Source organism: Papaver somniferum, unplaced genomic scaffold (assembly GCF_003573695.1).
Source record: "Papaver somniferum cultivar HN1 unplaced genomic scaffold, ASM357369v1 unplaced-scaffold_154, whole genome shotgun sequence".
In the NCBI taxonomy this organism is placed as follows: domain Eukaryota; kingdom Viridiplantae; phylum Streptophyta; class Magnoliopsida; order Ranunculales; family Papaveraceae; genus Papaver; species Papaver somniferum.
Genome location: NW_020624820.1, coordinates 5,942,818 through 6,014,906, shown reverse-complemented (window position 1 = coordinate 6,014,906; position 72,089 = coordinate 5,942,818). Strand labels below are relative to the sequence as shown.

General features: G+C 36.2%; 2 protein-coding genes and 2 long non-coding RNA genes across 4 annotated transcripts; 2 read left to right on the top strand and 2 right to left on the bottom strand.

The window, feature by feature from the left end:
* Positions 1-35,050: 35,050 nt before the first annotated feature.
* On the top strand, positions 35,051-36,963 carry LOC113336681 (1-aminocyclopropane-1-carboxylate oxidase homolog 1-like). Its single transcript, XM_026582325.1, has 3 exons — positions 35,051-36,143; positions 36,230-36,551; positions 36,640-36,963. Exons 1-3 carry the CDS (start codon positions 35,611-35,613, stop codon positions 36,886-36,888), a joined length of 1,104 nt encoding a protein of 367 aa, XP_026438110.1. The 5' UTR covers positions 35,051-35,610; the 3' UTR covers positions 36,889-36,963.
* A 769-nt stretch (positions 36,964-37,732) lies between these two features.
* On the bottom strand, positions 37,733-40,848 carry LOC113336658. The gene is made up of 4 exons (XR_003353988.1): positions 40,713-40,848; positions 39,135-39,221; positions 38,057-38,131; positions 37,733-37,901 (listed from the first exon to the last, which is right to left on the bottom strand). It is a non-coding gene; the product is annotated as an uncharacterized LOC113336658 (long non-coding RNA).
* Positions 40,825-42,474, top strand: LOC113336657 (1-aminocyclopropane-1-carboxylate oxidase homolog 1-like). The gene is made up of 3 exons (XM_026582303.1): positions 40,825-41,496; positions 41,594-41,915; positions 42,023-42,474. The coding sequence occupies exons 1-3, from the start codon at positions 40,964-40,966 to the stop codon at positions 42,260-42,262; spliced, it is 1,095 nt and encodes a 364-aa protein (XP_026438088.1). The 5' UTR covers positions 40,825-40,963; the 3' UTR covers positions 42,263-42,474.
* A 6,654-nt stretch (positions 42,475-49,128) lies between these two features.
* On the bottom strand, positions 49,129-50,196 carry LOC113336729. Its single transcript, XR_003354002.1, has 3 exons — positions 49,765-50,196; positions 49,472-49,612; positions 49,129-49,371 (listed from the first exon to the last, which is right to left on the bottom strand). It is a non-coding gene; the product is annotated as an uncharacterized LOC113336729 (long non-coding RNA).
* Positions 50,197-72,089: the final 21,893 nt, after the last annotated feature.

Genomic DNA, 72,089 nt, shown 5'->3' with positions numbered 1-72,089 from the left:
GAAAGTAGCAGTGCAGCACAAGCAGTGCACAGGGCCAAGATAAGAAGGCAGTACTGCAACAGCAGCTACAGCAGAAGAAGCTGCAGCAGCAACAGAAGTGGTGCAGCAGAATGGAGCTGCAGCAGGAGAAGAAGAAGCAGCTACACAAAACAAGCAGCAACAGCAAGACTGCACAAGCAGTTCAGCAGCTACAGCAACAGTGCAGCAGATGTGGCAGCAGGGGAAGCAGAAATGCAGTAGAAGAAAAAGGCAGCTGCAGCTTGACAGCAGCAGTTGCAGAAATGCAGCAGCAGCAAAAGTGAGCAGTGAAAATGCAAAACAGAAAATGCATGCAAACCAAACAAATGAAAGAAAACAATACTAACAGTTGAAGATGGATGGCAAACTAGGGCATTGATTCCACCTCTTAACCTAGACTAAGTTGGATATTCCAATTGCAACCAAAATGTCCTCCCAAGGTACTAGTTATTATCTGATTAAAGCATAACTAGTCTGAGGTTTGGACCATAAGCAATTCACATGGGTTGCTGCACTTTCAGTCACAGGGGGATCCTAACTACACTATATGCATGACATACAATGTGAGAGCAATGTGATGAGAGGCAAAAATTGTAATCTCCTACACAGTGGCTTTAAGGTTTCATCTTCACCCTAGTGGTGAATTAGAACATGCTAACAAACATCAAACAGATACACAAAACATCATACACATCACAATAAAAAACATATGCAAATGGTTAACAGTGCAATGTAACAGGAGCAAGATAATAACAGTAACAATTGAAATTAAGCTAACCAAATTGGGTGGAAACTTGGCTAGTCCAAGAACAGTTTTTACATCTCCTACACATTGCCTATTTATACCCAAATTAACAAATTAGGGTTTCACACACATTTTTCCCAAAAGTATCAATACACAGTACAATTTAGGGATAAATTATTACCCAAAATTTGGCCTCCAAACTCCAAAAATTGCTCGACCCATGCTCTGAATCGTCCTTATGATGCTCTTCCTGCTCCTATTGTCCCCTAATTTCTAGCTATTTTACTCACCCCAAAACCTAGGGTTTCAGAGGTTGTGAGATGAAGAAAATAGCTAGGCTAGGGTGTTGTCGGGTGTTGGAGATGGTGGTGGCAGTGATGGAACTGGTGGTGGTGAAGGAAGCTCGAGGTCTGGTGTGGCAGTGGGTTGCAGGCGATGGTGGTGGCAGGACATGGTGTTGCAGAGCCTGTGAAGGAGAAGGTGATGGCAGAGGTGGTCGATGGGTTTGAGGAGAAGGATCTGTTTGGTTGGGTGTAGGTTCTCGACTGCTTGAGTGTGAGGCGGGCCCATCGTATTTCGATGTCTTGCGATGCTTAGCCGTGGGGTGTGGAGATGGTAGGTAGATCGGACGGCTAAGGAAGAGGCAGCTTGTAGCGACCGTAGGATGTAAAATACAACGAAGTCAACGGTGCTAGATTGAGTTAGGTGTTGTAGTGTTAGGCGGAATCATCGGGAGTTGATGCACAGGCATAGGAGCGACCGTTGGATTCAACTACCATCTAATCTGAAGGCTTGGAATTTCAGCGCTGTGGTGCTCGGCAGAAACATCAGATTTTGATGCTCTATGAAGGAGCGACCGTCGGATGCTCCTGAGAACTGATCTGATGGCTGAGAACGGAGGCGCTTTTGTGTGTAGAAAATGAGGTTGTGCGCACCATTCTTTGCGGTTTCCTTGCGTAATTTCTCCCGGCTTTTCACTACTTTCTGCTCTTTTCGCTCCACGTTCATCCGAACTTATTTATTACCTAAAAATGCAAAATTAATTAATAAAAATATTTATTCTTGAAAACAATGAAAATACAGAATATGGGATAAATGTAGAATTAATGCGCAAAAGATGAGTTAAATGCCAACAAAAAGGGATAAATATAACAATATTTGGCACTCATCAAATACCCCCAAACCTGAATTTTACTTGTCCTCAAGTAAAACAAAAACTAAGGAAATCCTAACTATACCACTGTCGCTGGTCTCTCGAATGCATTTAGCGTATGCACTAAGCCTTTTAAACCACTAAGTGTCCCTAGTGGACGAGTTGAAGTCTCGTGAAGGTTTACCAGAGGTGTGCCTACAAAACCTAAGGACAAAATATAAGCTCATATTCCATCAAACGTGACATGTGCAAAACAGTTAAGCTCACAGCAAAATGGAGATGTCAATCTAGCTATCGAAGGCACAATCCTAGCACTGATAACAAAAAGACATGTGATAAGAGTGTAAAGTGTATCTACACATGTGTAAAGAAAGATCTGAAGTCATGACTACTAATCACCAAGAGATAGTTTCTCAGGCTAAGAACTGAGGTCGAAATCTAGCTAGCTGTCCGGACTTTACGAGAATTGTGAATGAGTTGGAGGTATTTCACAATTACTCTCGCGTTGTACATCAATGGCATACACCCTCCTTGCTTATTACAAGAAACAACAAAATAACTCTTTACATGACTCTTATTTACATTGACTATCTCTTTTATTTTTGGAACAAGAGATGATGGAATTGATAAATACTTGATTTTTTTGTATTTTTCTGATATTTTTTTTTTTTTTTTTTTTTTTTTTTTTTTTTTTTTTTTTTTTCTGAATATATACATCGTTTTTTTTTTTTTTTTTTTTTTTTTTTTTTTTTTTAACAAGGAAACACTTTTGATACATAACAAGAAGAAACAAAAAATTACATGACACTTTGCAAGAGGTAGCCCTTTTTGATGCACCCAGTTAAATTCGATGGTTGTCTTTCTTAATGTAACCTCCACCTTCTATCCCAACCAACCAAAGAACAAGCTAGTCAAGTTTCGTTCAGTATTCTAAAGTGATTGGCAATCGTAACTTCCTATCCAACACCTTGAAGATCGAGGCCATACATGTATTGGTAGATCGTGCGCGTGCAAATTTCTTATCACTATGTGAATTGTGCTAGAATCAGGGTGCCTAAATATCTAGACTAAGACTCCTAATAAAATACATATTTGCACAAGAGTCAACATTTCAAGGTAAATGAGCTCCATTTTTTATGATTTTTTCATTTTTAATTTTTTTGAATTTTGATTTTTTAATTTTTTTGGAATTTTTCACTTTTTTCAAAAAGAAGAAGGAGTTCGTTTTTAATTATAGCATATTATCGTGGTATCTACTCTATACCCCCAAACCTAAACTAAACATTGTCCTCAATGTTTCAAAATATGGAAAGAATTAAAATGCAACATATGGAAAGGGACATGCTGAGTAGAGTAAAAGGAGAGAGAATACCCGATTTCGGCGAAAGCAGAATTAAAACTCCGTTATTCAAGGCAAAAATCCAACATATTTCAGCCGAGATCATATTGGATTAGAAAATATATACAAAAGAACAAAAGGTTTTTAAAATTTATCTACTGGATTATATACAAAAAATTCACCATACACTAACAATCTAAAGAGTTGAGGATCAACCCAAAAGACGAAGTGTAGACATTTCAACAGCTTCACACAATAATAATAGGAAAGAAACGCAAGTGAAACTGTGAAACAAAATGAGCTACCCCCAAACCTGGATTTTACAGAAGATATAATTTTGAAAACAAAATCGCGCAGTTTCGGGGGTTCATCATGCAAAGGTCTAGCTCGAAATGAACTGTGCTAGGGACGGGCAAACATGCTAATTCCAACTGTGGTTCCTCAAATGTATTATATTTGGAAGCAAAATAGTCCAAGAGGACTTGGGAAGCACACAGTTCCAAACCTAGGTTAGGATTTCAGAAAATTGGTTTTACAATATTGGTACAAACCAAATCTAGGTTGGGTGGAAGGCCATCAGATTGTGACTTAGGTAGAAGAATAGGCATATCATTATCAATCAAATCAAAATCTTCTAACTCATCTACACATGTCACATCATGCTCACAATCATCAATCACATTGGCAAGTTCACACTTAGAATCATCAACATCATCAACAAATTTATTCTCATGCATCGGCAAATCAGGAGAAATATCACAATGTGACCTAGGTAGAGAATCAGACACATCAAATATATTTTCATGCATATTAGTGTCTACAGAAGATTCAACTATTCCTATGTCATGCTCATCTTCACAGAATAATTGTACGAATCCCATGTCAATATCAAAATCATATGAATTACAATGAGTATTAGAAAAAACAACATTCATGAAGGTCGAGGGCGAGAAGCCATATGTTATTGAACCAACAGGTTCCACAATATTTTCATGTTCTTCTAACACATCATCATAATCATCATAATCATCATCATGGTAGCATGCATATTGGTCCTCATTAAAAGTGGTGGTGTCGTTAGTCGATTCATGTTCCTCTAAATTAGGTTCATATTCAACATTATTTATATGAATGGGACTAGACACTTCATTAGGGACAACATACATTTCCTCATGAATTTCCTCCTTTTGTAGGTGAAGCAAAATCTGATCTAAATATGCCTGAATTCGTGATGTAGATCTATCGAAGTTTTGCTCACTAAGTCTGAAAGCTTCTGTGGTGGAGTCTAAATTCATGGGAGTACAAAATTCTTCATGTTCAAATTGTGGTGATGGTACATGTGCATGGTCATTAGGGTTTATAAAAGATTGATCGCAACCCTCAAAGGATTGATTATGGTCCCAATGACTACCATTCTCACAATTTATGGGCATTTCATACCTTGGATTCTCTAGATTGCCTAAAATTATGCAAAATATGACAATTCTCAACAGGGTGGTCTAAACTACCACATGCGGGACATGCATAGATTTCAGGTTGCCTAAGAAAATTAGATGTGACAGATTCCTCATGTGATTGCATTTCTAAAGCTGTGATTCGAGCTTCTATTTGATCCATAAGTGATGATTGGTGAGTGAGGCACTAGCAAAATGTTCATTTTCACGTTGTGGCGAATGATGCATGTATGAATAGTCATTAGGGTTCATGTATTGCGGCTCGGGACTTTGAAAATGTCCATAATAATTCCTATGACTATTGACATCATGGTCCGTGGAAGGTTCATAACGTGGCAGATGCCCATAAGCAAGTTCTCTAAGAGTTTTATTTCCATCCCCAGGAGCAGACCAATATCCAGACATGATTGGCTCAAAAGCTAAGTAACTATGTTACAAAGCTCAGAATTTGGTTTTTAAAGGGTTTGGATTTTTGGGAAAAATTTGGTTTTGGTGGGAGACATTTGAAAATTTGGTTTAAAATGGGAGTAAAAATAAAAATTTGGTTTAAGATGGGAGCAAGTAAAAATTTGGTTTTAAAATTGGGAGCAAAGTAGAAATATTTTTTTTTTTTTTTTTTAAAGAAAAATAAAATTAAAAAAAATAAAATTTGGTTTTTGAATGGGAGCAAGCCCACTGTGCAAGCCTCTAATGAAATGGAAGGAAGGCTGCGGCCCACAATCGGTTATCAGCTGGGTTTAAACCCAGAGTCCAAAATACAAGTCCAATGGAAAAATTTAAACAAGCCCACACAAAATAAATACAAGCCCACAAATTAAACAACAAGCCCACACATAAATTATTACAAACCCAAAATAGAAAAATAAAAAGCCCAAAAAATTGGGTTAATTATTACAAGCCCACAAATAAAAAATTGGAAGCCCACAGGTTGGGTTCTCTCAATTGAATGGGTTTAGGCTTACCTTTTTAGCACAGCCCAGCTGCTCTGATATTGTTGCAAAAACCCAGTTGGGTTTTGGTTCTTTTCCTTGGTGGCGTCCCAGCAGAGGAAGAACAGGTTCAGAACAGCAGGTCCAACAGCAAATGAAGTGAAGCAGATGCAGATGCAAATGCTATGAAATGAAATACATAATAGCTAAGAAAAAACACAGATAAAACACAGCACCAATCCCCGGCAGCGGCGCCAAAAACTTGGCAGGCCTTGAAAGGGTGTATAAAAATGATGCAATGGAAACGGGCCTACAGTAATACCGCAAGTGCACGGTCGTCAGTTGTAGCTCGTGCAAGTACGGGTCGATCCACAGAGATTGGGTGTGTTTCAGAAGTGTTTTAGCTAATTGGGTTCCTAGATTTGCTTTGGGTTTAGAAGCCTTTTGGCTTAAATGGGGTTTTGAGTGCTAATGGGTTTGAATGCCCTTTGAATGAATTGGGCTTAGTGGGTTTGTTAAAGATAAAATGAACTGAGCTTGGGCTCAGTTATCTTTGAAGTGCAAATGGGCTTTGAGCCTTTGATTGAGCTTTGGGTTAAGCCCACAGTTGATTTGAATTGGGCCTTCAACCTTAACCCAAACTGGGCTTGGAGCTTTAATGGAATGGGCCTTAGTATTGGTCTTACAGTTGGGCTCAAATTGTGTTCTGGGCTTTTGGGCTTCACTGAGTTTAACTTGGGCTCAAGAATGAAGTGAGCTTTGGGCTGTAAGAACTGTACTTTGGGCTTGAGTGCACAGCAGAGCAGATGCAAGCAGAAGCAGCTGGGCTAACAACAGTGCTGCAACAAAGAATGGCAGCAGGAGAGGAAAGTAGCAGTGCAGCACAAGCAGTGCACATGGCCAAGATAAGAAGGCAGTACTGCAACAGCAGCTACAGCAGAAGAAGCTGCAGCAGCAACAGAAGTGGTGCAGCAGAATGGAGCTGCAGCAGGAGAAGAAGAAGCAGCTACACAAAACAAGCAGCAACAGCAAGACTGCACAAGCAGTTCAGCAGCTACAGCAACAGTGCAGCAGATGTGGCAGCAGGGGAAGCAGAAATGCAGTAGAAGAAAAAGGCAGCTGCAGCTTGACAGCAGCAGTTGCAGAAATGCAGCAGCAGCAAAAGTGAGCAGTGAAAATGCAAAACAGAAAATGCATGTAAACCAAACAAATGAAAGAAAACAATACTAACAGTTGAAGATGGATGGCAAACTAGGGCATTGATTCCACCTCTTAACCTAGACTAAGTTGGATATTCCAATTGCAACCAAAATGTCCTCCCAAGGTACTAGTTATCTGATTAAAGCATAACTAGTCTGAGGTTTGGACCATAAGCAATTCACATGGGTTGCTGCACTTTCAGTCACAGGGGGATCCTAACTACACTATATGCATGACATACAATGTGAGAGCAATGTGATGAGAGGCAAAAATTGTAATCTCCTACACAGTGGCTTTAAGGTTTCATCTTCACCCTAGTGGTGAATTAGAACATGCTAACAAACATCAAACAGATACACACAACAACATCATACACATCACAATAAAAAACATATGCAAATGGTTAACAGTGCAATGTAACAGGAGCAAGATAATAACAGTAACAATTGAAATTAAGCTAACCCAAATTGGGTGGAAACTTGGCTAGTCCAAGAACAGTTTTTACATCTCCTACACATTGCCTATTTATACCCAAATTAACAAATTAGGGTTTCACACACATTTTTCCCAAAAGTATCAATACACAGTACAATTTAGGGATAAATTATTACCCAAAATTTGGCCTCCAAACTCCAAAAATTGCTCGACCCATGCTCTGAATCGTCCTTATGATGCTCTTCCTGCTCCTATTGTCCCCTAATTTCTAGCTATTTTACTCACCCCAAAACCTAGGGTTTCAGAGGTTGTGAGATGAAGAAAATAGCTAGGCTAGGGTGTTGTCGGGTGTTGGAGATGGTGGTGGCAGTGATGGAACTGGTGGTGGTGAAGGAAGCTCGAGGTCTGGTGGTGGCAGTGGGTTGCAGGCGATGGTGGTGGCAGGACATGGTGTTGCAGGGCCTGTGAAGGAGAAGGTGATGGCAGAGGTGGTCGATGGGTTTGAGGAGAAGGATCTGTTTGGTTGGGTGTAGGTTCTCGACTGCTTGAGTGTGAGGCGGGCCCATCGTATTTCGATGTCTTGCGATGCTTAGCCGTGGGGTGTGGAGATGGTAGGTAGATCGGACGGCTAAGGAAGAGGCAGCTTGTAGCGACCGTAGGATGTAAAATACAACGAAGTCAACGGTGCTAGATTGAGTTAGGTGTTGTAGTGTTAGGCGGAATCATCGGGAGGTGATGCACAGGCATAGGAGCGACCGTTGGATTCAACTACCATCTAATCTGAAGGCTTGGAATTTCAGCGCTGTGGTGCTCGGCAGAAACATCAGATTTTGATGCTCTATGAAGGAGCGACCGTCGGATGCTCCTGAGAACTGATCTGATGGCTGAGAACGGAGGCGCTTTTGTGTGTAGAAAATGAGGTTGTGCGCACCATTCTTTGCGGTTTCCTTGCGTAATTTCTCCCGGCTTTTCACTACTTTTCTGCTCTTTTCGCTCCACGTCTCATCCGAACTTTATTTATTACCTAAAAATGCAAAATTAATTAATAAAAATATTTATTCTTGAAAACAATGAAAATACAGAATATGGGATAAAATGTAGAATTAATGCGCAAAAGATGAGTTAAATGCCAACAAAAAGGGATAAATATATACAATATTTGGCACTCATCATGGGCCAAAGGTTACCATGTGTTGTTTGGAGACCTTGGACGGCTAAGATTTGCATATAAGATAGAAGGGTGGTCGTTGATTGTCGCACGCCTTCGTTTTAGCGGTCGTGAAGGGAAGGCCGGAATGGCATGTCTTAGGCGCGGAAAGGTGGATGGCGCGGCATGCCATTGGCACATGTGGCATGGTCGGCATGCCATGGCGTGGTTTAGGCGCGGCCAAACTAAGGTTTTGGTGTTGGTACAAAGGTTACCATGCGTTGTTTGGCAACCTTGGACGGCTAAGATTTGCATCTAAGATGGAAGGGTGGCCGTTGATCATCACACGCCTTTGTTTTGGTAGTCGCATAGGGAAGGCTGGCATGGTATGGCGCGGCAAGCTGGTTGGCATGCCATTGGCACATGTGGCATGGCATGCCTTTGCGCAGTTTGGCGTGGGCAAAAACTAGGGTTTGGTACAAAGGTTACCATGCGTTTTTTTGCGATCTTGGACGGCTAAGATTTGCATCTAAGATGGAAGGGTGGTCGTTGATTGTCGCACGCCTTCGTTTTGGCAGCCGTAAAGGGAAGGCCGGCATGGTATGGTTTAGGCGCGGTAAGGTGGCTGGTCGGCATGCCTTGGCGGGGTTTAGGCGTGGCCAAAACTAGGTTTTTGGCGTTGGGCCAAAGGTTACCATGTGTTGGCTGGCGACCTTGAACGGCTAAGATCTGCATCTCAGATGGAAGGGTGGTAGTTGATTGTTGCAACCCTTCGTTTTGGCAGCCAGCGGCATGTAGCGGGGCCGGCATGGCTTTGGCATGGAATCGTGTCTGGCATGGTTTGACATTGGCATGGTGGCGCGGATGGCATGGTTGGCATGCCTTGGCGCGGAGGTGTGGCTGGCATGGCATGCCATTGGCACATGTGGTGCGGCTGGCATGGTTGGCATTCCTTGGCGCGGAGACGTGGCTGGCATGGTTGGCATGCTTTGGCGCGGAGACGTGGCTGGCATGGTTTTCCATTGGCACGGTGGTGCGGCTGGCATGGTTGGCATTCCTTGGTGTGGAGACGTGGCTGGCATGGTTTGCCATTGGCATGGTGGTGAGGATGGCATGGTTGACATGCCTTGGCGCGGAGATGTGGCTGGCACGGCTTGCCATTGGCACGGTGGCGCGTCTTGCATGGTTGGCATGCTTTGGCGCGGAGACGTGGCTGACATGGTTTTCCATTGGCACGGTGGTGCGGCTGGCATGGTTGGCCTGACTTGGCGCGGAGATGTGGCTAGCATGGTTTGCCATTGGCACGGTGGTGCGGAAGGCATGCCTTGGCGCAGAGACGTGGTTGGCATGGTTTTCCATTGGCACGGTAGTGCGGCTGGCATGGTTGGCATGCCTTGGCGCGGAGACGTTACTGGCATGGTTTGCCATTGGCACGGTGGTGTAAGAATTTAGGGTTTGGTGTACGAAGGTGATGTCGGTCAATACTTAGGGTTCTTACATAGGCGTGTTGAATGATTCAATAAATGTTCTAGTGGTCCTAGTGACGTCATGTCAGATGTAAGGTTTTATGAATTTAACCCTAAGATAAAAACCACCAACAACAGTATGGTAGCGAAACAAGATGTTGCGGAATCACAAACAATGAGACGAAGATGTTTGTGATTACTTTTTATATCTTTCCTATCGGAGATATCAATCTCAAGCCAATCAATCTGATTGTACTCGTACGATGGAAGATGCAATATCAGATCACACAACTACGATAAAAGTAGTATCGGTCTGGCTTCACAATCCCAATGAAGTATTTAAGTCGTTAACCTGGTTTTAGAAGAAGAAAACCAAAGGTTAAAGGAGAATCGACTCTAGCACGCAAACTAGTATCACACTAAGGTGTGGGGATTAGTTTTGCACAATACTAGATGTCCCCTTTATATAGTATTTCAAATCAGGGTTTGCAATCAATGTTAGCTTAGTAACAAACTCCAGCAGAAATTGGTTCGCGGACTTAAGTTACCGGGCAGAGTTTACAAACTCCAGCAATCAATGTTTTGCACAATACTATAACCTTCTCAAGTTCGCAGACTTGGTTCGCGGACTTAAGTTACCGGGCAGAGTTTACAAACTCCAGCAGAAATTCTAGGGTATGAGAACTTCGCCGGTTCGCGGACTGGGTTCGCGGAATGAGTTCGCGGACTTAGCTTCATGCAAGGAGTTTGTCAACTCCAGCAGAAATTCTCGGGTTTGAGAACTTCGGCAGTTCGCGTACTTGGCTCACGCCATTTTTCCGGTTCTCTTGATCAACAAAGTTCGTAAACTTTGGTTCAAGGAATATGACTTATAAATAAATGTGTTTCCACAACATTGCTTATGTCCACCATTGGTTATTTAATCTAAACTCTCATTTCAATCATTGAAACATTCTTAGAGGACGTTATGTAGTTGTTACACTATTTCTCGTCAAAGCAATTTTCAAGATGATTGAAACATATCATGACTTTCATCACATGGTAAAGATAAACTTGATCGAAGAGAAAATCTTACCAACACATATTTCGACATATAGATAGGCGAGGTATACTCGGCTCGAAATACCAAATGTGTATAATCCAAGTCTATATATATATAGCATACGACTTCTTGTCTCAAAGAGCAGGAGATAAAGTAGATAGACTTTTGAGTGATAGATAAGTTCAACTCTTCACATACCTTTTTGTCGAGAAGTTCCACCGGTTCCTTGAGTAATTCTTCTACTTGTATGATGAATCGCCATGAAGTCCTTGAGCTCAACTACACTTTCTATCCTAATCCGAGACTTAGTTATAATATACTAGAAATCAAGACTTATAGTTTTGATCAGTAACATTGACAAACATGCTTGAGATAGCAACGCATGCGAGTTCGACCGAGAAATGCTCTAACAGAATCATCGGTCAAATCCTGATACACCTTGTAAGGATAATTGTATTGCCTTCTTTTGTGAAAAAGTCAGGATGTCTCTTTACATTATCTGCAGCGACTGTTTTTAACAAGTTGTAAAACAAGACATCAGGGATACAAATCCTTGTGTGTTTTTTTAAGTCCTTCGAAAGACTTGTAAAAACAGACTCTTAGGTGTTTCTCAATTTTGTTGAGTGCAAAATTAGTTGAAAAGAAGCTCTTTCCTGGTATCATGTTGTGCAAGGCTATTTTGTATTGTGTCTTAAAGTCCATACAAAGAATTTCTCTACAGAAATTTGTTGGGCGTTGCTCCAAATTTTTCTTCCATATTTTGTCCCATATAAGCATAAATTAATAGAACCTTATTTTGTGGTAATCAATAATTTTTGTGCTCTAAACATCCACTGGATCATCTTATTGAGCTAAAAATTTCAGTTTGCTTATCAAAATATGGTGTAGCATAAATCAAATAAATCCTTGTTTGCACACGTACGGTTCATGTACGCTGAACCCATAACCATTACGTGTTAGAGACGTATTCCGAAATGTACATAGCCAGTTCATGTATCAATCCATATACACTTAAAAATAGAAAGAATTCTCCTCGTTCTTTTCACCTCTTATTCTCAATGTTCGAGAACGAAATAGAAAAACCCAAGGTTTGAATACCATCATCACCTATCTATCTCTCGTTTCCTAACCTTTTTGTGTTTAGTTTGATATATTAGAATCATGAGAAGTTTTTATGCTACGTGAAAAAGCGGGGGTCTAACAACCACACCCAACATTTCGTTTAGGAAATCTGTATGGACTAAATCCAAGAGAATCAACTAGACAGTCAGACTCAATCAAGGAAAATATATCCAAGAGTTATATCTCAACTTCTCAAATCAATCTGAAATCGAACAGATAGAAATCTGTGAGCCGGATTAATATGAGAAATAACTTGGATGGTACCAAAGACCAATATCCAAGCGTCAATCAATTTCAATCAACAACCAAAGGGTGGATTTACCAATTTATTGAACTACGTAAAACCTGTGATATTTCAATTATATAGAAAATATAATGCGGAAAAGAAATAACACAGACACCAGAAGTTTTGTTAACGAGGAAACCGCAAATGCAGAAAAACCTCGGGACCTAGTCCAGATTTAAACACCACACTGTATTAAGCCTCCACGGACTCTATCCTACTACAAGTTAACTTCGGACTAGAATGTAGTTGATCCCTAACCAATGTCACACTTATTAAGGTACAGTCGCGTTCCATACGCCTCTGAATCCCAGAAGGATTCTACGCACTTGATTCCCTTAACTGATCTCACCCACAACTAAGAGTTGCTACGACCCAAATTCGAAGACTTGATAAACAAATATGTCTCACATAGAAAAGTCTATTTGAATAGATAAATATGTCTTCCACAGAAATGCCTACGAAGTTTTGTTCCGTCTTTTGATAAATCAAGGTGAACAGTAACCAATTGATAATCTGATCTTATATTCCCGAAGAACAGCCTAAAAATATCAATCACCTCACAATAACTTAACTACATGGTAGTAGAATAAGTTATTATGGAATCACAAAGAATGAGACGAAGAGCTTTCTGATTACTTTTTATATCTTACCTATCGGAGATAAATTCCGAGCAAATATTAGAGAAGATAATACTCAATATATTAAAACAAAGTAAGATCAGAACAAGCAACTACAGAGAAAATAGTTGGGTATGTCTTTAGAATCCCAATGAAGTCTTTAATTCGTTAACCTATAATGGTTTTAGGAAAAACCTAGGCCGCAACTAGTATCACATAGGAGGTGTGGGTATTAGGTTTCCCAGTTGCTAGAGTTCTCCCTTATATAGTCTTCAAATCAGGGTTTGATAATTTTGGAACAAAGCGATCAATATTCACCGTTAGATGAAACCTGATTCAATATTCAAGCTAATATCTTTCCACTGTTAGATGGTCTTTAGATTGTTATACACAAATGAAATTTTTAGAGCACTGCTCGTTCGAACTCGCAAGCGTTGCTATCTCAAGCTTGTTGTCAAGTTTAGTTGCCAAAAGTATAAGTCTTGATTTCTAGTATACTTATAGATAAGTCTCGGATTAGGATAGAAAGTTTAGTTGAGCGTTAGAATTCACAGCGTTCATCGATTGAAGATGAAGAACTACTAAGGGGAGATTGTGGAACTTCATTAACAAAAGGTATGTGGAGACTTGAACTCATCTATCACTCAAAAGTCTATCTAATGTATCTCCTATTTAAGACAAAAATCGTATAACTATATAGACTTCAATTATACACATTTGATATTTTGAGCTGAGTTTAACTCGCTTACATATTTCTCGAAATATGTGTTTGTAAGCTTTCGCTTTAACCAAGTTCATCTTATGCTCTCATTTGATGTATACTCGGAATGTTTCATATTGATTATGTCAATCACTTGAAAATATCTTTGATGCTAATATTTTGTGAAAACAACTATTGTCATCCTCTAAGAATGTTTCAATGATTAAAATAGAGTTTAGAACACTTAACCATAATTGGATTATAGACATAGTATGCATACTTTCATATATGTTGATCGAAGACCGGTATAGTATGCATACACGTATGGTACTGGCGAGGTTAGGTAAACCATGGTATGCGTACCCGTACGCGTACTGGCGAACTCAGTTGAAGTTCGGGAACTATTGTATGCGTACCCATAGGCGTACCGAATTCAAATGATATTTTGGATGTGCAATAGTATGTGTACCCGTTCGCATACTATCGTACATAGTCCAAGTTCGACTACTTAAGTATGCGTACCCGTTTGCATACTTGAGTGGGTTAAGTTTTAGAATCGGTTGTGCCATGAACTAATACATTTATATAATGAGAAATGCAATTTTTTGCAAACCGTGGCTATAATGTTCATGAATCGATTCGAGTGAATCAAACCGATTTTGCTTCAATTGTGTCTCGTATACTTATATGAGAATTAAACAATTGAACAAATTTATAACTAGTTTCATTTGATTCATTTGAACTAGTTGTGGTTAAGATGAATAAGGTTGATATGAAAGTGTTCATATGGCTAACTTCGGTTAACTATTGCTGAGCCAACAAGGTGCACACGTTTAGGTACGGTTACTCATATCTAAATGAAGTCACTTTTCATTTGTGTGTAACAAGCTAAGTTCGATCTAACGGTTGAAAGATATTAGCTTGAGTCTAATTAGGTTTTCATCTAACGGTGAATATTGAATGATTTGTTACCAAGGTAGCATTGATTGCAAACCCTGATTTGAAGACTATATAAAGGAGAACTTTAGCAACTGGAAACCTAATCCCCACACCTCCTGTGTGATATTAGTTGCGACTAGAGTCGATTCTCCTTTAACCTTAGGTTTTTCCAAAACCAGTAGGTTAACGACTTGAAGACCTCATTAGGATTGTGAATCCAGACCCAACTATTTTCTCTGTAGTTGCGTATTTGATCTTGTTGTTTTCTATCGTGATTGAGTACTATCTTCTCTAAGATTTGCTCGAGATTTAATCTCCGATAGGCAAGATAAAAAGTAGTCACAAACATCTTCGTCTCATCGTTTGTGATTCCACAATATCTTATTTCGCTACCATACGATTAAGATTATTGTGAGGTGATTGATATTGCTAGGCTGTTCTTCGGGAATATAAGTCCGGTGTATCAATTAGTTCCTGTTCACATTGATTTATCAAAAGAAGGAACAAAACTCAGAGGTATTTCTGTGGAAGACAGATTTATCTATTCAATAGGCTTTTCTGTGTGGGATAGATTGGTTTATTAAGTCTTCGACTTTGGGTGGTTGCAACTCTTATTTTTTGGTGAGATAAGCTAAGTAATCAAGTGTGCAGAATACGGCGTGGTGCTAGAGGTATAAGGAATGTGACTGTACCTTAATCAGTGTGATATTGTTTAGGGCTCAATTACATTCCAGACCAAAGTTAACTTGGAGTATGCTAGTGTCTGTAGCGGCTTAATACAGTATGGTGTTCAAATCTAGACTAGGTCCTGGGGTTTTTTTTCATTTGAGGTTTCCTCATTTACAAAACTTCCGGTGTCTGTGTTATTTCTTTTCCGCATTATATTTGTTTGTATAATTGAAATATCACAGGTTGTGCGTAAGTTCAATCAATTGTGAATCTAACCTTTGGTTGTTGATTTAATTGATTGACACTTGGATATTGGTTTTTGACACCGTCCAAGTTATTTCTTATATTCAATCGAGCTCGCAAATTCCTATTTGTTTGATTACGGATTGATGAGAAATCGAGATCCAAACTCTTGGATATATTTCCATGATTGAGTCTCACTGTCTAGTTGATTCACTTGGAATTATATTGGAGTTGTCCATAAAGATTGCTAAGCTAAATATTAGGTGTGGTTGTTAGACCCCCGCTTTTTTAATTGGTATCAGAGCAGGCAAACACGTTAAAGACCTCATAAGTCTGTGTTTGTAGCAGTATGACTATATGGGCATAGGTGCTATCTCTATAAACGTATCGCCAGTCTTCGATAGCTTGAATTACTTGTGGTGGAAGATTTCTCTGCGTGTTTTTCTTCAAGCACGTGATTTTCAATCATAGGTTTACGTTGTTAATGGCTATAATCCTCCGGTTGTACAATAGGCACTGTAATTTTTCCAAAGGATATTTGTGATTATGATGTTGTAGAGATTCTTGTTGCAAAGCAAAATTATTAAGGATTGAATGCAATTATCCATGCCATTACCCCAGATATTCCGCACCATGTGACTACGTGCACTCGGTCTAAAGATGCTTGGGATATGGAAACCGTATTTGAAAGGGAATACCTGTGAAAAATAAGCTAGGCTTCAAAACCTAAATTCTGATTGGGAAATCCTTCGTATGGCAGACGAAGATTCATTTGATGAGTTTAATCACAAAGTGTCTGAAATTTTTAATGCATATTTTGCATTGGGTAAGACTATTCCTGAAAAGGACATTGTGATGAAAATTCTCAGATTGTTGCCATCTATATACGATTCTAAGAAACATGACATCGTTGAAGGAAATAACCTTGATGTGCTTTCCAGAAATACTCTCGTTGGGAAGTTAAAGATCTTTGATCATGAGCATGTATCCAAATATAGAAAGGATATTGCTTTCAAAGCATAAAAGAACACTAATTTACTTGATAAAAGTAAAAGTGTTGGCATCTCTGAAGATGATCCCTCTGAGACTGATTCATCAGATGTAGATCTTGACAAGTCAGTCTCTTTGATCACAAGACAGTTTAGAGATCTTCTTTCGAAGATAAGTAAACGGTTCACTAGAGATAAACCTAAGTCATCAGTTAAACCTCATAATCGTGTTCCTCCTAAAAACAGGGATGCTGAAGATACTGATGATGAGGATATGCCACACTGCTTCAAGTGTAAAGGTTTTGGTCATTTTGCAAATGAGTGTCCAAATCAGTCTCCCACTGATCCAAGGTACAGTTGTACTCCCTACGCCTCTGATCCCAGCAGGATACTGCGCACTTGATTCCCTTAGCTGATCTCACCCACAACTAAGAGTTGCTACGACCCAAAGTCGAAGGCTTGACAATAAACAAATCTGTCTCACACAGACAAGTCTATCAAAGGATCAATATGTCTCCCACAGATAAACCCTAAAAGGTTTTGTTCCGTATTTTGATAATAATCAAGGTGAACAGGAACCAATTGATAATCCAGTCTTATATTCCCGAAGAACAGCCTAGAGTTATCAATCACCTCACAACAATCTTAATCGTATGGTAGAGAAACAAGATGTTGTTGAATCACAAACAATAAGACAAATATGTTTGTGATTAGTTTTTATATCTTGCCTATCGGAGATATCAATCTCAAGCCAATCAATCTGATTGTACTCGTATGATAGAAGATGCAAGATCAGATCACACAACTACGATAAAAGTAGTATCGGTCTGGATTCACAATCCCAATGAAGTCTTTAAGTCGTTAACCTGGTTTTAGAAGAAGAAAACCAACGGTTAAAGGAGAACCGACTCTAGTATGCAAACTAGTATCACACGTGAGGTGTCGTGATTAGTTTTGCATGGATACTAGAGTTCCCCTTATATAGTATTTCAAATCAGGGTTTGCAATTAAGTTACCTTGGTAACAAAGCAATCAATATCCAACGTTGGATGAAAACCTGATTTAGATTCAAGCTAATACTCAATCGTTGGATCGAAAACTTAGCTTGTTATACACACTTGACAATGCACGCCTCTAGGTTTGTTAACCGTACCCAAACGTATGCACTTGTGGGTTCAACAATAGTTAACCAAATGGTTAGCCATATGAGCATTCCATGTCAACCATGTTCTTCTTCACCATTACTAGTTCAAATGATTTCAAATGAACTAGTTAGAGAGTTGTTTAATTGAAAGGAAATCTCATGTATTACACAAGACACAATTGAAGAAAAGATGATTTGATTCACTTGACTCGGTTCACGAACTTTTATAGCCAAGGTTTTGGAAACTGCATTCCTTAGTCTTTTTAAGTTTAAGTTCAGAAATCATCTTCAGATATATAACCTTCTCAAGTTCGCAGACTTGGTTCGCGGACTTAAGTTACCGGGCAGAGTTTACAAACTCCAGCAGAAATTCTCGGGTATGAGAACTTCGCCGGTTCGCGGACTGGGTTCATCGACTGAGTTCGCGGACTTAGTTTCATGCAAGTAGTTTGTCAACTCCAGCAGAAATTCTCGGGTTTGAGAACTTCGGCAGTTCGCGGATTGAGTTCGCGGACTTGGCTCACGCCATTCTTCCGGTTCTCTTGATCAATAAAGTTCGCAAATTTTGGTTCAAGGAATAGGATTTACACATAAAAGTGTTTCCACAACAATGCTTATGTCCACCATTGGTTATGTAATCTAAACTCTCATTTAAATGATTGAAACATTCTTAGAGGACGTTATATAGTTGTTACACCATTTCTCGTCAAAGAAATTTTCAAGATGATTGAAACATATCATGACTTTCGTCACATGGTAAAGATAAACTTGGTTAAAGCGAAAAGCTTACCAACTCATATTTGATATATAGATAGGCGAGGTATACTCGGCTCGAAATACCAAATGTGTATAATCAAAGTCTACATATATAGCATACGACTTCTTGTCTCAAAGAGTAGGAGATAGAGTAGACAGACTTTTGAGTGATAGATAAGTTCAAGTCTTCACATACCTTTTTGTCAAAAAGTTCCATCGGTTCTTTGAGTAGTTCTTCTACTTGTATGATGAATCGCTATGAAGTCCTTGAGCTCAACTACACTTTCTATCCTAGTCCGAGACTTAGCTATAATACACTATAAATCAAGCATGTTTACTATAAGTCTTGATTTCTATAGCTAAGTCTCTGACTAGGATAGAAAGTGTGGTTGATCTCATGAACTCCATGGAGATCATCATACAAGACGAAGAACTACTCAAGGAACTGGTGGAACTTCATCGACTAAAAGGTATGTGAAGACTTGAACTTATCTATCACTCAAAAGTCTATCTACTCTATCTCCTATCTTGAGATAAAAGTCGTTTTGCTATATAGACTTTGATTATACACATTTGTTATTTCCAGCCGAGTGTATCTCGCTTATATATTTCTCGAAATATGTGTTAGTAAGCTTTCTCTTTGGCCAAGTTCATCTTTACCTAGTGACGAAAGTCCTATTATGTTTCAATTACTTAAAAATGTCTTTGACGAAAAATAATTTGTGAACAACAACTATATAACGTCCTCTAAGAATGTTTCAATGATTGAAATGAGAGTTTAGATTATATAACCATTGTTGTATATAATCATTGTGTGGTAACACATATATGTATAAGTCCTTATTCCTTGAACCAAAGTATGTGTACTTTGCTGCTCAGGAAAACCGGAACAGAATCCGCGAACCCAGTACGCGTACTGTCGGAGGTTCTCTTCCCGAGAAAATATGCTGGAGTCTGTAAAACTTTTACAAACTTATTCCGGGTACTTAAGTCCGCGTACCTAGTCCGCGTACTTAGGTTGGTTATTTTTTTAAAACGATTATTCGTGAACTTATACTTGCTTATATAAACTAAGGAATGCAAGTCTGCAAACCGTGTCTATAACTTTCATGAATCGATTCGAGTGAATCAAATCATTTTTGCTTCGGTTGTGTCTTGTATACTTCTATAAGATCTAAGCAATTGAACAACTCTCTAACTAGTTCATTTGAGTCATTTGAACTAGTTATGGTAAAGAAGAATATGGTTGATATGAAAGTGCTCATATAGCTAACCATTTGGTTAATTACTGTTGAACCAACGAATGCACATGTTTGGGTACGGTTACACAAACCTAAAACGTGCATTTCATTTGTGTGTAACAAGATAAGTTTTCGATCTAACAGTTGAAAGATTCATCTAACGGTGAATATTGAATGCTTTGTTACCAAGCTAACATTGATTGCAAACCATGATTTGAAAGACTATATAAGGGAGAACTCTAACAACTAGGAAACCTAATCCCCACACCTCATGTGTGATACTAGTTTTATTATCTAGAGTCAATTTTCCTTTAACCTTAGGTTTCTACCGAGACCCTGTAGGTTAACGACTTGAAGACTTCATTGGGATTATGAAGCCAGACCGATATTACTTTCTTGTAGTTGTGTGATCTGATCTTGCTGATTCTATCGTATTGAGTACAATCTTAATGATTGGCTTGAGATTGATATCTCCGATAGGCAATATATAAAAGTAATCACAAACATCTTCGTCTCATCGTTTGTGATTCCACAATATCTTCTTTCGCCGCGTCGATTAAGATTATTGTGAGATGATTGATAATACTGAGTTGTTCTTCGGAATTATAAATCTTCTTTATCAATTGGTTCCTGTTCACCTTGATTTATGAAAAGACGGAACAAAACTCGTAGGTATTTCTGTGGGAGACAGATTTATCTATTACCGTAGACTTTTCTGTGTGATACAGATTTTTTTATTAAAGTCTTCGGCTTTGGGTCGTAGCAACTCTTAGTTGTGGGTGAGATCAGCTAAGGGAATCAAGTGCGTAGTATCCTGCTGGGATCTGAGACATAAGGAGCGCAACTGTACCTTGGATCAGTGTGATATTGGTTGGGGTTCAACTACAGTCCAGACCGAAGTTAGTTTGTAGTAGGCTAGCGTATGTAGCGGATTAATACAGTGTGTGTTCAATCTGGACTAGGTCCCCGGGTTTTTCTGCATTTGCGGTTTCCTCGTTAACAAAACTTCCGGTACCTGTGTTATTTCTTTTCCGCATTATATTTTGTTATGTAAATGAAATATCACAGATTGTGCGTTTGAATCAATCAATTGGGAAATCCGACCTTTGTTTGTTGGTTGAAATTGATTGATCCTTGAACATTGGTCTTTGGTACCGTTCAAGTGATTTGTCTTGTATTCAATTAGACTCGCAGATTTCTATTTGCTTGAGTAAGAATTGAATCGAGAAAGAGAGATATCACTCTTTGATATACTTTATTAAGATTGAGTCTAGTTGATTCTCTTGAAAGCATATTGGAGTTAGTCCATACAGATTGTTAATCGAAATATTGGGTGTGGTTGTTGTACCCCCTCTTTTTCACTATGTGCACCAGATCAAAAAATTCTTGGGATTTTTTAGAAACCGTATTGCAAGGAAATTTCGCAGAAAAGGAAACACAAAATCAAAACCTAACTTCTGACTAGGAAAACCTTCGTATGGATGATGAGGATTCGTTTGAGGAATGTAATCACAAATTTTCGAAAATAGTGAATGCTTGCCATTCATTAGGAAAGATTATTCCCTAATGGGATATTGTGATAAAAATTCTGAGATCCTTGCTAGCTTGTTACGAGTCTAAGAAACATGTCATCGTTGAAGGAAATGATCTTACCACACTTTCTAGAAGCACCCTGGTTGGAAAGTTAAAGATATTTGACCAGCAAGATGAAGCTGATAAAAATATAACATTTAAAGTACTTAAAAACACTTATGTACTTGAGAAAAGTGACGGTGTTGACAACTCTTAGAAAGATCTTGTTCATGAATTTTCAGACGAAGATCTTGAAGATTCGGTTTCTCTTATTACAAGACAGTTTAGAGATATTCTCAAGAAGAGGAAGAAATGGTTCTCAAGAGCACGTCCATCATCATCAACCAAACCACATGATCTTGTTCCCTCTAAAAGGGTGGATGACGAAAGTGATGATGAGGATATGCCACAGTGCTTCAATTGTAGAGGTTTCGGTCACTTTACTAATGAGTATCCAAATCGAAGGAAATACACTGACAACAAGATTCTTGCTGCAACTCTTGATGAAACTACTGATCATTATGATTCATAAGAAGAATAATGTTTTAGTTTAGCGCTTCTAGCTGAATCTGTTAGAGCATAGATCGGTTGAACTCACCAAGCGTTGATATGTCAAGGTTAGTTCTCATATTTTAGTATCAGAGCTCATTTAGAGTCGCTTGATTAAATACTAGAGTCGACTTTGTTTAGGTTAGACTAGAAAGTCTAGGAATGTTGAGACATACAAGTATTACTACGAAGACCTGAAGAATGAGAAGAAGTAACGACTACAGTGATGACATCATCCTTCCACTTGAGGTTAGTAATATTTACTTGAACTTGTTTCAATTCCTAACGTGTCTTTCAAGTCGTGCTGTATTGAAAACATAACATGGGAAGCTGTATATACTGTACATATTGTATATAATACTCTAGTGATGAGACATGCTCAAAATAATCTTTTATATAGTGTTTAGACCATGAAGTATAACGCTTATCTTTTGAACTTCGTAGATATTACATCAACATAATCTTTTATATAGTTTTAAGATTATGTGTATGGGTTAATGGTGAAGATTTCATCCTAGGAAACAATGTTTTATATTTGTTTAAAGGAAGTACGTTCGTGAACTTGTTTCATGAAACGAAAGGGAAATCAATAGGTATATTGGTCCGGATATTCATTGCATATTCTTTAGATGACCAATATGTGTGAGTTGGTAGAACCAATCTAACTTAGGTTATGTATCTTGGTATAACCGATCATAATACCTAGACTTATGATTTGGTATGACCGGTCCTGGTAATTGGTGTAACCGATCCTAAGTAATCACCATGAGATGGTATGATCGATCCTTGTAATTGGTATGACCGATTCTGGTAATTGGTGTGACCGATCATAAGTGGTTATGTGACCGATCCTTGTAATTGGTCTGACCAGTCCTAGTGATTGGTATGGCCAATCACAAGTTAGTACCATGTATAGGTAGAACCAATCTGAACCCATGTATGTGACTTGGTAGGACAGATCACAACTAACCATTGTGACTTGGTATGGCCGATCACATATTAGTCTTGGAATTCTGGTAGAACCAATTTTAAACTTGTTTGGAAGTGTGGTAGAACCAATTCCAAGATGCAAATCCGTGTAGATTCGGAATAAGGATTTGCAGTGTAAAGATGTCAACGTACTTTGAACATGAGCAATAACTCTTATAATTTATTGTTCAAAGATATTCCTTGGTACTCAAGGTGATCTTGTGCCGAAATAAATTAAGAATTTTTTAATTAAGGTTTTTGGTTTTATATGCTTTAATTACCAGCAATTAATGCATAACCCTAGAGAATAAAAACTAGTAATGTGCATTTACTAATTGGAGATTTTCTATGAGAGATTTCGAAAATATTGGACTGTATTTTTTGGAATTAGGAAAACCGAATTTGGGCATTCAATGCATATCTTAAGTAAATTTTAGGTTTTGGAAATTCCTTGGTGTCCAAACATCCTTGGTCTATAAATACCTAAGTTTGCATTTCTAGCAAACTATCCTAAGAGCCAGGCAAGCTTCATTTCTTGTTGTTTCTGGTGGAGTCGTCTATTCGGAGAGGAAAGTATCCTAATTAGGTGAAATCTCTTACGAACACTCATTTAAATACTTCTGTGGGATCAAGAAGATCTATGAGTACCGTTGGTGGGAAACTAGATAATTGCAGTGTTATTAGTTTTCGATTTGATTTGATTGACTAACGGTTGTTGAAACTTTGATTGCACCTAGTTTGTTTATTCTGGAGAATCTTCTATTATGATATAAGATTCAGTCAGACCAGATCAAAGTATCAACGGGATCTTTAGAACTGTTGATAGATATAAAGACATCTTGTGATAATCCATTGTTAACAAACTCCGTTCTGTGTGTGATTGATCACAATAGGATTCAAGTGTTGTTGTGCAGGTATTTGATGGCAATAGAAGATTTGAAGACGAAGAATAATTCTTATTAGTTTTTATATCTTGTGGATTTAGTGCACAAACCTTAATCGTCTAGGATTCAACTAGAATCAGTTTATCTTTGATAGATCTGATTGATTAGTTGCATGAGATCGACATTCTCTATAGTTTCTCTTTGAGATCCATATGGATTGAGTGCGAATCTAAACTTGACTATTTTGGTAGTTATTGGATAGATTGATTTAACCAGACAAAGGAGTTTGTTAGGTTAAACATAAGAGCCTTTGTCAACGACTCATCTTATCTTTAGCAAAATTGATTAGAGTGGTTACCAAACAGAACCTTCCTTTGTTGTTTGGAATACGTTCCAAAGGACTTGATATTCACGTGCGTGACTTTAGAAGTCGAAGGCGCAGTGATACTGAGGGAACTAAGTATCTAGGGGTAGTCTGCTTGGTATCAACTATACGAAGTTGGTATTTGATTTTGCATAGCGTCTTAATGCTGATAGTATTCAAAACTGGACTAGGTCCCGGGGTTTTTCTGCATTTGCAGTTTCCTCGTTAAAAAAATCTTGCATGTCTTTTACTTTGTTTTCCGCATTATAATTTTTATTTGAATTAAGTAAAATACACAAGTATGTTAACTCCGTAATTATTGATATTGATCCTATAGAGTTTCGGTTATTTCTGAACCTATTATCAAGTACACATTTTGTTGTCGTATCGTCTCTATCTTGTATCTATAGTCAATCACAGAAGTGATCTTGGTGTTGTATTATCTCGATCTCGTATCCATAGACAATCACACGAAGTGTGAACCAAATTGACGTATTGTCTCGAATCTGTCCATAGACAATCACATTCGGTAGAGGACTTATGGGTTGATAAATAAATGATTGTGGTGTATTTGGGTACCCTAGTCTTTTAGAAACAACTAATCTTGATGATAGTAATACTTTCATCAATCTTGACAAGTTGTTTAAAGATCCCTCATCTATATCTTTTGAGGTTATAATGGATTTTTCCCTTATTAATGAAAAACTTGTTAATGACTCTTTAGGAACATATCAAGCATGTCCCTCAACCGAAATCAGAAGCGCTCCGGAACCTCTTTTCAACCAAATATGTTCTTACTGTACTACTGAAGGTCACGAAATTAAATAGTGTTTCAAGTACAAGTAGAAAGTAAGGTTAATCAAAAAACTATAACGGAGGGCTAGTCGTTTGACAAATGTGCTCAAATTCTTCCAGAAACTGAACTCGTTAAGGTATGTAACTCGGTTTCTCCTTCTTATTTCAAAAGTGTGATCGTATCCTAGGAAAATGATAAATCAAAAGGAAAGAAGAGATCAAGATCTAAACAGTCGGTTAAAATGGAAATTTATAAACCCATGCAGGAATCAAGCAGTGATCCTACTGTTGCTCACCCCAACACAAACTAATTATGTTGAAAATGTGTTTTCTTGTCTCAGATGCCCTGAAAAGAGACAAGAATTGTACACCTCTAAGATCTATGGGACAAACTCTCTATTTTGTGTCTTTGAATCTTATTACTTGAATTTCCATCCTCTTTCACATATTCAAGGATTATAATTTTCTTTGACTGCCATCAAAAACGAGAATAACAATAGTTCATGTTGAGCCTTGCTCCTTTTAATCTTGTGCAGTCTTTCAGTTTTTGACTTGGGTATTTCTATATGGTTAAAATTTATTCTCACTTATCCGCAAGGAATTATATTGGTTGATTGTTTAAAGATCTTTTTTTCTTGAAACTATTACTTACGCCCACTTCACTCTATTTTCAAGTAATAATTGCAAGAGATATTTTGTAAAAAGGTCGTATGTTTATGATCTAATTATGGTATGGGTCTTGAACATTCCATTAATGCGTTAGGGTCGTAGACATACTTTGACCATATATCTTTTTACCAAAATACCCTCGTTAAATGGCTAAAGGACATCATATAATAGCCCATATAGAAACTTAACAAGTTATACAGAAATATTTCATCAAACACTTGAATAGCATATTTGAACATTTTCTTCAACAATGGCTATCGATCAAGGAATTAACGCGTCACATATTCACATTCGAAATAATCTAGCATAATTTATTTGTCACAAGAACTGCAAACAAAGTTCAAGTCATGACCTGTGCCATGGTATCTTTTATGATTAGAACATTAAGAAAGAAATCACTACCCAAGATGATAATAATTTATGAAGTAAAAACCAGGGAAACCACTTTTGATGATTATGATGCGCATAAGATTGATTTTTGAAGATCAACTTATATGTTACTACCAATATTAAATGTATTATGCGTATAGAATGATTAATCCATGTTACTTTACTTAGACAAGCACACATGATATTATTAACAAAATCAACACCATAGATATTAGCTATGAAACCCAAATAAACTGAGCGGGTTTAATTGTGTTTTTATTAGTTGTGCATTTCCACAATTTTGTGCACATCTCAATTCAAGAATTATAAAATAAATTGTTCTCAGAACTCTTCAATGTTTGGAATTGCGTTACATTTGCATTCTGAAGATCAGGCAGTATCTGTAATTCTTAGGAAGAGATGCACCACGAAAATGAGAAAGAGATGTTATAAATGATCAATACTCAGATTACCATTATATATATGTAATTCTTAGGAAGAGATGTTATTCACTTTTATATCTCTTCTGTTTATAATCTGATAATAATGGATTAACACTAAGATGGAACTATTACCAAAACTATTACTATTGGCACTTCAGTTCAGGAAAGAATGCATGAAGATAGAAAAGCGTCCCAAAATAAAAGAACAAGATGGAAAATGACGATAGAATAATGTGTTCTCAAATTATTTAAATGGTCACTGTTAGTCAAATAATGATCAAGGGGTTTCGCAAAATAAAAAAAGTCATTTAACTATGTTTTAACAGTCTTTCGTTAGTCTACGACCCTAACGCAGCGACGGCATGTTCTACGATCCAGACCTTAATTTAACCATAAACTTAAGACCCTTTTACAAAATATCTCTAATTGCAAAGACTTACCCATTTACAAACTTTAAAAAAGGGTAAACTTGTATTTATACCTTTAGTTTGGTATTTGGTTCGTGAACGAATTTCTTTCTTAAGAGGTCGGTCATCTCCTGAACTCATGGTTGTTAGTCTTCCTTTTTAATTCACTATTTTTGCAATTCTTCCAAAAATCAAAGTGGCCTTGAAGATCTCTATATAATTGTGTTTCACACAATTTTCATACTCAATTTTGAGCTATGGTAACTTCAAGTATGATCTTTTCTGGAAAAGCCACTACTCTTATGGTTGTTGATTCAACAACAAAATGTGTTGAGAACTCCTATTATAAGGAGAAGGATTCACTTTTAAAGATAAAAAGGAAGAACGTGAAGAAACCTAGAGCTAACAGGTCAAATCAACAGAGGTTTTCTAATATTCTTGAAGACCTTAAGAAGACAAGATGGAAGTGCAAGGTCTCAAGGATATTCTGCAGAAATCTCTCGAGATTCAAGAAGCAGTCGTCAAACAATAGCTGAGCTGGTTTGAAGGAGTTAACACTCTGATTCATGAACCTTATGTTTTGTTGTCAATTGATGACGAAGAAGCCTTATTCAAAGATGCTTTTATTAATTTAACTCCTTATAAGAATTTTTCGAGGAACACTAGCTTTTGGATTAGTTCTTATGTGTTACATTAGAAATTCCAAATACTATTATCTTGCATGTTTAAAGTTTATTTAATTAAATTTTATTTTGAACCCTGAAACTTTAAACATGCAAGATGACTTGAAATACATAATATGGATTATATATATGTGCTGCTTATTTTGTGAGACTTTTTCCTTGCTAACATATTCTGGTGATGAGAACATATATCTCATGTTTTCTAATAGGTTGAGCTTTTTTTTTTATTTATTTTTTGATAGGAAAGAAATTTATTGAATAAGCCGAATTATTTAGAGTTATTACAAGAAAGAAAACAAAACAAAGAAAAGCAGTAAAATGTAGAACCACCAACATCGAGATGGACATGATGCAGTGTTGGACACGCATATGTTGCCTCGTTAAAAACCTTTCCGAGGAGATAGGCGAAGGAAAAGAGTACAACGCGATAATTCCTAAGAGATATAATAGACATAAGCATGCGGGAGTAACCAACACAATAGTGGAGTTTCAGAGATCTAGGAATGCTTCGTGCTCTATCGGTACCCAAAGAGTTGTCTTCTAATACTGGAGATATGTTAGATTCCACAAACAAGTTGTTGGAAATGAGCATTGTTGCTCGAGATAGCTCTAACAAGATGGATTCCTGAGCCCTTCTATCGAGAATGATAGAAGTGTCACGTCGGCCTTTCCAGGAAGGGGTCCTCCTAATCGAGGATTTAATTGGTGAGTGTTGAGGTTGCATCTTCAATAAAACACCACCTTTGGGATCACCAGCCCAAAAAGAAACCAGGATAACATGGCCAGCATTAATTTCAACATCATGATGGTTCAAAAGAGCCTTCATTTTCCTAGTCAAATAAGAAACCCAAAAGTAGATTAACTTACAAACTAACATCACATAGACGCAAAACATATCAGATAGGGATGGTAACATTAAATTCAAATGCAGAACAGCAAATATAAGAGAAGGGAAAGCAAGATTAAGGATAGATAATCTAGCCTTGAAAAAGAAGAGAAAAAACATGTTATGGACTAACTAAAGGAAATAAGGCTAGTATTATAGAAACAACAAGATGCAATAGTTAAAATCAACAAAAAAGTCAAATGACCCACTGTACAGGGAGGTGAACAAATAAAAATCAAATCTAAGTTTCTTTTCTATAGCTCTTAACTAATTTGTTGTTTACTTAGTCGATTTAGTATACCACACTCTAGCTATAAATGCAATAAGAGATTATCCTATCCAGCTTACAACTACCTCTGAAAAACAATTCACTGCAATACTATGGCCTGAAATCTAAAGTTCACTGTTTCGAATTAAACTTAAGTCACTGGAGTTCCACTAATAGTACTATAAAATGGGAACTAAATGTACGACTAACAAGCTATAATAAAAGTAGAAAGAAAACTTTCGAAAGTTTAACTAATCCTTAACGTGTTTTTAACTACTTAGCCGGTTCTATAAAAATCACAATTTATAACTAAAGAGAACAGACTACAGATCAGACAACAAAAATCAAAAAGAAAACAGAAAAAAGAGATTAGGAATGAGCCAAGCAACCAGAGTCCTAAGGTTCAATGTATAAACATAATAATGAACTTGATAAGTATTCATGAGAGATACAAATAGTATAAGGAAATATACATTGGAATTTATCAAGAAAAAAGAGGACAGAAACTGGCCCCTGTATAGCCAAACCCTTCTTCTGCCGAGGCCGGAGCCCTCCTTTGCTTGTAGAATAAACACACGCCCAAGAAGACTGATCTTTCTTAACTCACCAGTCAAAACACCAAAGGAATTTAAATCTAAATTCACAAAAATAACCAAAAAGAAAATTGTAAGCGATAGCTAAAGGTTTATAGCAGCAAGCCTTTGGGTTTATAGGTCAGCGGAGCCAAGGTGTAGATCTTAGATTCTCAAGGCCAAGATGTGACGGTCTAAAACTAAAATAAATAAAAGTCTACAAAGTTCTAACTAGAATACCCTAGCTATAAAAGAAATATGTTGGAGACACAACTATCATGGTTAGGACGTAACAACTAAATGAAAAGATTTCAAATTAAACAAACAAAATAGATTAAAACCTATACCAGAGAAGGAAAGAACAAGTAATGAATAACATCGAAGGACAGACACAATATGCAAAAGTAAAAAACTAACTGAAATTACAACTTCAAATGAAGCAACAAAGAACCCAGACAACTTCTAAAACCGAATAGCAAGGTACATAAAACACTTTGAAACCTCTATAAAATATGCAACAATCAGATTTTAAAACAACAAGGGATACAGACCCCTATCAAATTAATCAAAATTGGGAATTAGGGATTTATATTTTTTTCAATTTAAAAACTTAAGAGAAACCAAAGGATCAGCACTACGACCAGAATCAGCAATGAGACCCAATTCAAAACTTTTAATAAAATTTTAGTGACTAATTTTTGACATATCAATACGATCAGCATCAATATTGAGACCCTAAGAAAATTTTGTTAAAACAATTTTTACATTACTGAGTTAACATAAATGCTAGAGCTACCCATTTAAGAACCCGGCAAGATCATTTGAATTACAACCCCTAATTAAACCTTTAGAGATACCAAAGGTCCATCACTACGATCAGCATCTGTAATGAGACCTAAATACTTTTAAAACTAATTTAATGAACAAGATTTTACACTTCAATACGATCCGAATCAGTATTGAGCCCCTAAGAAATTTAGTTAAAACAATTTTTAAATTTTGTTAAGACCATTTGAAATACAAACCTTAATGAAAATTAGTTAGATTGAAATCCCATTTAAATTTGAAAGACAAAGTTTACTTCAAAGTATCCCTACCCAAACCTAGCTTGTTCTCTGGATTGAAACAAAGAGCACCTGGAGAGCCAAAATAGCAACAGAGAAAGGAGAATAAATTGAAAATACTAAGATGAAATGCAATAAACCCATATTCGAAAATCAAACCACCAGAACATTAATTAACAAATCAAACAGAAACATAGCCAAAGGATATCATCATCATTACTGAGAGTGAGAATCAGTCTAGATCAATGATAAGAACAAAATTAAACCTAATTGGCTAATACCCCCATGTCCAATACCTAACAATGATATCATCATCATTACTGAGAGTGAGAATCAGTCTAGAATAATGATAAGAAACCTAAATAGCCAAAACCCCATATCCAAAAAACCTTACCATGCTATCATCATCATTACTGAGAGTGAGAATCAGTCTAGATCAAAGATGAGAAAGAATTAAACCTAATTAGGGAAACATACGAAATCCAAAAAACCCTATTGATGTTGTATCAAATCCACCAATACCAAACATCAACCTAATAGAGGGGAAGATAGATATGAAAACAAATTAAAGAAAGAAAAAAACATTTAACCAAGATCCAAAGAAATTTATGTATTAGAGAAACCTACAGCAACTCCCTCTCTCAATCTAGTTTCTAAACAGAAAATATCACATCTAAGCCTGTTGAAATCAATAGATCCGTTCCTCCTAGCTTATGGCCTAGCTAATCCCCAAAGGATTGCTTTAAAGTCTACTCATCCATGGCCGAAGAGAAAGGAAAGTTTTGATTTTTTTTTTCTGGAGAAAAAAAGAAGAAAGCACTAAAAAAAGAAGGGTGAGCTATTGACCCTTGCAAAAGAGGAGTAAACTATTTTGAGAATGGAAGTTTTGATCTCTCCACGAGTACACTTTTCTGAATAAACTGCAGGATTTTTTAAGATGTTCTCTAGAGATTGACTTACTTTCTTGATTGCGTCACCGCCAGAGAATAAGTGGTGAACTTTAATATCGACGTTCTGACATGGCTAGAGAAGTTATAATTATTATGTTGAATCATATCACAATAATTGTTCTCTTGTTCGTAACTGGCATAGAGAATAGTTTTTGTCGATGATTATTTTTCTCATGAAATGTATTTCAGTGCCTCTAACATTAAGATGGTTATTTTTAACTTATTTGTTCGTAACCGGGGAGAAGAGAGAAAAATAATGGGATACTTTTTTACTCTGTTCGTAACTGGCGAGTAAATTTGTATGTACAAGGAAAATCCTTATCTTGTGATTAGAGTTAAGGTTGCTCATGTTGTTCTTTCGGGAATGACATCAAATGAGGGACAGTCTTTTGAACTTGTTATTAATGGTAATATCTTTGTGGGGAGAGCGGATGTGGAATTATATGAGATTCTTGTACCTTTATATCTCCTTGACACGAACATAGTTTACTTGGTGAAATCGTCTAAACTAAATGCTAGTATATGTTTTCTAGTCTTGAATACTCTTTTGATTAATTTATCTTGATCCCAATTTTTCGCTATTGCAAATTTTGTTGATAAAAAAGGGGGGAATTATTAAATAGTATCTTACTATATTACATAAGGATTTTCGAAGCATCATGTAAGGAGGAGTGGATTATTATCTATGGGTTTTACATATTTTGCAAAAAGGAGTAAGTATTTACTAAGGGAAGAACATATCACCGTAGTATTGCCTCGAAGCTGTGGTACAATTGAACTTTTGGAAGGTAACAATACTTTTTTTTTATAACAACCGATGATTAGAGTGTGATTATCGCATTCTAGCAAAGCTCTTTTCGAGTATTCTCATAAGTTTTTATCACTACGGATCTTCAACAACAAAGGTGCTGAACGAACACATGCAGAACCATTGAAAAACTTGAAGTACGAAGAATTCAAGACGTTTGTTGAAGAACCAAGAAAATCAAGCATAGTGGATTCAGATGAAAAGTTTACTTATTTGAATCCATATGTATTGAATTGTTTTGTCACTAAAATTGGAAAAGGGGGAGACTGTTAGAGCAATGCTCGGTTGAACCCACAAATTTTTCTATCCCAAACTTGTTGTCAATGTTAGATGACCAAAACTATATCTTGATTTCTAGTATACTAAGTCAAGTCTCGGACTATGTTAAAATTTGGTAGTTGAGTATCAGACATCATCCTTGAAGACTGAAGATCGGCGAAGACATCATTATCTTATCATTCTATCTTTTTTGAGACGATGTCATATGACTTCTAGTAGATTTACAAATAAGAAATTTCGAGTCAAGCTTGTCTTGTTAAAAATATCGAAATATGATTTTATATAAAGATGTTCAACGATTCTTAACAATATTAGTTCTAAACATTTATTGTGTGAATTAATTTGTGGATCAATTGAAAATTTCCAACACATTACACGGGAATATTTCAAACATCATAAAAGAGAAATACTGAACTTTCTAATATTTCTACTCATGCTGGGTTGAAAAACCAGTTCGCAAAATCATAGATATCTGAGTTTCAGAAATACAAGAGGGTTGGTTAACCAGTTTGCAAACCGCAAGTTCAGTTGGGGACTGTTCATGAACCAATTATGAACTGAAATTTGAAAGTTGGTATTAAAGTCTAGAAGTTGACGAACCTAGTTCACGAACCGTGGTCAACTGAGTTCGGTAGTCTCTTAGGGTTGGCGAACCCGGTTCACTAACTGTTGTAACAACTGTCCCAGTTTAAGATTTCAGTATATGCTTAAAGACTTGTTTTTTTTAACTATGTTTAGCATTACTAAAACTATCTGAAACACTTTCTAAGACTTCATTGATCATGATAAGGGACGTATTATGGCAACTCACGTATCTGCCAAGATTTGGCTAAATCTTGGATATTTATCAACTTTAATATTTCATTTATAAGGATAATTAGTTTATTTATTAAATTTATCTTGTTTAGGAAAGTTCTAGACTTTAAGGTTTATGTTTGCAGGCTATATATAGCATTTTCTATTACCATTGCAAAGTAGCTGCGGCTCGCTCTTATTTGGTTAATGAAACTATTAAGTTTTTTTGTTTAAACACAATTGTTATTCTCTTTTAAATCTTGGATTAGAGTCTTTACTCCTGGATTGGAGTCTTCTATCATCACCTTAAGGAGTGGATTCTCTTTGTCATTTTATCGCTTCCGCTTGTGCCATATCAGATCACTCAAACACTTATATTTGTGCATCATGATTAAATTCTTAGGTGTTTAAATGAACATCAAATTGCTTTAGTTCTTTGGCATACTTGGCTAACCGAACAATCATTATACATGGTTCCAGAACCGGTTCCTAGTGTATATTCTTATATTGTATTTCAAGACCTAAATTGTGTGCTTGATTCTCAAGTTATCTTATCTTGAATTTTAAGCATCCCTGGTCCTTGAAAATTTATAAATAAAGATGCTCTTTCAACTGGAAAAATCAATCCCTGACACTTTGTGTCCTAGTTGATTCTAGAGTTGTCCTCTATAGATCACCCAGGTTTCCTCTGAGAAACATAATTAGGTCCACGACTAAAAGACTTCTCTTTGGGGATTCGTGAAGCCAGGTCCGACTATATTTACCTTGATAGTTCTCGGATCTTGATCTTACTTTTCTGTTATCGAGGTTTTCGTAATCTCTTTCAGGAAAGATAGATAGTGATCACAAAGTTCTCTTCGTCTCAAACTTTGTGATTCTTCAAGATAGATATCTGAAAACTGATCTTAATTGATATTTTGATGATTGTTCTTTAGAGGTGGTTAAGAATCTAGGTTCCTCTTCGAGAGTCGCAAGTTCCGGATTTGTGAGGTTTGCTAGCTTTGTCTATTGAAAATAAATTTCCTCACCTTGATCTTTGATCTGAACGAAAATCAAATAAGATGATCTGTTAGCGGCAGATTGGTACCAAAAGTCTTCACTTATGTTGAAGCAACAATTAGGCTTTAAAGGATGTCAGCTAAGGGAATCAAGTGTGTAGAGCCTTGGGAGGTTCAAGAGACGTAAGAAGCGTGACTGTAACTGAATCGATTGGAGGTTGGGTTTGATCTCAACTACATTCTAATTTGAAGTCTGATAGTATACTAGTGTATGTAGCGGCTTAATACAATGTGGTGTTCAAATCTGGACGAGGTCCATGGGTTTTTCTGCTATAGCGGTTTCCCCGTTAACAAAACTTCTGGTGTCTTATGGTTTTCCTTTTCCGCGTTATATTATTTATCTTTATAATTGGAGTTATACAGGTATGTACGTATGTAATCTAAGTAGTTACATCCGCTTAATTGTAATCGATTACGAGACTAGTTCTTATAAAATTCGTATCTTGAAAGATAGATAACAAGTTTAATTACTTGGCAGAATTCCGATTGGATTATTTGGATACGACTAGATTGATCTTGGATATTGATTTTTTAGATCGTCCAAGTATTCTGCTTAACAATCAGGTCCACAGACCCTGTGACTATATTAATATTGATTGAGTAGAGGTTAGAGACATAAACTCTATATACATATTGTCAATAATCATTCACTTGGTGTACTTGCAATTGTATCAAGATGTATTCATACAAGTAGCCGAACAAAAAGTTGGATGTGTACTTGCAATTGTATTAAGTTTTGTTCATACAAGTAGCCGAACAAAAAAGTTGGATGTGTACTTGGTACCCTACGTTTTCACTTATTCTTTTTCTTTACCGAGTGCGTATGACCCGTGTAGAAAATATTTCCTTACCGAAACTATTTATCAACAACATTATGTATTTTAATGGCGACACTACTTGTACCCACTTTATGACGGTTTTATGGCGACATTGTGCAACATGATTTCACACTAAATCGTGCATTGACTTCACCTCCTTTGCCTATAAAAGCAAATTCGGATTCTATTTCCAGAACATTTCCGGCTACTGTCCCTAACTATTTTCCTCTTTTCTCACTTTATTTTGCGCACGTTGCTTACCTATTTCCTTCTGTCCTTGCTGCTAAGTTTAGAGAGTGGACAGATTTTTTTCATGCTTGTACAAACCATATCGAGCAGTTTTATTCTGGGCACATATCCGTTGTTGTTGGGATATAACATTCTTCAACCGTAAGGTGCACCCCCGAATTATTATGTCGAGTACAATTTGTTGAGCAGGTAGCTCTGATCTCGTGTCAAATTATTTTCCATTTAATTGTTGCAATTTCAAATTCAGTACTCAATTATCCATCTAACTTGGTTGTTCATTTTTACGGTTCAACGGAGTGCGTTGGTGGCGCATTCATGCATTAATGAGTGAACCTAAAGAAGTGCTAAAGTCTACTTTTGAAGTAGTAAACTCCAGAGAAATTAGAACACGGAGACGATTTCCAAGACAGTACAAGGAACCAGTAGTTTACAAGTACTCGTGAATTAATTAGCACAACTACATAGGAGCTTCATCCAGACATTAAATTCTCAAGTTTTTATTGCGTACCATTCTAAAATATAAAAATGGAGAGTGTCCAACCGGGAGAAGTGCCACTTTATGATCGGAACAAAGAGTTGAAGGCCTTTGACGAAACAAAAACTGGTGTCAAAGGAATTGTTGACATGGGAATTGAAAAGATTCCTCGAATGTTTGTCCGGACACAAGATGAGTTCACTGAGGACTTGGCATATACAGATGCTACAAGGGATCAGTTTCAAACTCCGGTTATTGACCTCCAGGGAATTGATTATCGACGTAACGAGATTATGGATGAAATTAGACGTGCATCTGTGACTTGGGGATTCTTTCAACTTGTGAATCATGGAATACCTATAAGTGTGACCAATGAAATGATCCAAGGCATACGTAGATTTCATGAAGGAGATATAGAGGTGAAGAAACGGTTATACGTGAAAGAGATGATGAGCCAAAAAGTACAATATTACAGTAACTATGATCTTAATGAATCAAGATCTGCTAATTGGAGGGACACCTTCAGATGTCGTTTGTTAAATCCAGATCCTATAGATCCTCAACTTTTGCCTGAAACTTGCCGGTAATTTGTGCACTGCTAGTAAATTTTCTTCTGGGTCTCTCTCTTCTTATGGTTATGAGTCTCTAACACCACTGATTCTCAAACAGGGATATAATAGTCGAGTACTGGAAGCATATTATGAGCCTAGGAGATATTCTTGCTGAGTTATTATCAGAGGCTTTAGGACTAAACAAAGACCACCTTAAAGGCATGGATTGTACTCAATACTTGGCACTCTTGGGTCACTACTATCCAGCATGCCCTGAGCCTGAACTGACCATGGGCTCAACAAAGCATGCAGACCAAAGTTTCTTCACAATTCTTCTCCAAGATCAGGTTGCTGGACTTCAATTTCTACATCAGAATCACTGGGTTACTGTCAAACCCATCACTGGAGCCTTAACTGTAAACATTGGCGATCTTATTCAGGTAATTTTGTTCCTGACAAATATAAAGGTGCCTTGTCTTATAAATTTTTCTTAATTTCTTGTTTCTGTAATGTGTACATTTCATGCAGCTTATAAGCAATGACAAGTTTAAAAGCTCCGAGCATAGAGTAGTCGCAAGCCATGTCGGGCCAAGAATTTCAGTAGGGTGTTTTTACAGAGCAAGTTTGGACAAACCAACATTGCTTTATCCAATAAGAGAGCTAACATCTGAAACTAATCCCCCTGTATACCAAAATATCACGTTTAAAGAGTATATCGATTATGCCCATTCTAGAGGGCTCGATGGCGTTTCCTCCCTAAACTACTTTAAGCTGTGATGAGTCTCGGTTGATAGCAATGTGGTGTGTGTTATTCTTGTAACTTGGTTCATGTAATGGGAGACTCAGATTTCCATCGCCATCAAATACTCCTAAACATGTTCATTTTCCTGTGCAGTTTGAATTTTTCTTCAACATTTCTTAGTCTATCTGTCTCATTACTAGATAACTCCTGGTTATAAAACCTTTAAGGTACACTGTCATCTCCAACCTGCTTTACTGCTTTAGACCCATTTTTCAGAAAGACTAGCAAATAATTAATATTAGTTTTCAGGAAAACAAGTTCATTTTCGTGTGCGGTAAAACTCCCACTGGGAAAATGCTTTATACAACCAAATCTGTAGAACCCATGCCTTTCAAATAGTTCACTGTTCCTAGATCTAGAGTTTAGATGAGCATCGTAGGGTGGGATGAGGGGCACCAAATAAAGCATCGCTTTTGCCTCCTCGAGGTAAAACACGTGGCAGGGAATATATTTAAGGAAAAATTCTTGTTTGGTCCTAGGCCCATATAGTTATTTATAGTAGGGTCCAACCGGATTTTTTTTTTATCCGGAGGTCCAAAATTAATTAAAACATGGAAATGTCCATAATGCTCATTACTACCAAACGTGTGTGTCTACACTGCTTATAAATTTGAGTACATATCTGGTACACTGCTTAAAAATTCGAGTACATATTTGCTACACTGCTTACAAATTTGAGTACATATCTGTCGCACTGCTTAGAAATCTGAGTACATATCTGTCGTACTGCTTACAAATCCGATTATATATCTGAATGCTTACAAATTCGAGTACATATTTGCTGCACTGCTTCCAGGTATAGTACAAATCTGTAAGAATCAATGATAAATAAATTAGAAAACGTGTTACATCACATACATTGTGATGATTATAATTTTTCTTCGACTGTATTGCCATGCTTCTGGGGGCAAAGCAAGGATCTTCTATTATCGTTTTCTTCTTAACTGCATATAGATTGACTCGCTTTACGTACTGCTAGTGTCAATGCCTGCAGACACACAAAAATTAAAACGTTCATCATAGGGGCCATAACTTATGCCCAAACATACAGAGTCTAATTTGAGGAACCATACAAACCAATGCAAATAAAACTCATAATGCACGATGAATGGTCTCCACCAGTAAATCCAGAATTTAATGAACCTGAAAAACTGTGGGCTGCACGGTGATATTACTGACTGAGCCATCCTGCTCTGTCGCGGTCTCCACCAATAAATCCTGCAGAAATACATCGAAGTCTGGTCAACAAAAGCAGCAATCTCATAGAAATCCAGTCATAATATAACTGAAAAACTATATTACTTCTGCTGAAATAAGTCGTGCAACTATGTTTTTTGTTTTTGCTAGTTTCTTACAGTTAATCGACAACCAAAAAACTAAACTGGAAGCACATAATTGGCATTCTTGATGACCCTGCCATTAATCCAAAGCATCTAATACACAAACAATTAATACATTAATAAAAAGAAAAAAAAACATTAGTATCAACAATGAGAAGACATTTACAGCATAAGCTGCGCTTTACCCCGAAGCTAACATTAGTAGTTTTCCTCAATCATAGCCATAAAGAATTTAAAAGGGGTGTAATTAAATTCAAATTACCATGGGAGGTTATCAATGATTTTACCTGTCGATTGTTACCACATAATGAGAAATTTTTTATCAACAGTAGCTTAATCAAATCTAAGAAAAGCCGAATCTGAAACGCATGAGACATTAATTTAACAACTAAAATAAAAATGGTTCTAAGCAAGCACAGGGATTGCAATTCGGTGGATCAATGAAGGAACCCCAACCTTGAGTGTTACTGAGAAAAGTACACATCTGTTCCAACAAAGAAGTTCTCTATGTCACATTTGTTATGCAACTCAGATATGCGCACATATTAATAAATTTAATCTGCTTGCAAGGCTCTATTATTGTCACGGAAATATATACTCGATAGGATAATAAAATAGCAAAACCCAAACTCCTGAATCAGCTAATATCAATATAGAAGACAATGGTCATGGAAAAAATCAATTAATGTTCCACTGAAGAAGAATTCTTTTCAAAGACATCTAAATCAATTCCTGAGTTCTACGCCATGTCTCCAATTTATGCTCATTTCCTAAGCTTTATCAAAACCATTGTTTCATCTGATGTGTTCAACTTAGTCAGCATTAACAACTGTCCAGATGATAAATAAGAAATTTAAGTTAACATATTAACTGAACCAAACCTGTGAGAGCAATCATTCTACACCGGAAAATCCCTATTATTGTGGCGATTTTTCAATAGCATTTTTCTCATCTTTGGTCGACTCTTCCTGCAAAGGAAAAATAAAGAAATGGTTAACCATTTAGTTGTATATAGAGTTGATAAAAAAAAGATCAACATTGGTGTCAGGAAGAACAGACTGGAGCTAAAATGCATTCTTAAAAACGACAATCGTTGCAAGATAGGAATATTCTTTGATAGTAATTAACTTAAGGTTAGTTATTTGTATACACGACTCATGGAGACTGTATTGGCTAATGCAACTCCATAGCAGTTGGGGCTTTAGTTCAATATTAACAGCTCAACACCATAGTACCAACTCCATATGCTCATCATCAACGGCCGGTTGTCTCCCAGCCAACTTTGATGTCGTTTGATACATATGGTTGAGAAGCAATACCAAAAGGCAGTACCAATGGAGTAACGGTGGTTTTGAGCAGCAAAAACAATACACGGCAAAAGGAAACACCAATGAAAGCCTATTCTACACAGTAATCTACTTTTCATGGATTTCATAGGTACATTAGCGGGAGAAAAAGAAGCAATACCAAAAGGAGGGAAATTAAACCATGGTTGTACCTGCAAAATAGCGAGTACAAACCTGTATATGAATACGTACCGCGTAAAACACATCAAAAAAACTAGAATCTATTTCAGTATTTCACACACGTACTGAATCAAACACAACAAAAAGCACTTACTATCACTATGTGACATATGTACTAAAGATTTTTGAATTACAAATCAACTGCATGACAAGAATAGGTGACAGATCTATGAAAAATAAGAAAATCGAAAGACATATTACCGTATTTAACATACTTACTGAAGGATAAGACTAAAAAGGTGACAAAACTATGAATCAAACACAACAAAGAGCACTTCATATCAGTATCTGACATATGTACTTGTGGATAATAACATCTGAATCTACAAACAAGCGTGGTTTTGAAGCGAAAAACAAAAAGATAATCAAATTAAGGAAGTTCTTTTCAGTATTCCATATATGTACCTATGATTCATAAGTAAAAATCAACTGCATGTCAAAAAAAACTTATAAATCTACAAATACAACAAAATCAAAACAGTTATATCTCAGTATTGCATATATGTACTTCTAGATCAAGCAAAAAAAAATTAAAAAACTATAAATACAACAAAATTAAAGCAATTTTTATCAGTATTCCATATATGTACTGCTGATCCAAACAATTTGTAACAACAAACAAGCATGATCTGAACTATTTTCATCAAAAACTACCAGTACATCATATATGTATTGATGGTTCATAAAGAAAAACAAAGTGAAAAAAATCTAAAACTAACAAAAAGAAGCTAGTATAGGCAAATCTCATAACGAAATAAACAAAAAGTGTGAGGATCCATCTAGATCTGACCTATTTTCACGAGAATAAACTAATCAAGCATGGAGATCGAACACTAACTAAGAACACTAGAATAGTACCTATTGGTAATTCCTAGTATATTTAATAAGACAAAAGAAAATAAGGGGAGCCCATAAAGGTTCGTTAATACTTACGCTTGAATAAGAGGAGACGGACGATATTTGAAACAGATTTTAACTGTTTGTTAAATCTAGGAATCAGTAGTAGATGACAGTAGATCGTTTCAATAATTCTCAAATCAAAATAATTGCCTTGAAGTACACACTAGAAGGTACAGCTGGAGCACATATCTTCCTGAGGTTGATGGTGCAATTAGATCTTCCAACACACACTCTCAACCAGTTCAGATATCTACAGAAACCCTCTACATTTCTCAAGCACTAGAATGGAGATTGCTGGAGCAGGCGGAGAAATTCCCCATTATGATCGAAACAAAGAGTTGAAGGCCTTTGATGAAACCAAAGCTGGTGTCAAAGGACTAGTTGATGCAGGAATTCAAAAGATTCCTAGAATATTTATCCGAACGCAAGATGAGCTCATAGAAGACTTAGCTTTCAAAAATGAGGATAACAATAAAATTGAGATTCCGCTGATAGACCTGCAAGGAATGGATCAACGGCGTAAGGAGATAATTGATGAGGTTAGAGTAGCATCAGAGACTTGGGGTTTCTTTCAATTGGTGAATCATGGAATTCCTGCAAGTGTGACGAACGAGGTGATCCAAGGCGTACGCCGATTTCATGAGGAAGATGAAGAGCTGAAAAAACAGTTGTACAAGAAAGACCTCAGCCGAAAGGTGCAGTTTGACAGCAATTTCGATCTTTACAAATCGAGATCTGCGAATTGGAGAGATACCCTTCGGTGTCTTCTATTAACTCCTGATCCTATCAATCCACAGGAATTGCCAGACACTTGCAGGTATTTTTGAGTAATCTACTTTTTACTACATTGACAGAAGACCGATCTGCTTCAACAGTTCAACCTTAATAATGTTTTATTTCTGATCTTCATACAGGGATATAGTAGTTGACTACTGGAAGCATATTATGAATCTAGGAGGTACTCTGACTGAGTTATTTTCAGAGGCTCTGGGGCTAAGCAAAGACCACCTTAAAGGCATGGACTGTACTCAGTGCTTGACACTTGGTGGTCATTATTATCCAGCATGCCCAGAGCCTGAACTGACCCTAGGTACAACTCAGCATTCAGACCCAAGTTTCTTCACTATTCTTCTCCAAGACTGTATTGGTGGATTACAAATTCTTAATCAGAGTTGCTGGGTTTCTGTCAAGCCTATCCCTGGTGCACTAATAGTAAATATCGGTGATCTTCTTCAGGTAATCTGTCTTCTTAAATCGTACGTCGTTGCTCATGTAAGAATCACAACATTTGAGCTGAATATGAATTGTATGAACAATATTGGTTTTTCTTTTCTTTTGAGCAGCTTATCAGTAATGGGAAGCTTAAAAGTGCAGAACATCGAGTACTTGCTAATCGCGTCGGACCACGGGTGTCAGTGGCATGTTTTTTCAGAGGAAGTACCACAAGGTTATATGGTCCAATAGAGGAGCTGTCGGATGCAAATTCCTCTGTATACAAGCATACCACTGTTAAAGATTACACTGCCCATTACAACGGTAAAGGACTTAACCGTGTCTCCGCCTTGGACCACTTCAAGCTGTGAAGTGGCTGATTGCTTGTACTGTGTACTTCTTAATGGCAGACTCGATACATGTGGAGTTAGCAAAATAAAAATTAGAAATGTTTGTTTGTATGGACTCACTAATGTGGAGCAAGGAATAAAAGCAGGCATCTGAGAAAACAGGGTCTCTTTCCTTTTGAACTCTTTTACCAATCGTTATATAGCGCTAATCTAGATTCAGAATGTTAGTTAACAATAACAGCGATACAAAGTAATGCTATAACTTCATAGTCTCGATGTACTAATTCTAATGGGAATTTCAAACACCCATATAATATTTAGACATTCAAGTTCCTCAGAAAACTAGGATCGGTTTAGCTGACTACTGTTACGCTTTGTTCAGAGATATAGTAGTCCAGTATTAGAAGCTTAAGACGAGGTTGGTAGCTAGACACTTAATGGTTAGCACTATACAGCACGCCCTCGAACTAAACTAACCTAAGGTACAAGTAAGCATTTACACTCGGATTTCCTTACTATTCTTCTTCAAGGTCATACACAAATCTTTCATCTGATCACTGGATTATCAAACCATCCCTGGAGCCATAACAGTGAACACCAGTGATCTTACTGAGGTAATCATCTCTTTAAAAAATACAATTATTTGAGAATCACAAACTAGATCTGAATCAATCATATCAACAAATATCACTTTTTTTTTAATTTGTTTTATGCTCAGCAAATTATAAGGCGCAAGCATAGAGTACCATGCTTTAAAAGTTTTTGTCCAAATACAATCTCCTCACATTCATGACGGATACCACATTGACTATTGCAATTCTACAAGGCTCAATGGTGCTTTCACCTAAACTACTTTAAACCCACATCAAAAATTGTGCCTCATAAAAAAAAAACGTCGTAACCTAATCTCTGTTTTTTTATTTATTATTATTATTATTATCGGAACCACTTAAAACTAGGAAATCATAATAGTAAACAGCTGCTTACAGCTAGGAATTCTAATTTTCTCAACAGTATACCTGCTTTTACAGATGGTTGTTATTTTCCCAACTGTAAATCATATTTTCTAATTTTCCCAACGCATACGTATACCTACTTGCTTCAAAAAAAAAAGTATACCTACCCAGTTCTGATTTAAGCAGAAAATCATGAACTATTTTACAAACATGTTTAGCTTTGCTTGAACTCTCATAGACACTTCTAAGACAAAAAATTTCACCAAATCTCTTAAGCTTGTGTAGATCATGGTTTAAGTTTTAAGTTTAATTGTGTACCACTTATGCTTAAGGCTACTGAGCCACTACGAGCCATCATTGTGCACGGTTCCAGAACCCTGGATCATAGTGCGTATTCTTCTGTGTAATTTCAAGGCGGACATCTCACATGTTTACATGGATTCCCAATAAGAATTTCACATAAATTGAGGAAGTGTTTGTATGAATTCCAAGCAACCCTAGCTTGAATACAAATATACCTTGATCCTTGAAAATATATTAATAGAATGTCTATGTAAAATAATTTATTAATCTGTGGTACTCTTGTGTCCTAGTTGCTTGCTACAGTCGTCCTTTATAACCTAAGTTTCCTCTGAGAAACATAATTAGGCTACGACTTTGAAGACTTCACTTGGGGATTTAAGAAGCCCGGTCAGACTACCTTTACCTGATAGTTCATGTATACGGATCTTGTTCATATTGATCTTTGAGGTTTTTGTGGTCTCAGATCGGGAATGAGATAGATAGAAATCACAAAGTTCTTTTCGCATCAAACATTATGATTCTCTAAAATCACAAAGTTCTCTTCGTATCAAACATTGTGATTCCTCAGGATAAATATCTAAACTCTTCTTTCATTTGTTTGGATTGTTCTTGAGAGGTGGTTAGTAATCTAGGCTTTTCATCTAATTGAGTGTATTTGGATTTGTGAAGTTTGCTGGACTTTGTCTAATATAAACAAATTTCCAAACCCAGATTAAAAAAATAAAAAAGAAAAATCAAATAGGCTTATCTGTAGAGGAGGATTGGTATCAAAAGTCTTCACTGAGGTTGAAGCAACTCTTAGGATATAAAGGACGCCAGCTAGGGGAATCAAGGGAGAAGAAACTTGCGAGGTTGAAGAGGCGTAAAAAACAGACTGCAACTGAATTACTTAGAGGATTAATTTGGTCTCAACTATATTCCAGTGTGCAAGTCTGGTATTAGGCTAGTAGTGTCTGTAATGGTTTAATACAGTTTGTTTTTTAAAGATGGACGAGGTCCTGGGGGTTTCTACAGGTGCGCTTTTCCTCCTTAACAAAATTTCTGGTGTGTCTTGTATTTTTTATTTTCCATATTAAATAGCACATTTAGTACGTAATCGATATAGACAATTTAAGTTCTTATTAACTGAGATCAGAAATAAGACTCGTTCTTATTGAATTCACATCTTGAAAAATAAATTACACATTTCATACTTGTTAGAATTTGAATCATCTTGATTTGGATATAACTAGATTGATTTTGGGTATCAATTTTTGAGATCGTTCAAGAACTCCTCTACAAAATTAGGTTCACGGACATTTAAGTATAAACATATTAATGTGGAAGAGATAAGAGAAAAATTATATATACAATCTTATTCAAGGGTCTTTGGTTTGACCTACTTGTGATTGTATTGGGTTTTGTCCATACAGGTTGCCAAACTAAAAAATTGGTTGTGTATTTGGTACCCTCACTTTTTCAGGTATATCAATCATTTTGCACGTATTAAGCTTGTATAGATATACTGAAACAACGCCAAATATTAAGAACAGAAGAACAAATACTCAAAATTACAACCACAATAAATCCAAAATAGAGATATGATAAGTTAAAGAGCACCAGTTCAATTGTGCAAATGGTTCTACTGTATCTAAAAAAATCCATTAAACATTGCAACTCAACTACAAAAAGTTTAAAACATTAAAAATCACACACAATCTACTTTCATCTTCACCTCTTATATCATCTTACCTGACCAACACTAACATTAAATTCTATTAAAAATTACTATTTATTTCATATTGATAACTCAATAAAGGAAATAATACCTTTATAACATTTGTAAGATCATTATCAAACACCAAATGGTTTTTAATGCTCTAAATAAAATATTTTAATAAAAATATGATAAAAAGATGTTTGTTAGTTTCATGCTATAAATTAGCTAATAGATAACTTCCAAATGAAACTCATACCCAAATTTCTTGAAACTTAAACCATAGGAGTATCGGTGAAGTTTATATTTTTTTTTTAAATATCACCAAAATCGATATTACCCTTCTTTTAGATTACTTTAGAAAATTCATTGGAACCAATTTTGATAAAATACTCATCGACCTCAAATTCATTTATCTGGATCTCTTCCGAGATAACTTAAAGTATCATTCAAATTATTGCCTCTCTTTGCGAATTTATCAACACTATCTATCAGTTATCTCAATTCAAATCTAGATCAACACAACTAATTCCTCTCAGCTTCATCTCGAGTTGAATTATTATTTAAATTTCCATTCAGACCATTAATAAGAACTGCATTATTCGTTAAATTTTTATCAAAAGAAACATCAAATTATGGAATTCTCACCACTGAATGCACCTTTTTGTTTAGGGTTCCAATTTTTTTGAAAAGACCCTCACTCGTGTCGGTTTTGGAGATTTATTGGCCAGGTCAAACAAGATTCAAGTTTGACGTATCGTCGGGATTAGAAGATTCGTGTAGAGCTGCACAAGACCCTCCCAACTTACCCGAACTCACCCGTACCCGATGAACCCATGGGTTTTAAAACCGAACCCGCCAATAACGGGTTGGCAGTTGGTTATGAATATAAAAATCCGATATATATGGGTTGGTAGTTGGTTATGATTTAAAACCCGTCCAAACCCTCCCAAATCCACCCGAAAAACCTAATAAATACAGAGCGTTGATAGAAAGTTTAGAAATTAATCCCAACCCTCTTATTAATTGAAACCCTAAGCATATATACAAACATGACTTCTTCTAATCTGTGTAGCACCGCATCCTAGTCCATGATCCAAATGAGTTCCATCTCTATCAAAAATGGAAGCTTCCACATCATCAAGAATATCACAAGTAATATCACCAGCATCTCCATCCGATTCCTAAATACAAATCCTAGGAAAATTCTTCCCAGCTAAACTTCCTCTTCCTCCATCAACAGAAGATATCTTCCTATTAGTACTCAACAAAAAATTCACTTCACTCTATGACCTTCTCTGATTATTAACAATGCCACACAGCCGATTAAATCCTTATTATCATCAGCACCAACACAAGGGTTAGTGTTAGAGCACTGCTCGGTCGAACTCGCAAGCGTTTCTATCTCAAGCTTGTTTATCAAGTTTAGTTTCCAAAACTATAAGTCTTGATTTTTAGTCTACTTATAGCTAAGTCTCAGATTAGGATAGAAAGTGTAGTTGATATTTAGACATCACGACGTTCATTAATTGAAGACGAAGAACTACTAAGGGGAGCTTCTGGAATTTCATCAACAAAAGGTATGTGGAGACTTGAACTCATCTATCACTCAAAAGTATATTTACTCCATCTCCGATTTGATACAAAAGTCGTAGAGCTATATAGACTTTGATTATACACATTTGATATTTCGAGTTGTTTAACTCGCTTACATATTTCTCGAAATATGTGTTGGTAAGATTTTGCTTTAACCAAGTTCATCTTATATTCTTGACGAAAGTCAAAATATGATCATGTGAAAATCGCCTTGCAACATCTTACATGATTTGCGTGAGACAGTCATTTGATGCAGACTCAGAATATTTCGTATTGATCATTCGATCACTTGAAAATTACTTTGAAGCTAATAGTTTGTGTGAAACAGTTACTGTCGTCTTCTTAGAATGTTTCAATGATTGAAATGGGAGTTTATAACAAATAACCATGATTGGATATAGCACAATATGCGTACTTGTACCGGTATGCGTACTGGCATGAGTTTCAAGTTCCAGGATTTAACTGAGTTTGGTGGTATGCATACCCGTTCGCATACTGGCGAACCCAAAATTAGTCCGGCCACTTAGGTATGCGTACACGTATGCATACTTGAGTAGGTTATGTTCTAAAATTGGTTTGTTCATGAACTAATACATTTATATAATAAGGAATGCAATCTTTTGCAAACCGTGACCATAATGTTCATGAATTGATTCGAGTGAATTAAAATCTATTTTGCTTCAATTGTGTCTTGTATACTTCTATGAGAATATAAACAATTGAACAACTATAGAACTAGTTTCATTTGAGTCATTTGAACTAGTTATGGTTAAGATGAATAAGGTTGATAAGAAAGTTTTCATATGGCTAACTTCGGTTAACTATTGTTGATCCAACAAAGGTGTACACGTTTAGGTACGGTTGCTCATATCTAAATTAAGTCACTTTTCATTTGTGTGTAACAATCTAAGTTTGATCTAACGGTTGAAATATATTAGCTTGATTATAATCATGTTTTCATCTAATGGTGAATATTGAATGCTTTGTTACCAAGGTAACATTGATTGCAAACCCTGATTTTAAGACTATATAAAGGAGAACTCTAGCAACTGGTAAACCTAATCCCCACACCTCTTCTGTGATACTAGTTGCGACTAGAGTCGATTCTCCTTTAACCTTAGGTTTTTCCAAAACCCAATAGGATAACGACTTGAAGAGTTCATTGGGATTGTGAAGCCAGACCCAATTGTTTTCTCTGTAGTTGTATGTTCTGATCTTGCTATTTTTTACCGTGTTGAGTACTATCTTCTCTAAGATTTGCTCGAGATTTAATCTCCGATAGGCAAGATAAAAAGTAGTCACAAACATCTTCGTCTCATCGTTTGTGATTCCACCATATCTTGTTTCGCTACAATACGATTAAGATTATTGTGGGGTGATTGATATTTCTAGACTGTTCTTCGGGAATATAAGTCTGGTATATCAATTGGTTCATGTTCACCTTGATTTACTAAAATACGGAACAAAACTCATAGGTATATATGTGAGAGATAGATTTATCTATTCAACAGACTTTTCTTTGTGAGACAGATTGGTTTATCAAGTCTTCGACTTTGGGTCGTAGCAACTCTTAGTTGTGGGTGAGATCATTTAAAGGAATCAAGTGTGCAGAATCCAACGTGGTTCTAGAGGCGTAAGGAACACGACTGTACCTTGATCAATGTGAGATTAGTTAGGCCTCAACTACCTTCCAGTCCGAAGTTAACTTGGAGTAGGTTAGTGTCTGTAGCGTCTTAATACCGTGTGGTGTTCAAATTTGGACTAGGTCCCGGGGTTTTTCTGGATTTGTGGTTTCCTCGTTAATAAAACTTCTTGTGTATGTGTTATTTCTTTTCCACATTATATTTTCTATATAATTTAGATATCACAGGTTGTGCGTAAGTTCAATCAATTGTGAATACAACCTTTGGTTGTTGATTAAATTGATTGACACTTGGATATTGGTTTTTGATCTCGTCCAAGTTGTTTCTTATAATAATCAGGCTCACAGATTTCTATTTGTTTGATTTGCTGATTACATTAAGAAACGGAGGTATAACTCTTTGATATACTTTTGTTAATATTGAGTCTGAATGTCTATTTTATTCTCTTAAAAGCATATTGGAGTTAGTCCATATAGATTGTTAAGCGAAATATTGGGTGTGATTGTTAGACCCCCGCTTTTTCAATTGGTATCAGAGCAGGCAAACACGTTTAAGACCTCATAAGTCTGTGTTTGTAGCGATCTGACTCTATGGACAGAAGTGTTATCTCTACAAACGTACCGCCAGTTTTCGATGGCTCGAATTACTTATGGTGGAAAATTTCTATGCATGCATTTCTTCAAGCGCGTGATTTTCAATCATGGATTTATGTTGTTAATGGATATAATCCTCCGGTTGTTACAGAAAGGCGATGTAACTGCTCAAAAGGATATCGGTGATTATGTTGTTGTCTAGATTCTTGCCGCAAAGAAAAATTCTGACAGATTGATTGCAATCATCCATGTCATTTCCCCACATCTTCAAAAAAGTTTCAAACCTGGACTTCAAGCAAAGGTTCTGAAAGACAAGCTAAAGCAAAAAGGTTGCTTCCCGCTTCTGCATAAAACAAAACATTTATATTTGTCGTCTAATGAGATTAAGGTAGGAATGCATACTTAGTTCAATATTTGATATATAAGTCACAGAATAAACTTACACACACGCTTAATGAATGCTAGTGGGGAAAATACACCAAGTGTGGTGAAAAGCAACACAAAGAACCGCACATTCCACCAATGCACAGCGAACCATCCAGAGTGATGTGTTCCACTTGCAGATGTTCCAGAAATTATATCACCTAAACATTCAGATCAAAAAACTGTTAAAAGAAAATACAATTAACAACTATCATTCACACTCATGAATCCATGATCATAACAACGTGGAGTAACAAAATGAAAGCAACATGCAACTCAAATAGGTAATCTAAAACACTAGAAATCACCATACCGATGATAATCATGTACACGATAAGCACTCCCACATTGTGAACAGCTAACCGACTAGCTTATCTAACTTCTTTGGCAGCCTCCTAATCCCTCGAAAAGATCTCGGTGATGGCTATTGCTAAATACACAAGCCTGCAATGAAATCCTCGCATACTTTCCAAATGTGTCTCTCATAAGCTCTCCGTAAGAAACTATTTCCCGTGCTTTACTAAACCTCAGCAATATCTCGATCGAAAACTCATAATATCATTACAAAAACGCCATGAATATTATCATTAGTATATCCCTGGGACAAGTCCAAGAACCTTCATAGTAGCAGGCAAAGCCATAATACCAGTATCAACCGTTACCGGAGATCAAAACAACCCCACACCATAATCCCCTAAAACATACTTGTAACCCATATAAAAACCCATATTTAAATTACAAAATTAAATTAAAAAGAAAGGTTTGAGTTTTTCAGAACTTACTCTCGAGTAGAAGTATCGACGATTTGACAAACAATATAAGCAATCAAAGAACATTTTCCAGTACCAGAGCTTGAGCAGTCACGTCTCTACCTCAGTAAGAGTGAAAGTTAGATTTCAAAAATTAAACACAATTGCAAATCGAGAAACCCAAAACTAAAATCAGATATAAGATTTACAGGTACAGATCTACCTGAATCTTCTTCTTGAGTCTCAAACGTGTAGAAAATCAGAGTAATTTTCTAGGGTTTAAGAAATTAGGGCATATTACTGGAAAAGGGTTGATATATTTACAAAGTTCTGATTTCTTATAATGAGAGAACTCTTTTTCTAGAAGAGAAGAGAACGAGAGAGGTCGGATTTGTTATCAAATGAGAGAACCTTTTTCCTGGTAGATAAGAGCACGAGAGAGAAGAACGAGGAAGGGAGAAGATAAAGAATTAATGAGAGGTAGAGAAGAGAAGTTGTTATGGATAATCATATAGACCGAGTTAAGTTTGAAGCCGACTCCCTATCTGAATGGGCTGAAACCGAGTCAGCTTGAAAGTGTGGGTAACCACATACACGAGTCGCACGTGTACAACTAAGTTCTGTTGCAAATCGTAACAAAGTCAAACAGTTGCGAGTTTTGTAACTAAGATGAACTGTTGCAAAAAATTGCAACTAAAATTTGTAACAGAAATTTCGCAACAGGGGCATAGCTATTGCGAAATCTAGTTACTAATCCTTGAATTTGGTGTGGTGTCGGTCTAAAGATGCGTGGGATATCTTAGAAACTGTATTCTAAGGAAATTCCTCTGAGAAAGAAACTAGGCCTCAAAACCTATGTTCTGATTTGGAAAACCTTTGTATGGCTGATGAAGATTCATTTGATGAGTTTAATCACAAAGTGTCTGAAATTATTAATGCATTTTTTGCATTGGGTAAGACTATTCCTGAAAATAACATTGTGATGAAAATTCTCAGATCGTTTCCAGACAAATACGATTCTAAGAAACATGCCAACGTTGAAGGAAATAACCTTGATACGCTTTCCATAAATACTCTTGTTGGAAACATAAAAATATTTGATCTTGATCAGAACACAGTCAGAACATCTGCGTTCAATGTTGTGACCAACTCAAGCGAATCTTTTAACTTTTCTTGGGCTGATGAATGTTGTCCTAATCATGCTAATTTTGATAAATCACTGATTACACAAAAGATCAGGGATATTATAAAAATAAGCAAAAGATGTGTGAAACGTCTATCTCTGGTTAATTCTTCATATGATTCAATACAAGAAAAATCATCCCTAGTTATCAATATCTTGCATACTTCCGATGTGTGTAATGAACTTCCAGCTCTCGCAGGAGAAACTTCTTCCTGCTCAATTCTGATTCAGAGTTTGAGTCTGACACTAAGTGTGAAGAAATTCATCAAGAAAATCTCCAACTAAAAGCTTCGTTGGAGAAACTTGAATCATCGTTTCAGGTGAAAAATCTTGAGATAGATTGTCTTAATGATGAATTTTCCAGGAAGGAAAAGAGATTAATACTCTTAAGTGTGACCTGCAAAGGTTGTCTGGAAGTTCTGACAAAATCTCAGCAATGTTATTCGGTCAGAAGTCTTTTGGAAACACAAATGGCTTAGGGTTCAAAAGAAAAATTGTGAGCACTAACAACTCCTTTGTTACAACCAGTTTTGGAATAATTGATGATGAATGTTGTCATAAACATGAGGCAAATAATCAAGACAATAAATCTTCTTTGATTTGTTTGTTTTGTGGAAATGCAAATCATGTTCAATATAAGTGTTGGAAATTCAAGAGTAACAACAAAAGGATTGCCAAGCTTCAAAATGACATGCAAAGAATGAATCTGGACCTGGGTAATCAACAGGGTACTCCTGAAGACAAGAAGAAATCTAAGAGAACCAAATTTAGATGAGGTAATAAGACTGTTTATACAACATACCTTGATAAGTCACTATGTGATAAAAGATTTTAGCATTCGGCTCACTCCAAACCCAAATCCAAAGTCTTTTCCAGTAGAAAGTACCGGGTCGACTAGAGAATATCTCCTAAGAGTCGAACATAGGTTTATGCCGGCCTGTCCGAGCCTTGCACAACTTGTACTACGACAAGCACTCGGCTCACTCCATCACTATCTAATTCTAGTGACGTCTGCATCCTCATCTTTAACTTGAGAAAATGAGGATTGCATCAAGGTTGCTCAAGTTTTATATAATTGTTAATTTCTTCTTTTTTTTATGTTAAGAAAATATATTTTTAGTTAAAATAGATAATGGATCATGAACCGTAAAAGAGTTTTTCAAATCTCTTCTAGGGTTTGGATGTCCATTGATCTATTTATATTCATTTATGATCAAAATTCCTTTCACTCCTTTTATCTTTGAAAGATACGGTTTCATGGCTCCTGTAACTAGAGGTACCACAAAAAGGGGATTCAGTTGAAGCAGTTAATGTGTATCTCTGTGAAGTAATCAAATCCTCAAGGAAGAAGAAGGAGAGATCTACAAATGATGAAGAAGGTTCTTCCTCTAACTGCGTTTTGTTTGTTTGTCATTTTGATAACAACTTTAAAGGTATGGTGAAGGATTTCATCAACAAAAGAAATGATTTAAAATCTCAAATCATTTCCTATTTATAAAAGACAACGCACTTTGAACATATGTTGTCTCTAACAAAGAACACCTTGAGTGGACAAAAAAAGAACTTAGTGAGTTAACTGATATTTCTGAAGATTTAGGGGAGTTGAATTATCCCATAATCAATGGGTTTTTCAATAATGAGAAGGAATTCTCAGTAGATGCTCTGAGAAAGATCTACGATGTATATGAAACTTCTATGAGAATTTATCCTTGTGTTTTAAGAAATATAACTATGGTTTGGAATAACAATTATTGTGCGTACATATAGTTATTTCCAACGATTTTCATCTTGCAATATTTTTAGATTTATTTATTTAGATTCTAAAGTTTATTTGGAAGATGATTTTGCAGTATTAATCTTTATTGGTTTTGATTCCAAATATTAAGTCTATTATATGTTTTTGTGCAAATATTAATAAAAATAGAATGAATCTTTGAATATTCTGCAGTATTTGTCTTTCCCTGATCCACTTCTATGTGAAAGTATTGTGTGGCTGCGTAAGTTCTCTTATGTTGAGCATTTTCGATTAAATTAATCATGGGTTCTCTTGTGGTTAATTGAATTGAGATTTATGGATACAAATTCACGTTTCATGTAATTTCTTAATGTCCAAAGAAATCCTTCTTTTCTTGTAAAATTAAGTTCGCTCTTGTTGTTCTTTCGGGAATGACATTTTATGGAAGAGAGATCTTGATTGAACTTGTGCAATTAATTTCCAAATATTTGTGGGGAGTGCGGATGTGGAATACTGTATGGGTTTTCTTGTATCTTTATAAACACCTTGATGAATACACTAAGTTTGGACTATGTGAAATCATCGATACAAAGTTGATATGTTCTCTTTTAGTCATGAAGTATCTCTATGAGAATTTCATTATGATCCCACTATTTTTCGTAACTTTGCCAATTTTTATTGACAAAAAGGTGGAGAATTAAAGTGTAGTTCACACTACAAATACATATGGTTTACGGATCATTACGTTAGGGGGAGTGGTTTTCATTGTTTGATGAAGTATTGACTAAGGAAGAGTGATACGTATCACCATAGTATTGTTGTCAAAGTTGTGGTACTATTGGACTTTGATGTTGTTTAATAATACTACGACACTGTATAACAATGATCGAGAGCTACTGTTTTCTCATTGTTATAGATACAGATCTTCAACAACTATGATGCTGAGTTGAACACGTTCAGAATCACTGGAGTACTTGGAAGTGACAAAAATTTCGAGTAATGTTGAAGAACTAAGAAAATCAAGCATTTGGATAAGAAGCTACAAAGTTTATTTATTTTGCATATGTATTGATAGTTTTGTCCCTAAAATTGACAACGGGGGAGATTGTTAGAGCACTGCTCGGTCGAACTCGCAAGTGTTTCTATCTCAAGCTTGCTTGTCAAGTTTAGTTTCCAAAACTATAAGTATTGAGACTTCACGGTGTTCATTAATTGAAGAGAAATAACTACTAAGGGGAGCTTGTATAACTTCATCAACAAAAGGTATGTGGAGACTTGAACTAATCTATCACTCAAAAGTCTATCTACTATATCTCCTATTTGAGACAAAAGTCGTATAGCTATATAGACTTCGATTATACACATTTGATATTTCGAGCAGAGTTTAACTCGCTTACATATTTCTCAAAATATATGTTGGTAAGCTTTCGCTTTAACCAAGTTCATAGTATATTCTTGACGAAAGTCAAAAGATGATCAGGTGAAAATCTCCTTGTAACATCTTACATGATTTGTGTGAGACAGTCATTTGATGTAGACTCGGAATGTTTCGTATTGATCATTCGATCACTTGAAAATTGCTTTGAAGCTAATAGTTTGTGTAAGACAGCTATTGTCGTCTTCTAAGAATGTTTCAATGATTGAAATGAGAGTTTAAAACACTTAACCATAATTGGATTATAAGCACATTATGCGTCCTTGCATATGTGTTGATACAAGACCGAAATGTAGTAGGCATACCCGTATGCGTACTGGCGAGGTCAGGTAAAGTCCGGGAGTTAGAATATGCTTACATGTACGCGTACAGGCGAAGTCAGTTGAATTACGGGAACTATAATATGCGTACCAATACTCGTACTGGATTCAACTGAAACTTGGAAGTGTACGACAGTATGCGTACCCGTTTGCATACTGGCGAACACGGTCCAAGTCCGACTACTTAGGTATGCGTATCCGTTTGCATACTTGAGTGGATTATGTTCTAAAATAGGTTTGTTCATGAACTAAAACATTTATATAATATGGAATGCAATATTTTGCAAACCGTGGCCATAATGTTCATGAATTGATTCGAGTGAATTAAAATCGATTTTGCTTCAATTGTGTCTTGTATACTTTTATGAGAATATAAACAACTGAACAACTTTATAACTAATTTCATTTAAGTCATTTGAACTAGTTATGGTTAAGATGAACAAGGTTGATATGAAAGTGTTCATATGGCTAACTTTGGTTAACTATTGTTGAGCCAACATATGTGTACACGTTTATGTACGGTTTCTCATATATAAATGAAGTCACTTTTCATTTATGTGTAACAAGCTAAGTTCGATCTAACGGTTGAAAGATATTACCTTGAGTCTAATAAGGTTTTCATCTAACAGTGAATATTGAATGCTTTGTTACCAATATAACATTGATTGCAAACCCTGATTTGAAGACTATATAAAGGAGAACTCTAGAAACTGGAAAACCTAATCCCCGCACCTTTTGTGTGATACTAGTTGCGACTAGAGTCGATTCTCCTTTAACCTTAGGTTTTTCCAAAACCCAGCAGGTTAATGACTTAAAGACTTCATTGGGATTGTGAAGCCCGACCCAATTATTTTTTCTATAGTTACTTGTTCTGATCTTGCTGTTTTCTACCGTGTTGAATACTATCTTCTCTAAGATTTGCTCGAGACTTAATCTACGATATGCAAGATAAAAAGTAGTCACAAACATATTCGTCTCATCGTTTGTGATTCCATAATATCTTGTTTCGCTACCATACGATTAAGATTATTGTGGGGTGATTGATATTTCTAGGTCGTTTTTCGGTAATGTAAATCTGGTATATCAGTTGGTTCCTGTTCACTTTGATTTATCAAACGATGGAACAAAACTCATAGGTATATCCGTGGGAGATATATTTATCTATTCAATATACTTTTCTGTGTGAGACAAATTGGTTTATCAAGTATTCGACTTTGGGTCGTAGAAACTCTTAGTTATGGGTGAGATCATCTAAGGGAATCAAATACGCAAAATCCAACGTGGTTCTAGCGGCGCAAGGAACGCGACTGTACCTTGATCAACCTGAGATTGGTTAGGGCTCAACTACCTTCCAGTCCAAAGTTAACTTGGAGTAGGCTAGTGTCTGTAGCGGCTTAATACCGTGTGGTATTCAAATCTGGACTAGGTCCCGGGGTTTTTATGCATTTTCGGTTTCCTCGTTAACAAAACTTCTTGTGTATGTGTTATTTCTTTTCCGCTTTATATTTTCTATATAATTGAAATATCACAAGTTGTGTGTAAGTTCAATCAATTGTGAATCCAACCTTTGGTTGTTGATTAAATTGATTGACACTTGGATATTGGTTTTTGATACCGTCCAAGTTGTTTCTTATAATAATCAGGCTCACAGATTTCTATGTGTTTGATTTGCTGATTACATTAAGAAACAGAGATATAACTCTTTGATATACTTTTCTTAAGATTGAGTCAGACTGTCTATTTTATTCTCTTGAAAGTATACTGGACTTAGTCCATACATATTGCTAAGAAAAATATTGGGTGTGATTATTAGACTCCCGCTTTTTCAATTGGTATCAGAGCAGGCAAACACGTTTAAGACCTCATAAGTATGTGTTTGTAGCGATGAGACTCTATGAACAGAAGTGTTATCTCTACAAACATAGCGTCAGTTTTCGATGGCTCGAATTACTTATGGAGGAATATTTATATGCGTGCCTTTCTTCAAGTGCGTGATTTTCAATCACGGGTTTATGTTATTAATGGCTATAATCCTCAGGTTGTTACAGAAGGCGATGTAACTGCTCAAAAGGATATCCTTGATTATGATGTTGTCAAGATTCTTTCCGCAAAGAAAAATTCTGACATATTGAATGCAATCATCCATGCCATTACCCCAGATCTTCAACACTATGTGACACGTGTACTCGGTCTAAAGATGCATGGAATATCTTAGAAACTATACTCGAAGGAAATTTCTCTGAGAAAGAAGCTAGGCTTCAAAACCTATGTTCTGATTGGGAAAACCTTCATATGGCTGATGAAGATTCATTTGATGAGTTTAATCACAAAGTGTCTGAAATTGTTAATGCATTTTTTGCGTTGGGTAAGATTATTCCTGAAAAGGACATTGTGATGAAAATTCTCAGATCGTTGCCAGCAAATACGATTCTAAGAAACATGTCATCGTTGAAGGAAATAACCTTGATACGCTTTCCAGAAATACTCTTGTTAGAAAGATAAAAATACTTGATCTTGATCAGAACACAGTCAGAACATCTGCGTTCAATGATGTGACCAACTCAAGCGAATCCTCTAACTTGTCTTAGGCTGATCAATGTTGTTCCAACCATGCTGATTTTGATAAATCACTGATTACACAAAAGATCAAGGATATTGTAAAAATAAGCGAAACGTTTCTCTCTGGTTAATGCTTCATATGATTGAATACAAGAAAAATCATCCATATTTTTCAATATCTTGCATATTTCCGATGTGTGCAATAAACTTTCAGCTTTCGCAGCAGAAACTTCTTCCTACTCAAATTCCGATTCAGAGTTTGAGTCTGACACTGAGATTTTTGAGTTCTTGGATAAGTGTGGAGAAATTCACCAAGAAAATATCCAACTAAAAGCTTCATTGGAGAAACTTGAATCATCGTTTCAGTTGAAAAATCTTGAGATAGATTGTCTTAATGATGAATTCGCCCGGACCCTATCTCTGAAGGAAAAAGAGATTAATACTCTGATAGACACATTTTTGTGTCTAAGTTGTCCTCAATTTTCTGTATTGTTGGTACTCGATTTTGTACTTATTATGGTGTTTTATGTGTGTGTAGGTATTTTTGGGAAATAAACATTTTTGGAAAAATCGGCTCGAAAAGTTGTTAATGGCACCCCCGGAGGACATTTGCTAAACGGACAATCATTTTGGATAAGGGGCACCTCAATTTATAAGGGGCACCTTCTTTGCTATTCTCACCCCAGTTGTTGGATAAGGGGCGGCCCTTTCTTATTCGTTTGAATATTCTTTTGGCGGGAAAATATTGCAGCACACGGGCAGAATTAGGGTTCGAGTTTCGATCGTGTTTTAGAGGGACTCAACGGCTGAAAATCTCTGTGACGACTTGATTGGGCCTAACAGACTTGGATTGGGTCTTTGGCTCAACTAAAACTGGCCAGATAACCTGAAGTGAAGCAAAACAGAGGTGGAGTATTACTCGGACTTCACTCATACTATCACGAGTTGGTTGAAGATTTCCTGTGAGAATTCGTTGCTGGTGTGTGTTTATACCGTGTTTTACTCTAAATGAACGAGATTGGGGCGTCCTGGTAGAAAATCAACGCGTCAGGAATTAAATCTGGGAAGAAAATATTCCAGAGAATCTTTTTCTTCACTGCTGATTAATTGAAGAATATATGAAGTTATGATGCATGATTCTGGTGTCTGTAGGAGTATATAATGTGTTGGAGTTGATTAGAATCGTTATGGAGATTTAGGGGCGAGTGCTGGTTCGTATAAGAAGTTGCAGACGAGTTCTGCACTTTCAGGCGAAGAAGAAGAGGAAGAACACAAAACAACATATTTAGACAGTCGCAAAAATCGTCGCCTATACATACAAATCCAATAACTTTGTAATAATTTCTGTAACAATTATTTCGTGTTCGCAACATCCTGTTAGTGTTTCTATGTAACAGTGAGTTCTGTAACAGTTATATCTATTACAAGCGCACTGCTTTATACTCTTTCCTCTTCCAAACACCTTTTTGAGCAATGAAATCAACTTTTGAGTGTATTTCCAACATGAGGAGTTAAACCCAACATTGGGACAATGGAGGAAGCTGGATTTCACCATTGGGGTAACTTAATTTATTGTTTATTTACTATTTTCATTGATTTTTAATGAATTATGATTTCTGTTAACTACTCGTGACTTTGTTTGATGGAGCATGCTTAGTTCTAGGCAATTTTGATGCGCCATGCTTATGACCTATATGTAATATTTTATGAAATCTACTTTGGAAAATAATAGAGTTGATGTTTCCTTTATTTTGAGCTATAAATGTCTACAATTAATTTTTGAACCCCATGAACATGAAAAACAGTGGAATCGTGAGTCCCAACCTCTCTTCATCCTTTCGCCATATTTGTATATATTTTCCTTATTTTCCTTATTTTCTTTATTAAGTCGTAAAACAAATTATCAACAAGTCTGAGTGAACAACAACCTTATTTACCACTATCTAAAATTTGATCATACTCTTACGTTTGACCTGCAAAGGTTGTCTGGAAGTTCTGACAAAATCTCAGCAATGTTATTCGGTCAGAAGTCTTTTGGAAACACAAATGGCTTAGGTTTTAAAAGAAAAACTTTGAGCACTAACAACTCCTTTGTTCCATCCGATTTTGGAATAATTGAAGATGAATGTTGTGATAAACAGGAGGCAAATACTCAAGACAATAAATATTCTTTGATTTGTTCGTTGTGGAAATGCAAATCATGTTCAAGATAAGTATTGGAAATTCAAGAGGAACAACAAAAGGATTGCCATGCAAAAAATGAATTTGGCCCTGGGTAATAAACAGGGTACCCCTGAAGACAACAAGAAATCTAAGAGAACCAGATTCAGATGAGGTAAGAAGACTGTTTACAACAAACCTTGATAAGTCACTATGTGATAAAAGATGTGAGCATTCGGCTCGCTCCGTCACTATCTAATTCTAGTGACGTCTGTATCCTCATCTTTAACTTGAGAAAATGAGGATTGCATCAAGGTTGCTCAAGATTTGTATAATTGTTAAAATTTTTTTTTTTTTTTTTATGTTAAGAAACTATCTTCTTAGTTAAAATAGATAATGGATCATGAACCGTAAAAGATTTTTTCAAAGCTCTTATAGGGTTTGGTTGTCCATTGATTTATTTATATCCATTTGTGATCAAATTGCCCTTCACTCCTTTTATCTTTGAAAGATACAGTTTCATGGCTCTTGTAACTAGAGGTACCACAAAAAGGGATGCAGTTGAAGCGCTTAATGTGTATCTCTGTGAAGGAACCAAATCCTCAAGGAAGAAGAAGAAGGAGAGATCTACAAATGATGAAGAAAGTTCTTCCTCTAACTTCCTTTTGTTTGTTTGTGATTTTGATAATAACTTTAGAGGGTGAAGGATTTCATCAACAAAAGAAATGATTTAAAATCTCAAACCATTTCCTCTTTATAATAGATAGCTCACTATGAACATATGTTGTCTCTAACAAAGAACACCTTGAGTGGACTAAAAAGAGAACTTTTAACTGATATTTCTGAAGATTTAGAGGAATTGAATGATCCCATAGTCAATGGATTTTTCAATAGTGAGAAGAAATTCTCATTAGATGCTCTGATAAAGCTCTACGATGTCTAGGAAACTTCTTATGAGAATTTATTCTTGTCTTTTAAGAAAGATAACTAGGGTTTGGAATAACAATTATTGTGCGTACACATAGCTATTGCCAACGTTTTTCATCTCGCAATGTTTTTAAATTTATTTATTTAAATTCTAAAGTTTATTTGGAAGATGATTTTGCAGTATTAATCTTTATTAGTTTTATACATTGCACAAATTGTTATGGGATATGTGCATTTGCGTCCGTGAATTATGTTTGTCCCATATATGTCAAAAGTTACGCCTATTATGTCATTATGCAAATATTGATGGAAGATAGGATGAACTTTTGATTGCAAAAATTAAGTCTATTATATGTCTTTATGCAAATACTAATGAAAAATAGAATGAATCTTTGAATATTCCGCAATATTGGTCTTTCCCTGATCCACTTCTATGTGAAAGTATTGTGCGGCTGCGTAAGTTCTCTTATGTTGATCATTTCCGATTAAATTAATCATGGGTTCTCTTGTGGTTAATTTAATTCAGATTTATGGATACAAATTCATGTTTCATGTAATTTGTTAATGTCCAAAGAAATCCTTCTTTTCTTGTGAAAGTAAGGTCGCTCTTGTTCTTCTTTTGGGAATGACATTTTATGGGGGAGAGTTCTTAATTGAACTTGTGCTTAATTGCCAAATCTTTGTGGGGAGAGCAGCTGTGGAATATTGTATGAGTTTTCTTGTATCTTTATAAACTCCTTGATGAATACACTAAGTTTCGACTATGTGAAATCATCCAAACAAAGTTGATATGTCCTCTTTTAGTCATGAAGTATCTCTATGAGAATTTCATTGTGATCCCACTAGTTTTCGTACCTTTGCCAATTTTTATTGACAAAAAGGGGGAGAATGAATGTGTAGTTCACACTACAAATACATATGGTTTACGGATAATTATATTAGTGGAAGTGGTTTTCAATGTGAGATGAAGTATTGACTAAGGGGGAGTGATACGTATCACCATAGTATTGTTGTCAAAGTTGTGGTACAATTGGACTTTGATGTTGTGTAATAATACTATGACACTGTATAACAATGATTGAGAGCTACTGTTTTCTCATTGTTATAGCTACGGATCTTCAACAACTATGATGCTGAGTTGAACACGTTCAGAATCACTGGAGTACTTAGAAGTGGCGAATATTTCGAATAATGTTGAAGAACCAAGGAAATAAAGCATTTGGATGAGAATCTACATAGTTTATTTATTTTTTGATCCATATGTATTGATAGTTTTATCGCTAAAATTGTCAAAAAGGGAGATTGTTAGAGCACTGCTCGGTCGAACTCGCAAGTTTTGCTATAACAAGCTTGTTTGTCAAGTTTAATTGTCAAAACTATAAGTATTGAGACTTCACGGCGTTCATTAATTGAAGAAGAAGAACTACTAAGGGGAGCTTGTGGAACTTCATCAACAAAAGGTATGTGGAGACTTGAACTCATCTATCACTCAAAAGTCTACATACTCTATCTCCTATTTGAGACAAAAGTCATATAGCTATATAGACTTCGATTATACACATTTGATATTTCGAGCTGAGTTTAACCCGCTTATCGAAATATGTGTTGGTAAGCTGTCGCTTTAACCAAGTTCGTCTTAAATTCTTGATGAAAGTCAAAAGATGATCATGTGAAAATCGCCTTGTAACATCTTACATGATTTGTGCAAGAAATTCAATTGATGTAGACTCGGAATGTTTCGTATTGATCATTCGATCACTTGAAAATTGTTTTGAAGCTAATAGTTTGTGTGAGACAGCTATCGTCGTCTTTTAAGAATGTTTCAATGAATGAAATGGAAGTTTAGAACAAATAACTATGACTGGATATAACACAGTATGCGTACGTGTATGCTAACTGTTGCAAGTTATTCCAAGTTCGGGAACCATAATATGCATACCCGTACGCGTACCGGGTTGGTTAACAAAAGTCAGGAAACTTTGTATACATACCGGTATGCGTACTGGCGTGAGTTTCAAGTTCCGAGATTTAACTGAGTTTGGTGGTATGCTTACCGGTTCGCATACTGGTGAATCCAAACTTAGTCCGGCCACTTAGGTATGCGTACACATATGCATACTTGAGTAGGTTATGTTCTAAAATCGTTTTATTCATGAACTAAAACATTTATATAATAAGGAATGCAATCTTTGCAAACTGTGGCTATAATGTTCATGAATTGATTCGAGTGAATCAAAATCGATTTTGCTTGAATTGTGTCTTCTATACTTGTATGAGAATATAAACAATTGAACAATCTAGAACTAGTTTCATTTGAGTCTTTTGAACTAGTTATGGTTAAGATGAACACGTTTGATATGAAGGTGTTCATATGGCTAACTTCGGTTAACTATTGTTGATCCAACAAAGGTGTACACGTTTAGGTACGTTTACTCATATCTAAATGAAGTCACTTTTCATTTGTGTGTAACAAGCTAAGTTCGAGCTTACCGTTGAAAGATATTAGCTTGAGTCTAATCAGGTTTTCATTTAACGGTGAATATTGAATACTTTGTTACCATGGTAACATTGATTGCAAACCCTGATTTGAAGACTATGTAAAGGAGAACTCTAGCAACTGGGAAACCTAATACCCCCACCTTCTGTGTGATACTAGTTGCGACTAGAGTCGATTCTCCTTTAACCTTAGGTTTTTCCAAAACCCAGTAGGTTAACGACTTCATTGCGGTTGTCAAGCCAGACCCAACTATTTTCTCTGTAGTTGCGTGTTCTGATCTTGTTGTTTTCTATCGTTTTGAGTACTATCTTTTCTAAGATTTTCTCGAGATTTAATCTCCGATTGGCAAGATAAAAAGTAGTCACAAATATCTTCTTCTCATTGTTTGTGATTCCAAAATATCGTGTTTCGCTACCATACGATTAAGATCATTGTGAGGTGATTGATGTTTCTAGGTTGTTCTTCGGGAATATAAGTATGGTATATCAATTGGTTCCTGTTCACCTTGATTTATCAAAAGACTGAACAAAATCTATAGGTATATCTGTGGGAGACAAATTTATTTATTTAATAGACTTTTCTGTGTAAGACAGATTGGTTTATCAAGTCTTCGAATTTGGGTCGTAACAACTCTTAGTTGGTGAGATCATTTAAGGGAATCAAGCGCGCATGATCTGGCGTGGTTCTAGAGGCGTAAGGAATGCGATTGTACCTTGATTAGTGTGAGATTGGTTAGGGCTCAACTACATTCCAGTCCGAAGTTTATTTGGAGTAGGCTAGTGTCTGTAGCAGCTTAATACAGTGTGGTGTTCAAATCTGGACTAGGTCTCGGGGTTTTTCTGCATTTTCGGTTTCCTCGTTAACAAAACTTCTGGTGTCTGTGTTATTTCTTTTTCGCATTCTATTTTCTATATAATTGAAATATCATAGGTTGTGCGTAAGTTCAATCAATTGTGAATCCAACCTTTGGTTGTTGATTAAATTGATTGACACTTGGATATTGGGTTTTGATACTGTCCAAGTTGTTTCTTATAATAATCAGGCTCACAGATTTCTATATGTTTGATGTTCGGTAAACTTGTTATGGCTGTAACTTCTCCGTCTGAACTCGGAATGACCTCATTATTTTTGCATTCTCTTCCTCTTTGAATTCTCTTAAAAATAGAGATAATAATTATTGAATTTGGATGAGTTAAAATTGGTCTTTGTCCCATCTCTTGTTTATGAGTGTTTTGCTCCGTTTCGTCACACTTGTTCCACTACTCTTGGACTTGGGCACTTGGATTCTTGGAGTATTACTCTTCTAAGATCATTTGTAGCTTTTACAAGAATGTAGTTGGTGAATCACAAAGAAGAAAGTTCAAGAATGGGCAGTAGTACGCATTGCTATGGGATTCTTGAATGTTCACAATCATCTTATGTGAACTATGGTGCATGGTCATTAATGACTTTGTATGTTATTCTTTGTTAAGAAAATCTTTTTATACGCCTTTGGTAGCTATTCTTGGTGTAAATCCGTGCGAAAAATATTGATTCTACACTCTAAGGAAAAATCACTTATATGTGCATTGTGAGTTTTTTTTGGTGTCTAGGAAACTTTTTATGAGAATTTATTCTTGTGTTTTAAGAAGGATAACTAGGGTTAGGAATAAAAATTATTTTGAGTACACGTAGCTATATGTCAAAATATGTGTTGGTGAGCTTTCGCTTTCACCAAGTTCATCTTATATTCTTGACGAAAGTCAAAAGATGATCATGTGAAAATTGCCTTGTAACATCTTACATGATTTGTGTGAGACAGTCATTTGATGTAGACCCGGAATGTTTCGTATTGATCATTCGATCACTTGAAAATTTCTTTTAAGCTAATAGTTCATGTGAGACAGCTATTGTCGTCTTATAAGAATGTTTCAATGATTGAAATGGGAGTTTAGAACACTTAATCATAATTGGATTATAAGCACAGTATGCGTACTTGCATATGTGTTGATACAAGACTGGAATGTAGTATGCATACCCGTATGCGTACTGGTGAGGTCAGGTAAAGTCTGAGAGTTAGAGTATGAGTACTTGCGCGCATACTGGCGAAGTCAGTTGAATTCCGGGAACTATAATATGCGTACCAGTACGCATACTGGATTCAACTGAAACTTGGAAATGTACGACAGTATGCGTACCCATTTGCATACCGGCGAACACAGTCCAAGTCCGTCTACTTAGGTATGCGTATCTGTTTGCATACTTGAGTGGATTATGTTCTAAAATCTGTTTTTTCATGAAATAATACATTTATATAATGAGGAATGAAATCTTTTGCAAACCGTGGCCATAATGTTCATGAATTGATTCGAGTGAATCAAAATCGATTTTGCTTCAATCGTGTCTTGTATACTTCTATAAGAATATAAACAATTGAACAACTATAGATCTAGTTTCATTTGAGTCATTTGAACTAGTTATGGTTAAGATGAACAAGGTTGATATGAAAGTGTTCATATGGCTAACTTCGGTTAACTATTGTTAAGCCAACAAAGGTGTACACGTTTAGGTACGGTTGCTCATATCTAAATGAAGTCACTTTTCATTTTTGTGTAACAAGCTAAGTTCGATCTAATGGTTGAAAGATATTAGCTTGAGTCTAATCAGGTTTTCATCTAACGGTGAATATTGAATGCTTTGTTACCAAGGTGACATTATTTGCAAACCCTGATTTGAAGACTATATAAGGGGGAACTTTAGCAATTGGGAAACCTAATCCCCACACATCCCGTGTGATACTAGTTGCGACTAGAGTCGATTCTCCTTTAACCTTGGGTTTTTCCAAAATCCTGTAGGTTAACGACTTGAAGACTTATTTGGATTGTGAAGCCATACCCAACTATTTTCTCTGTAGTTGCGTGTTCAGATCTTGTTGTTTTCTATCGTGATTGAGTTTTATGTTCTCTAAGATTTGCTCGAGATTTAATCCCCGATAAGCAAGATAAAAATTAGTCACAAACATCTTCGTCTCATCGTTTGTAATTCCATAATATCTTGTTTCGCTACCATACGATTAAGATTATTGTGGGGTGATTGATATTTCTAGGATGTTCTTCGGGAATATAAGTCTTGTATATCAATTGGTTCATGTTCACCCTGATTTATCCAAAGACGGAAAAAAACTCATAGGTATATCTATGGGAGACAAATTTATCTATTCAATAGACTTTTCTGTGTGATACAAATTGGTTTATCAAGTCTTCGACTTTGGATTGTAGCAACTGTTAGTTGTGGGTGAGATCAGCTAAGGGAATCAAGTGCACAGAATCCGGCGTGGTTCTAGAGGCGTAAGGAGCGCAACTATATTTAATGAATGTGAGATTGGTTAGGGGTCAACTACAGCCAGTCCGAAGTTAACTTGGAGTAGGCTAGTGTCTGTAGCGGCTTAATACAATATGGTGTTCAAATATGTACTAGGTCCCGGGGTTGTTGAGAAACAGGTGGATTTTCCGGATGAAATGAAACATTTGATTCATGTAAGAAGAGAAAGATTTCCCATTCCTTAGACGGAAAGATATGTGGCCATGAAAGAGGGATTAAGTGGAACAGAATTGACCGGGTGGTAGAGTCGTGGAAAGACTTGTTTCTTCCATATTTTTGACCTTAGCTACATGGAACAATATGATATTGTCGAAAGATATAAGAATTGAAATCTTAGATCAAAATACTATGTATGAATGGTACGAACGCGCTAAAGTTTAGGAGTTACGGGGAGGATGTAGCCAAGTGGTTCAAGGCAGTGGATTGTGAATCCATGATCCGCGGGTTCAATCCCCGTCATTCGCACATTAAGAAAAGGGACATGAAGATCCCAACTATAAAGATTTATCTTCAAGAGTAAATTCCTTGTATGGATGTCTGAGCGGCTGAAATAGTCGCTATTGAAAACCGAAGTCTTGCATACTAAAATCAGGGGTTCGAATCCCTCTCCATACGGTGCTTTAGCGGGGTAGAGGAATTGGTCAACTCATCAGGCTCATGATCTGAAGGATACAGGTTCGAATCCTGTCCTCGCCTTAGTGAAAGGCAATTAAGGTAGTGTTCTACACTGACTGACTTGCTAGTGTAAGGTCATTTACCCACTTTCTTTCTTGTTCTACAAGGGTCCAAGAAAACGGATGCGCGCGCTAACGCGCAACGGATTTATAGGTAGGAGTCGTTGCTTGTTGAATCCATATTTTTCCTTTGAATTTCTCTTAGATTACACGTACCCGAAATGGATCCGATCAAATATTTTACTTTTTCCATGATCATCTCTATTTCAGGTATTCGGGGCATCCTCCTTCATAGACGAAATATTCCTATAATGTCAATGCCAATCGAATCAATGTTACTAGCAGTGAATTTGAACTTTTTGGTATTCTCCATTTCTTCAGATGATATGATGGGTCAATCATTTGCTTCATTGGTTCCAACGGTGGCAGCGGCACAATCTGCTATTGGGTTAGCCATTTTCGTTATTACTTTTCGAGTACGAGGAACTATTGCGGTTGAATTCATTAACAAAATTCAAGGATAGACTCCGATAGAGGAGTTACAAAAGACAAAGTTGACATTTCTTCCTTCTTCAGAATCGCTTCCCATCTAACTTGCTTGGCTTAGCGCTTGCATTTATGCTTATCCATACTATTACGCCTTAATTTCTAAATCACTGAACACTTTTATTCTCACTCGTAGGAGTCCCAACCCCCACAAGGAAGGTCTGAAAGAACTCATATGTCCTACATGTGAGGGAGGAACTGAATCTCACAAAAAAGGTTGTTGACTTACTCGTTTGCTTATATATCATAAAAGACGGGATCGAGACCAAGCCGGGCCACTAGTGGAGTGGTGAAGGAGGCCTATATTCTTTTGTCCGGTTACTCTTTGGTTTTTGGCTTTCAATAAAGTTGCGGTCCTCATCGAGCCTGCTACACTAGTCTACCTCTTCCTGTATATATACCTCTCCATACACAATATCTTGAGTACCTATGATGGTGACCACATCTGTTGGCATGTGATGTTTGGACATAGAATCGAGTCCTTGTGAATGGGCAGAAGCAGGTGCTCTTATTTTACAACGGTAGGGACGATTTCTTCCATTACTGACCAGAAATCTCCATTTGAGGTTTCCTCGTTAACAAAATTTCTGGTGTATGTGTTTTTTCTTTTGCGCATTATATTTTCTATATAATTGAAATATACAGGTTGTGCGTAAGTTCAATCAATTGTGAATCCAACCTTTGGTTATTGATTAAATTGATTGACACTTGGATATTGGTTTTTGACACCGTCCAAGTTATTTTTTATATTCAATCGGGCTCGCAAATTCCTATTTGTTTGATTGCAGATTGAATTGAGAAATAGAGATATAACTCCTTGATATACTTTTCTTAAGATTGAGTCTTACTGTCTAGTTGATTCTCTTTAAAGTATACTGGATTTAGTCCATATAGATTTCTAAGCGAAATATTGGGTGTGATTGTTAGACCCCCCGCCTTTTCAAGACTAATAAAGATTTCAGACATATTTTACTTTAAGGAGGTCCAAGTGAACAAATGCAAAATTTTGAAGAAGTTATGCACCAACAAGCACAAACTGATTGAGAATAAAATTATGAGCACGGAGGAGAATGCTTCAACAATTCTATAAAGAAAACTCCCACACACCTGCAATGATTTCTGTAGTTTCACCATAACATGTGATATTGATAAATCTAGGTTTAAACAAGATTTGATTGATTTAGGAGCCTATACTTAGGGATGCACATGGTATGGTTCGCTTCAGTTTTTAACCCAACCAAAACCGAAACCGATAATCTCAGTGTTTATAGTTTCAAACCAAAGATTACATTAGAAAAATAAATTTGGTTCATAACCGAGTCGAGTCGGTATGGTTTGAAACCGTCTGGTTTATTACCATTAGGGGTCAATCAAAACTACACTGAGATAAGCAGGTTTTTTATAATATAAAACCGTTGAATACCGTTTGATGATGGGTTTGGTTCGATTTTAGGGTTAATCGGTTCGGTTTTACCGGTATCAGGTGCAACCCTTGTATGCTCCGATTTATGATTCTTTATCTTGTCTTTGGTATGCTCCAATTTATGATTCTTTATTTCGTCTTTGGTCTTCTAAAAGATAATGACATAGTCATCCAACTTGCTAACAAATCTGATGTAGTACATCTTTCTTTGTATCGACAATGGTTGTTAATCCTTTATTTCTGTATCAACTATAACAGTTGATCCCATACGTAGGTATCAACTTTCACAGTTGATCCTTTACGTCTGTTAAGGTTTACTTGTCTTGCAAGTTCTTTTCTTTCCTAGTTTGATTATATTTCCTTTTTATTTTCTGTTTAGTCGGTTCTTGTGCACCTATTTAAAGGCCATGCCTTCTTTTTTTGAAACACATCTTTTTATCAATTCAATTATCAATTTTACAAACCTTAGAATTTGTATCCTAGAATCAGATTTTATTAAGTTTTTGACGAAACTTAAACTATCTTCACAACCTCACCAACTAGTTTGCTTCCATCTCTATCTGTGCTACACTAGTTGGTATCAGATACAACATTTTTAGTTTTTATCTAGAAACAGATCCTTAACAGCTTCTGCACAACTTCAAAACCCTACTTTTTTTTTCAATAGAAAAAGCTGAGATTGAAGCTCTTATGAAATAACTCTCGAAGAATATCGTCACTGAGATTACAACCCTTATTGCCTCTCTAGAAAACAAACTTGATACCAATGAAACAAACATCAAAAATTTTAGAAATAGTTTTGAAAAGAAGCTTGGTACTATAAAAAAAAGGTTGGTATTCCAGGGAGAGTACATAAACAAATTATGGGAGCATGCTGGTTTAGATGACTCAAATATGCCTAAGTTAGTTGTTGATATAGAAGATGGAGAAGGAGAAAACCCAACGGGAGAAAAAAAAGATGATGAAACAAAGAAAATTAAGGAAAGTTCTTTTGTTCAGAATACTTCTATTCCTGAGCCTATTTCACATCATCTTCAACACAAAGAACCTTTTGAAGGTTTTCTTAACAAAAAAATCGTTGTTCTGCCTATCAACTATGATGATGATGATAAAGCTGAAGAAATCCAAGAACAACAGTGGATTGAAGAAAAACGACTAAAATATGGTATAAATTCTTATGGAACTTTACCTGAATATAAGTTGAAGGCTGATATCCTTAACTTTCATGGTGGCCTCCAAATTGAAGACTTGAAGGATTCGTTTTATGAAGTCGATTCGTTTTTCACCTTCGTGGAAGTTCCTGACTCTTCTAGAGTTAAACTGGTTGCATATAAACTTAAAGGTGAAGTTGCAGCTTGGTGGGAAAAACTCAGTGAAGATCGACGCAATGCTCAAAAACCTATTATACATACTTGGAATATGATGAAAGATTTATTATGCGATAAGTTTTTGGCAAGAGATTATAAACAACAATTGTTTATTAAACTTCAAAACTGTCGACAAGGAGCCATACTTGTTGAAGAATATATAGATGAGTTCTATGCTTTAATTGCTCGTAACCAATTGAATGAAACTGAAGAGAAATTAGTTGCACGTTTCGTAGACGGTTTGAACAATTTAATTCAGCAAGAGATGACACAATCAACGTTTATTATGGTTGAAGCAATACAACAAGCTCTTAAAACTAAAAGGTGTATACTCAGTACTTCCATACAAGCTACTCCACGTCAAGCTCGTTATCAACATTTTTATAAAACTTCCAGACCATATAATTCTTTCAATGGTTACCAGGGTGACAAGGGATCAATGGTCGTTGATAAGATGAACGAAGTTATAGTTCATCTTATTAATAGCTGCAAGCAACAAATCTTTCCAGCCAACCATCTCTACCTGCAAAAACTGCTCCAATGATCATATTCCATATGCTAAGCCACCTCAGACTATTCAAAAACGAGATGTTGCTCCCAATACTAGAGGTAATAAGTATCAACAATAATTTTCTCCATTACCTAAATCGTCTAATCCTTATTCTAAGTTTCCATGAGATAGATGTAACAAGTGCAACCAAATTGTCCATACTTCTAGTCATTGTCGCAAATTTCATGCTTATATTAATGAAATTCCAGAAGATACACAAGAAGAAGATGCGCTGGGAGGTGATGAACTTACTTATCAACAAGAACATGAGACTTATGATGCATATTTTCTTGGAGTAATTCGACCAATTTTGATCACTGAACCATGTCCTACTCAAAGACATAGTATTTTCAAATCTCATTGCCTCATTGAAGAGAAGCTTTGCAACATGATAATTGACAGTGGAAGTACAAAAAACTACGTTTCTGCAAAAATAATTGAAAAACTTGGTTTACCTGTTACTCTTCATCCAAAACCGTATTACGTTGGTTGGATAAACATTTCATCCACTCAGCAAATCACTCATCAATGTTTAGTGAAGTTTTATTTCCCTGGCTATTCAGATTACGCTTTATGTGATGTTATTAACATGAATACAACAAGCTTATTGTTGGGAAGACCATGGCAGCATGATATTCGTGTTGTTCATAATGGCTATGAGAATACTTATACTTTCGTTCATGAAGGGTTTACTAAAGTTTTATGGCCTTTACAATCTTCTACTTCAATCAAGGAGCCAACAAATAAGAAGACAACTGCATTAGTTGCTACCATTGTTCATTCTTTACAATCAACTCATTATTTTAGTTCTCATGAAGTTGTTAAACCAATGGTGAAAATTCTAGACAAGGTACAACCTTAATTATCTTCTTTTGATGACTTATTTCATGATGAGTTACCCACTAATTTACCTCCACCGAGAGATTTACAGCATCAGATAGATTTTATCCCTGGAGCATCTATTCCTAATCAGCCTCATTATAGGTTAATTCCTAAGGAGCATGAAATATTACAAGGACAGGTTGATGATTTGTTACAAAAAGGTTTAATTAGACTAAGTAAAAGTCCATGTGATAACCCAGCCTTTTTGGTAGACAAAAAAGATGGTGGACATCGTATGTGTATAGACTGTAGAGCTTTAAACAGAGTTACT

Bases quoted from the DNA above. Each gene is read 5' to 3' on its own strand.
- LOC113336681 (XM_026582325.1), top strand. From the start codon at position 35,611: ATGGAGAGTGTCCAACCGGGAGAAGTGCCACTTTATGATCGGAACAAA. The intron at 36,144-36,229 runs GTAATTTGTGCA...ATTCTCAAACAG, and splicing joins CTTTTGCCTGAAACTTGCCG to GGATATAATAGTCGAGTACT. The intron at 36,552-36,639 runs GTAATTTTGTTC...CATTTCATGCAG, and splicing joins ACATTGGCGATCTTATTCAG to CTTATAAGCAATGACAAGTT.
- LOC113336657 (XM_026582303.1), top strand. From the start codon at position 40,964: ATGGAGATTGCTGGAGCAGGCGGAGAAATTCCCCATTATGATCGAAAC. The intron at 41,497-41,593 runs GTATTTTTGAGT...ATCTTCATACAG, and splicing joins GAATTGCCAGACACTTGCAG to GGATATAGTAGTTGACTACT. The intron at 41,916-42,022 runs GTAATCTGTCTT...TCTTTTGAGCAG, and splicing joins ATATCGGTGATCTTCTTCAG to CTTATCAGTAATGGGAAGCT.